Below are 71,383 nucleotides of genomic sequence, written 5' to 3' on the forward strand. Positions count from 1 at the left end.
TTTATGTAATTTCAAGTTGCCTGCATTGTTGTCTGCATTTTAGATCAGTAGTTATTAACTTAAAAAAAGTTGTATGTTCATATCTACACTTTCTCTCTCACCTCAGATAAAAACAGCCCAGCATTGCAGACTATGTTTTGAAGATCTGCACACCACAGCAAGCAGCTGTTCTCACTGATGGTATCCTGAATATGCTAGTAACAGACAGGAAACCAAATTTGGCTTGTTTTCCTTTTTATTCGATTAATAATCGATTAATCGAAAAAATAATCGACAGATTAATCGATTATCAAAATAATCATTAGTTGCAGCCCTACTGCCTTCCAAAAAATAGAAGAAGGAAATGTTAAATCAGTTAAATGTTTGTTGACAGTTGTGGTTGTTTTAATCACTACCGTTGAATGCTGATGTTTTGCACTTTGCATTGTATTTGTTTATTATATTACCCAGAAATGGATGATTATTTAATTTTGTAAGCTATTTTGTAATACCTCAAAGGGTTTGGGTTCCATTGGCTGTATTTCAGAGTTACAAGTGATCTTTTATTAAGGTGTTTAAATAAAAATCTAGTTATTTATACAACTGAATGTGTGAGTGCAATCAGTGAGTTATTACAAGACAGTCATAGAAACAATTGGCCATTGCAACACTATTTATTATTTTTAATATTGAACAATAATATTTTGTCCATATAGTCATGTAAAATGTAGGTAATATTGTTCTGTACCAGTGGAAATAAGTGGTAAAACAAAGAGCCATTTAGGAGCCGAAAGAGCCGGCTCTTTATGAAGAGCCGAACCAAAAGAGCCGGCTCCCCAAAAAGAGCCGAAATTCCCATCACTAATGTGAAGTGTGTCCGCCTGTGCTCCCACGGATCTTTACACCAAAGGATCGCTGATTCGCTCATTTCGCTGTCAATCAAAAAGGGATTCAGCCTCAGACAGAACATCCAATCATCATGCAGAAGCTGAGCGTCCGGGCCAGCCGAGGCCAGCCCAGAGACGCTGAGCGTCCGATGGGCGGGACAAAGCCCATTTATCCAATGACTCGTCTCGTTTCTCTGCACTTCGCTGCTTCACTATTGAACTCTGTGGACGCTCAGCGTTCACACTGTTTAAAGCACTGTGAGGCTGCGGGAATGATTGAGAGGAAAGTCGCGTCTGATAAGAAGCTGATTCTGAACAGTGCGGTCTCTACAGTGCAGGGCTAGACAATAATTCAATAACAATATATTTCGCAATGTAAAATGTTTCAATAACAACGTAAATTTTAAACACATTTTCAATATTTCCGTATACATTATTCACAGCATCTGTCACTGACTGATGTTCATTGCAGGGCACTGCCATCAGTTTAGCACATTTAATTTAAAATTTATTTTAAATTATTTTCCCTAGTTTTGTTTATAATTATATTTGGTTTTATTCTAATGTTAGGTGTTATTTGTTGTTTGTTTTTTTAGCAAATAAACACTTACTGATCAGATAAGTAGCTTTTTAAATCTCACAATCTCTAAAACATTTGCACAGTACTTTTTATAGATAATACATTCAGGTTTTTGAATGTAAAATAAAGGATACTTTTCCTATACTCTGCAGCCTAAAGGTGGAGAGGTTCCTTACAAACTAATATAAAATACTCAAGGTTCACTTCCCATTATAGAAGCCTACAGTGAGATCCTAATTATTTTGCACAGCAATCTATATCAAGAGCATATGCTCATGAGGATGAGGATATGCTGTGTTTGTTGCTGCTGACATCCAACACAACTGTTGAAGCCAGTACAGTGTCATACACAAAAATAACGTGTAAACTGCATTAAGTCTGTTTTAAGTGTCATTATCAAAGTTATTAATCCCAATTAATGTGACCTTAACTCATGTTTGTTTGAACAGCTTTGCATCTTTGAGATATCTTCAACTTGTCTGATGACCTCAGAATCACATTAAATTATTTTAAAACCTAAAATTAGCACACGTGTCCCAAGGGAGTTCATAATGGATTTTAAGACATGACTTTGATTACTCTCCTGTTGTAGAAGTGAGTCTCTGTTCAATTTCTGTTTATTCAGTGCTTTTATGTGATTGGTTCATGATGTGCTTCTGGAATTTGTTGATATAACGTGATTTATTATTTTGTCTGTGCAATGCTGTTCCACTGGTTGCCAGACAACTCCAAAGTTTAACAGTTGTACCCCCATGTTTAACTTACACATTCCCACTTCTCTGCCATTTAAGGACATTTTAAAATGTGCAAGTGAGCTGGGTCCAATCTGATGTCTTTCTTTTGCCTCCTCTTACTTTGTCTACATAAATGAAATGCATGTTGTCACATTTTGTGTTTATCATTTGCTTTCTATTCCACAAAAAAGATTTCCAAAGTAAGCCTCTATCTTAAGCCCAAAGCCCTTTGTATTTGTCCAGTTGGTCATTTTATGTGCTCAAGTTGATCTTGGTCTGTTCCCTGCCTCATTCTTGTGTTAATTTATAGGTTCTTATCTGTGTTTCTCTGTTAAGTATTGGTTTAGTCTTGTTTTTTATTGGCTACAAAATATCCACTTTGTGTTTACTTCATTTCACTCCAAAACCTTTGAAATCTGTAATTTGGTCAAAGATACCTTTGAAAGAAACTGTCTTTCCTCATCATTTCATTCATTCATTCATTCATGAATGGGGAGGGGTTGCAACACTGTGCTGCCCTATCATTTCATTTAAATTATATAAAAGTACATTTCTAATTATATTATTAACGGTGGTGCAGCAGGTAGTGTCGCAGTCACATAGCTCCAGGGGCCTGGAGGTTGTGGGTTCTATTCCCGCTCCGGGTGACTGTCTGTGAGGAGTATGGTGTGTTCTCCCTGTGTCTGTTTGGGTTTCCTCCGGGTGCTCCGGTTTCCTCCCACAGTCCAAAAGCAAACGTTGGTAGGTGGATTGGCGACTCAAAAGTGTCCGTAGGTTTGAGTGAATGTGTGAGTGTGTGTGTTGCCCTGTGAAGGACTGGCGCCCTCCTCCAGGGTGTATTCCCGCCTTGCGCCCAAAGATTCTGGCCACACAGCGACCCTGAACTGGAAGAGCCGTGAATGAATGAATATAAATAACTCTAAAAGTACATTAATCCCATATCAGGAACATTCTGTATCTCTAGTGTGTGTGTGTGTCATCGTGGACACACAAATGAGAGAAAAATGTCCACCTCGTTCTGGATCACTACTCGAGGTGGGTGAATGTTGTCCGGTGAATAGTGACATGAGGTCATTTGCCACACGTCAATAATGACAACTGGCAACTCTTCAAACATCTTCCTCATGGCGCAGTCCAGTTGCCATGACAACCAATCGCTGCCATATACGTCCTTGTATCCTGTGTTGGCAGATTTAATCAGCACCAGGGTCTGTGGCGCCCTCTGTAGGAGGGCGAAGATGGAGCTGCGGATTCCAGAGAGCCTCTTCAGGTATGTGGTAAGCGGGTAGGTGGTGAAATGAGCCCAGATGGTGAAGACCACCACTGAATGAGGACCCCCAGCCAGAGTGTCCAGCTCAGTGGCGATGTAATGCAGGTCCGCCTTGGGGGTCAAGGAGGTACGTAATGGAGGACCGTGAGCTCTCCACACCATCCGAATGTTGTTCTCAATCTCCACTGCCTCAAAAGGCCCAGACTTGGACGAAGTGAACAGGTTGAGTGGCTTTAGTGCTACAGGAAGAGAGAGAAATATGTGAAGATATGAGTGTGCCCTGTTACACTGTGTAGGCTGAGTCATTTCTAACCACCTAAGTGGCAAACTCTATTTATGGAAGTAAATATTATCTTTATAAGTGATATGAGGTGTAAAATCTAATTAGGCTGAATAAACAGGAAATGTTTATAATGTGCAAAGTGCAAAGCATGGAGCTAAACAACTCACATATGCATTTGAATCTGAAATTTGAATATTTGTATTATATTTATGTTTGAATTATATGTTGCTTTTTTAATATTTGAAATAAGTAATATTTAATCATACATTTTATTTTTTTGCGGGGTTTTTTTTGTATGTGTTTTAACTCAGAAGTATTGTGATTCTTCACTGAGCTGTAATAGTGAGAACAGAGCCTCTGTTTTTGCTACTCTGGGTTCAGCACTGCAGAAACTGCCCTGTGTAACTTTCCCTTTCTATTGATTGCATTGACCCGCAGGAGCAAGGAAAAAAATCTGATATCAAAACAAGAAATATACGACAGTTCAATGATCCAGGCTTCTAAGGAAAAGTAAACTTCTACAGAGTGATCGAACACTGAATTGACTAATAAATTAGCATTTTTCTCACAACCACCAACCACAGAGCTGTCAGACCCCATCTGAATTCCTCCTTATGCTGCTTCTCCCTCACAGTGACATGCTGACTACACAGTAAAGTTACATTCTAATGTGCACTGGGATTTTTTTCTTTTAAAAAAATTAGGAAAAAGCACATTTTATAAAATAACAGTGTAGGTATGTGTCACTATGAAGTATTGCCACTCTCATTTGTACTTTACTGATTGTTCTTTGCAGTTTTCATATTCAGTATGGTATGGATTTCTGCTTCATTCAGTGAAACATTCATGCTGAATATCTGTGTGTTTCTGAGAAACTTACTCGGGACAGTTTCTAACAGGTACTCATACCACTGTCTTAGCGTGGAATCCCCCATCATTAGAATCTGTTTGTCTTTCAGACATGCTGCAACCTGTTGTGCTGAGAGGAATGACTGTGCATTGCACATCAAAGATGTCCACTTATCATTCAGATAGAAACCAGCTGGTGATGGTGTGTGAAGTCCTGGGACACACTTCACATTTGAACCTACACACACAAAAAACATACATATTCACATGTTTAAAATGGGACTGTGAGTGTTTAAGCCTATTGATCACTTTAAATTAAGATTATGTAAATTTAATGGAATTCCAGCATTCCACCAAATATTTAATGCTTATACAACAGAGATCTCAAACTACTGGCCAAAGAATGTCTCATATTTACCATTTACTCTTTAAAATAACAAATTATTTGCAGGAATATTATTTCTCTGGAGAAAAAAAAATCTACAATAGAAAATATTTTCTTTACTCATCACACTCTGTGGGTGGTAACCTACCAAAAATACTTGGTAGGACAAAGTAATATTACACTCTAATTACATGTAAATTTTTTACACTCCCCTTTGAGATGTGGGGGATATCTGTGTGTGTTTGTGTCACAATGTCAGGACCAGACAGACTGATGGAGGCAGACGCACTTGCAATAACAGTGACTTATTTAAGCAAAATATAACTAAACAGAGACAGACAGACTTGGATAACGCGAGAGGAAACTAAGATAAAGAAAGACTGAGACAGAGAGACTTGGACAGAATGACCTGGAAAGAGAGACATGGACAGAGCAACTTCAACAGAAAGATAATACATGGAGAGCTTAACAGAGATTTAGACAAAGGGGGCTAACAGGGGCCTAGACAAAAAAGCTAAACAGAATAAACTAGAACACAGAGCTAAACAGAGTAAACTTGGATACAGAGAGAGCTAAATAGAAACCTAGAGAAACGGGTACAGAGAAACCTAAAATGAGTAAAGACACAAAGACATCAAGGGAATGAGTAACAGACGAGACAGACATACTGGAGAGAGCAAATCAAGAAACAAAGAAAGTTAAATACACACAAGAACACCTGAGACAGATAACAAGGGGGCAGGATTACAAATGAGACACAGATGAAAACACTGACCGGGAGGTGGAACTAAGGCGAGACTAGGGCGGAGACATGAACCAAAATAAATAGAACCATGTGTTAGAGCACATGGCCAGAAAAACAGACACATGACAAGACCAGGGCGTGACACATAATTGTAATTCAAACCTTTTCCCTCTCTATATTCATTTTAAGGTAACTGTTGCACAGTATTAAAAATGCTCATTTTATTCAACAAAAAAATAGTGTGAAAATGGGGAGTGAAGGAATTATTGGTCCCTCTGTTCATTATGAGCTCCATCAGGAAAAACCACTGCAGAAGCATGTGATGGATTTGTGCTTTTCTTTGGCAAAATATATGACACCAAAAGTACATGTGAATTTAGGTAATATCACCAGCTTGATATTAGGTCCCTGGTGCTGTGTGTTCGTGACACTACCTGCTGCACCACCGTGCCACGCATAAAAGTAATTAATATAATTCATAGAATGGAACTCCTTTTTGGGTTCACTTTGTTGCAGGGACTCACCTGAGGTCAGATCATGAGGAGACACCAACACTGTAATATCTCCAGGCAAATAAACATTAGTGATTTTGCTGAAGAAAGACAGAGAAAGTTTTTTGTATTAATTAGCTATGTATATACTTTGTTCAGGCATAGCCTTCACTACATTAGCATGTTATCTGTAGACAACACATATACATTAAGCAATGTATCTTCAGAATTTGTGTAGGTTCCAATGCATACACAACTGATTCTTCCCTGTTGTAGTCCATCTACCTCAGAAACACTCAGAGTTGCTTGTGAACTGCTTGAAGAAATCAATTCTCCTCTGTAGCAACCTCTGGAGCAACCTCTCTCAGCAAAAGGAACTTTTGGTTAGTGTTCTCCAGAACATCTTGCCTTCTGTCCGGTTCTTCAGGGTTCTTGATGGCCTAAATTCATTTTTACTTAGATTGAATCCATCCACCTTGTTGATGTTTGTACTCTTCCTCTTATCAGTTTGATTATCTGGGCTAATTATGAAAGGTGAGGCTTGATTTGGTCCAGACTCCATTTGCCTCACATCCATGAAGAACCACAGAGAACGACATAGTCTATACTCTTCTGAGCTTAAAAGGACAAATTGTTATTTCATCCTTGCTTTGCAGAGTCATATTTCAAGACTACTGATTGCTTTGTTATAAATAATGGATCAATTTATTCATTCATTAATTAATTAATTCATTCATTCATTGTCTGTAACTGCTTATCCAGTTCAGGTTTGCGGTGGGTCTGGAGCCTACTCGGAATCACTGGGCACAAGGCAGGAGCCAGCCCTTCACAGAGTGACACACACTCACGGACACATTTGAGTCGCCAATACCGTGCCGCCCATAATGGATCCAAGTAAGCAAAAAACTGTCCAGCACATTACGAAAATAAGAAAGAGATTGTTTTTCATTAACGGACAAAAATTAAGTAATGATTCATTAATTAATCTAACTTGACAATGTCATCTAATAGCGAAGAGTTTTATTGCTGTCGTCACCTCATGTAGAAATACTACCAGTTACCACTAGATTCATAAAGCCTTTTCTTTATCTACGTACTGTAGAGTGTTTGTGGAGAGCTTTATCCAGGAGTTCATTATAAAGGTCTACTTTAATAAAGAACTCTTTCATGATACAAAGAAACATTTAATCATGGAAAAAGTTCTTCAAGTATTTAGGGTTCTATATAGACTCATTTTATTTAGTAAAGAACCCCGTTTTACTATAAATACATACATAAATAAATATAAAATAGAATATAAACATGGTAGTGTAATTATAGGAAACTATTTGAAGTATGTTAATGAAAACCCTTTGGAAATCGACTAAGAGATCTACTGCTTTTAGTGCCGGGGGATTTGTCTGCTTAACACTGCAGTGTTTCATCATATTAAAAGATTAACAGTCATGTACGGACATGCTCCCCTAGTCAGAGGTAGAAAGACTTTGGAAGAAAAGTTATTGGGATAAGTCCCACAGAAGTCTGTGACCAAATTCAGCATTCAGATAATTCGATTTCCAAACATTTTTAGTTCTTGTCATTGTCATGAGGAGCACGGGACGGGATAGAGAAAGGAAGCACATATGTGATGACTTAATAAAACACAGAGTTTTAATAGAAAAGCAGACGAAATGTAAAAACAAACACAGCAGAAGAAATATGCGATATGTAACCATACACTCCAATGAACACCGATGTAAGAACACAAACACAGATCAAATAAAGAGAAAAAGTAAGGGCACACACTGTTGCCCCTTACTTGTTCCCTCTACAAGTTCTGTCTTTGTATTCTTACGGGGTGTGGCTAAAGACACAGAAGGAATCAATCAAAACACAAGAGAAGAAGGAGAAAACAACACACAAACAAGAGAACAGGGACACATCCTGACAGTCATATAGATGAACAGCCACAAACTTTCATAGAACTAAGTTTGGTTAACGTTATCTTAAAGCACCAGCCAAGTCACTCTCCTCTCATTTTCGTCATTTCTTTAAACCATTAACACTTTATTTAATGAATTTATAAAATGTGCTCTGAATGTGTGCATTGCAAGAGATGTGATATGTTTTTTAAATAATTTAAAAAGTATTTTTCATTTATTGGATGGATTTCTATTATTGTATTGTAGTTGGGTGGGACTAAATTTATCTCATGTGACATCTGGTATTCCACAGAACCAATCAAACTAAGCAATTTATGCATTTATGTCATTCAAACCAAGACACTGCATTTCAGTGCATTCACTGGGACAGAAATAGTTTCTCAGGGGGATGTTTTCAATAAAATATTTCATGTTCCTCAGTGTATGTTCCACCTATCATAGACTAGTTTTGTTTTGAGCCACTTCTCAAGTCTTACCTGGCTACCTTCTCACCAGTATCACTGATGCTGCCTTGTTTATATTGACATATGCCACTGTCTATAATTTTTTGACTAAAAATGTTGGTTGTTCTCAGTTAGTTATGTGTACAATTTGGGGAAAATAAACAACATGGGAAGGTTATTATTAAAGGAAACATATGGGTAGAGCAAGGAAGATATCAGAGCATCAGGACACAAAACTCAATGCAATAAGCCTTGATTTTAGAAAATCCCCAACAAACAAGGAGTCTGTGTTTCTTACAGAGCAGTGAGATATCAGCAAGAATGTTCAGCTACAAAACAAAACAGATTTGTGGCTTGTCTGTGATGGGTTTATTTGCTACAAAGTAAAAGACCTAGGTGAATATAAAAGTGTGGTGATCCCATAAATTGTGGTTGTGGTTACCTATGTAACAGATTGGACTCCAGTGCGGTCAGCTGAGCCTGGTACCCTCCCATACCGTGGTCCACCCAGGCTGAACATGGCAGGTTTTGGGGTTTACGGCAAAGCCACATTTCTCCAGTAATGGGATTCTTGTATTCGCAGCAGCATGGAGACGTTAGCAACCTCACACTCCTTTGGGCATTACAGACCATCTTCTCCTGCTGACCGTTCCCTTTGAACACACCCACGAAATACACCTTGTCTGGTTCCTGTTCCCTGTGCTTAAGTAGCACCTGCAATTACAGTTAAACAACTGAATCAGCAAGAATATATATATATGTGTGTGTGTGTGTGTACATATGTTTATACATAAAAGTAAACTAAGAGCTTGAAGACACCCTTCAGTGACAAATAAAATTTTTTACCTTGTTAACATGTCTGTGTGATGTTTTTGATGCAAATCTCATTTGCCAGCAACATTTTTCTAAACAGTTTAAAAAGAGTGTCTCAAAGAGTCTGGGAGTTTCAGCAGTAAAGACGAAGAAGGATGTTACCACTGAGTGGACAAATAATTTCCTGCAGCACTGAATGATGGACAGATAACTCTTATTGTGTAAATAAAGATGACGACCAATGAAAAGCGCTATAACAGTGTGACCTCAAAAATACAGAACAAAATGCATCTTTTAGTGTCCAAATACAGGACAATTACGTATTTTACGGGACGGTTGGCAACACTGTGTGTGTGTATTCTGTCAAGAAAGCAACACAGACCGATAACCAATGGTGTCAAATGGACATGCAGTAACATTAGCAGCTCACCTAGGTCCTAGTGCGCCCAAGTTTCATTACATTGCTAATATGGAGACAGAGAGAACTGTTGTTGAAAATCTAATTATTTTGATGAAGGCAAATGAGATTTAGTGGTTTAATTAATAACCAGTATAGATGTATGTAATATGAAACATTTGCAAATGTTTGTATAGGTTAAGTTGCAATATTTGATAACGAAGGTCCAGTTGAGTTGTGCTGAAAAAGACTTATGTAACAGAAGAATAGCAAAGTAATGGTGACTTAAGTCTCCAAATTATGTTGAATGTTGATAAAAGTAATAATAAGAACTATTTTTTCCACGTTCATTTAATTAATTATATATAGGCAGTTCAGTATATAACTAAAACATCAAATCATAAATCATTAGACAGTTTATTATTTTTTATATATGGTTGGAGGAGCACCAGGCCACACACCTCTACACTCTCACTGGAGTGTATCATCCGTACTGCGACTTTAGCTTGACCTGCCCACAGCAGTTTGAAGATAGCAGTGTAGGTGCCATTACCATGGTCGACCACCTCTCCGAACACACTGGCTTTGAGCTCATCATTAAACAGTCTTGTTTGGAAGAAATCCCCACCATGGGTTTTTAGATTCCCCTGACCATCTCTCGCTGTTATGAGCACGGTGATAACGTCCCCCACACTGTAGTTTTCCTGAGGGTTCTGCAAAGTGTATGAACTCTTGGAGGGGCTCGTTGCCTGATTGACTGAAGTCACAGCAGTGGGAGGGGCCTGCCACTTCAGTGCCTTTTCTATAGACTGGAGTTCTTCAGCTGAGATGAAGGTGAGGTTAGTGGAAGAAAAGAGCCGAGATAAGTTTGCAAACTTTCGGTCCATAAGAGGGAAACTGTCTGTTTGGTAAGTATTGCTGATTTTAGTCACCAAATCCATGAGCAGTCCCTGCAACAGCAGATGAACAGAGCATTGCAGGTCAGTTTAAAATTAAATTCTGGTTGTTGTTATACATGACATGGAGGCAGAAGATAATAAGGGCAGATATACTGGGCATTTTCTGCATGCTAGTGAAATAAAACTGAAACATGTCTGTCAGAAAGAGAACATAGCTTTGTTAATGAATGGCCAAGGAGAGAGACTCATGCTACTCCACAAGATACTGCACTACACCCAATGAAAACACCCAGGGGCAACATAATACTCAGTATATTAGATCTTTGTTGTCAACACTATCACACGCAAGACAATGGTCAGGCTGCCTGAATTCCAGTTCATATAAAATTAAACAGTTTCATTTCTATGTGAGGCTGTTTTATTTTGCAAATAGTCAGCTAATATGAATGCTAAGGTGTTTTGCCAGAAATGGGATGTGGGAAATGGGTTGGGCTATTCTGAGGAATTATGGGAAATGCAATGTTCATTCTGGGTGCTTGAACCTAATTATGTATGAGTGGTTACAGAAAATGAATGAATCAATGGGCACTTTCCTAATAACAGCTGTAAGGATTAGACCATACAGAGAGCTACAGAGGAGGGCACATTCACTTTGTATACCAAATAAGCTATCACATGTTATAATGCTATAGCTATAAAGAATGAATTAAAATACAGCTGACTGAATTCTGTATTAATGCATTTGGAAAGTTTAAGGTCAATTTTAATGTCTTCAATAGACAAGAGATGGACAGAATTAGAGGGAGAATATAAATCAAATATATATATATATATATTACATTGCCTAACACTTAAAAATGACGGTTCTACACATGATTCTAGAAAATGGTTCTAGAATCCTGAACCTTTTTCATTATTAAAGTGTTCTTTTTGTCATGAAGAAGTTCTTCAGATTGGTATCTATAAATGATCCTATATAGCATCTTATATATATGTATATAACCAGAAGGCACCAACAAAAAGTTTTACTGTTGTTACAATGTCAAGTTTATTACAGGGGAACTGTTTTTGTATTGTGAGCAGGGTTAAACTGGCAAATCCTGTGGTTGCTACCAGGAAGACTGCTGTGCAGATATTTTGCCTATAACACAGATAACACTTTTTGTCTGTATTATGTTGGACTGCCTGTCTGCGCTAGTACTTGTCTTGCACTTGTGATTTTGTCTGCGTGGTCTCGTTTCACTGTGTACTATGCATATAATTTTAATGACAATAAATATTCTTTTGAATCTTAGAAGGTACACAGCAAATTCTTCAGTGTTAAATCAACACTATTAGTTTTAACTTAACACTGAGAGTGTTAAAGTATTGTATTAACAGTGTTAATTTAATACTAAAGCTGTGCTTTAACACTGGTGAATTTGCTGTGTAGCTGTTATGATGGTGACATGCACAAGAGGACAAATAACCTGACAGATATAGGCAGTTGTTCTGTATTGATCTATGACAAATGGTACAGCCTTGGAATGAGACAATGGATAATAAGGATGAAGATATGTAGAATGAGGATATGGCTAAGGATGGTTTTATTTACAAACAAATGCAGAATACATAAGACAAATTAGTAGATACAGTAAATCTATAAATGAAACATATACAGTTACAGTGTTTCTTACCAACACTGAATGGACAGTATAGCAATGAATTACAAAGAATAAGGATACTTAGCCTCACCCTTACCACCCCTGCAATTTCCAACAGAACCCTTTTTCCTAAAGGTGCTTTATAGAACCATCTATAGCACATTCTCCATCTGAAGAACCCTTCCATGATGCAAAGAACCCTTTAATCATGAAAAAATACTCTTAGATTTTTTATCTTAGATTTAGATTTCTATACAGAACCATTTTTTTTAATAAAGAACCCTTGTAGAACCATCATTTTTAAGTATGTAGTGTAATAGATGAACTATGGTTCATATTTATTTATTGGTGAATATTAACATAACTTGTAAAGAGTAACTCACTTCAAATAAAGAGTAATTCGCTTTTATAAATGCATATTTGCATTATAAAATGTCACTACTTGGTACAAGGTTTTACTCCTTTTTTATTCACTTACTTATAATGTAAAGTTTCACTATTCTATAGTATATGAATATTTAATTCATATTTTGCCTCCCGCAAGCTTTATTTAGAATGTGTTGCAAGCATCAAATTCTAATTCCAAATTTCTCATTTTTCCAACTCAAATATATGAAAATACAGTCAAGTTGGTTGGAAAATCAGAAAACATTCAATATTTCTTTTTTTTTTTTTCGTGCTTTTGTCAGTTGAATAAATTCATTTATTCATAGTCTGTAATCACTTATCCGGTTCAGGGTCACGGTGGGTTTGGAGCCTACTCGGAATCACTGGTTGCAAGGCAGAAAACCACCCTGGAGGGGGTGCCAGTCCCCCGCCAGGTCAGTTAAAAAAATATTTAAGAAAGTTAATCGCAGACATACACAGTACCAGTTTGCCTTGTGGGTGTGTTTAGTACTTCACTGTATCATCATGACATTATGTTGTCATAGTGACTTGTGCTTAGTACTTACCCCAGAATACAAGTAGATGAAAAGGCTGACAATAACGAAGATAATCATAATAGCTTTGCATTGCGGTTTGTACATTTTCCAGAGCTGTTGGAGAAGACATATTATTACAACATTTTATTATTCAGAGTTAAAATAATAATCACCAATCACCAATAAAAATTTCAAAAGCATTGAAGAGACAGGGTAGTGGGTGAAAAGAGAGAGTCATCCTAAAAAATAAATACGTTGGGACTAGTATGTGTGGTAATGTAAATTATCAGGACATGAGAACACACTGGAGGAACAGTACAATGGATAACACTTTAAGACACATCATGCGATAACAATAATGGTCCATGGACAAGACTCCTAACAGAGACTTTTTTTCCACATTTTCTTATGGAGCTTTGACTCTCTGAACAACAACATTAAGTCTGTTTTTTCTGATTAAAATTTTCAATCCTGATGTTTGGCTGATTGTACACTGAACATGGCTTCTGCTCATCAGGTGACGAAAGTCTTCAGACTCCTGGAGACTGCACAACTCTTTTTGCAATTCAGAGTAAGAAATACCATCTCTCTGCCTCTCTGAACATGTCCCAGTCAGTGCACTTGAAACAGTCCTGAAGAGCAGAGATTGCTTCTGATGGCCCGATATTCACCTCTTTCAAAACAGGTTTTGATCGCCTGATGATGGGTCTGTATGCAGGAATTAGCATAACAGCCGATGTGAGGAAAACTCTATGCAGAGTCGACCCGCGGAAAGCTGCTAGACCAGACAATATTCCTGGCAGAGTGCTCAGAGAATGTGCAGACCAGCTTGCTGATGTCTTCACTGATATCTTCAACATCTCTCTGAGCAGCACCATTGTTCCAACATGCTTCAAGAACACCACCATCATCCCTGTGCCTAAGAATTCTTCTGTGTCCTGCCTCAATGACTATCATCCCATTGCACTCACTCCTGTAATCACAATGTGCTTCGAGAGGCTCGTCATGAGGCACATCAAGACCCTACTTCCCCCCACACTGGACCCTCAACAGTTCGCGTATCGTCCAAACCGTTCAATGGACAATGCCATATCCACCACGCTTCACCTGGCACTCACCCACCTGGACAAAAAAGACACATATGCCTGAATGCTGTTCATAGACTTCAGCTCAGCATTCAACACCATCATTCCTCAGCACCTGATCGGGAAGCTGAATATACTGGGCCTTAACACTCCTCTCTGCAACTAGATCCTGGACTTCCTGACTGGGAGACCTCAGTCAGTCCGGATCGGTAGGAACACCTCCAGCACCATCACACTGAACACTGGAGCCCCCCAGGGCTGTGTGCTCAGTCCACTGCTGTTCACAATGCTGACCCATGACTGTGCAGAGATGCACAGCTCAAATCATATCATCAAGTTCGCTGATGACACGACTGTGGTGGGTCTCATCAGTAAGAACGATGAGTCAGCATACAGAGAGGAGTTGCAGCAGCTAACTGACTGGTGTGAAGTCAACAACCTGTCTCTGAACGTGGACAAAACCAAAGAGATGGTTGTAGACTTCAGAAAAACAAGGGGTGAGCATTCGCCGCTGAACATCGACAACTCTGCTGTGGAGATTGTCAAGAACACTAAATTCCTTGGTGTTCACCTAGCGGATGATCTCACCCAGTCCACTAACACCAGTAACATCAGAAAGAAAGCCCAGCAGCGCCTCTACTTTCTGTGAAGGCTGAAGAAGGTTCATCTCCCACCTCCAATCCTTTCTACAGAGGAGTCATCGAGAGCATCATGACTAGCTGCATCACTGTCTGGTTTGGGAACTGCACTGTGGCAGATCGCAAGTCCCTTCAGCGGATCGTGAGGACAGCTGAGAAGATTATCGGTGTGTCTCTTCCCTCCATCACACACATTTATACCACTCGCTGCATCCGCAAAGCAATCAGAATTGTGGGAGATCACACACACGTTTCAACCTACTGCCTTCTGAAAAAAGGTATCAAAGCATTCGAGCCCTCACATCCAGACTCCGTAACAGCTTCTTCCCACATGCTATCAGACTCTTGAACATCTAGAGACTGAGACTGGACTAAAGAATGGCACACACACACACACACACACACACACACACACAACCTCACAAAACACTGGTTTGATGGACTGAAAATGATATACTGAAAATGAGTGTACTGTTTACACATATCCTGTCTACATCATGGTTACTTATGGTTTTGTATTGTCTTGTATTATCGTATTGTATTGTATGTATATTGTTTTGTATTTTCTTAGCCATGTCTTTTGCACTTTAATGAGTGTTTTATGTTTGCACTAGCTTTGCAGTTACACTTTAAAAAAATAATCATGACCAAGATGGCGTCGTGATCACACCGCGAGGCTCAGCGTCTTACCAGTTTTAGTAATATTATACTTATTTACTTAGCTATCTCCTGTTTTCTTGCGCAAATAACTCTTGCGAACTACAGCTACGACAGACACTTTTGGAAATTAACATTCACTGCACAAACACCGGATTCACGCATCAGTTCGACTTCAACCAGCTTCCACCAGAGATGATCCGAACACCGGGACCAAGCGAGTCAATCTTGCTGACCGGAAGGACCCGACGCTGGCGACACCAGCGTAAACAAAGACGAGGTAAGCGCGGTGGCTTACATGCTAAACTAAGGCTAAACCCACACCGGCCGGCATTACCTAGCGTTTTTCTCGCGAATGTTCGCTCGCTGCCGGGGACGCTGGATGAATTAAAAATCTGGACCCTCACACAGAGCTGGCTCAGGGACTGTAATTTAATGTTCTTCACGGAAACGTGGCTAAGGGATGATGTGGCGGACAGCGTGGTGGAGCTGGAGGGACGAACGCTGTTCAGAGCTGACCGGTCAAGCGTGACTACGGGCAAGACCCGCGGCGGAGGAAACTGTATCTACGTAAACAAAGCATGGTGCACGGACTCTGTTGTTGTAGAAACCCACTGCTCTGCAGACCTGGAGTTCCTGATCATTAAATGCAGACCCTTCTACCTGCCTCGTGAGTTCAGCTGTATTGTTTCAGCCGTAGTCTACGTGCCTCCTGACGCTAACGCTAACTCGGCTATGGAGTGTCTCTGTGCTTCTATCACCAAATTGCAAAATACACACTCGGACGGAGCTTTTATTGTATCAGGAGATTTCAACCACTCTGATTTAAAATCTGGACTACCAAAATTTTTTCAGAATGTCTCCTGCACCACAAGGGGACAAAAAACTTTGGACAACGTTTATACAAACGTGGCAGATGCATACAGAACAACACCCCTCCCCCATCTTGGACTTTCCGATCATCTTTCTTTGTTGCTGCTTCCCAAATACATTCCAGTCATGCAGAGTATTAAGCCTTCAACCAGAACTGTAAAGATCTGGATGGATGGGGCTGACTCCTTCCTTCAGCAACAGTTCCAGCACACCGACTGCAGTGAGTATGCTGCCCGAGCCCCCACAGGCTCACACATCCACTTGGACACCAACACTAACTCTGTCCTGAAACACATCAACAACTGTGTGGACAGAGTGACATCACAAAAGACAATAATAACTAATCAGAAGCCCTGGATGAACAGAGAGGTTCACACTCTGCTCAAAGCCAGAGATGCTGCCTTCAGATCAGGAGACCGGGAAGCATACAGCTTGGACAGAGCTAACCTGAGGAGAGGAATAGCTATAGCCAAGCACTGCTACAAATGCCGGATTGAGGAGCACTTTACCTCCTCTGACCATTGGCGTATGTGGCAGGGAATTCACACCCTGACTGACTATAAACCACCCAGCTCTGTTCCATCTACCAACAGTGCTTCACTCCCTGATGAGCTGAACAACTTCTACGCTCGGTTCGACCAGGGCAACAAGATATCTTCAACAAACGATCCTCCACCAGACGACAACCCACTTGTACTTTCCACTTCGGACGTCAGTCGCATGCTGAGCAGAGTGAATGCACGAAAGGCAGCTGGCCCTGATGGTGTACCTGGCCGTGTGGTAAGAGCTTGTGCTGTGGAACTTGCGGGTGTCTTCACTCACATTTTTAATGTTTCGCTTGCTCAGGCAGCTGTACCATCCATCTTTAAGTCTGCCACCATTGTGCCTGTGCCTAAGCACTCTACTGCTTCAGAGTTAAATGACTTTCGACCCGTTGCACTCACCCCAATAATTTCCAAGTGCTTTGAAAGACTAGTTCTTTCCCACTTGAAATCCTGCCTGCCTGCTATGCTGGACCCACACCAGTTTGCCTATCGTAGCAACAGATCCACTGAGGGCGCTATCTCAACAGCACTACACACTGCACTAACCCACCTGGACTGTCAGAACTCATATGTGAGAATGCTGTTCATCGATTTTAGTTCTGCATTCAACACAGTGATTCCATCTATGCTGATATCCAAACTCAATCAACTGGGTATCAGCACATCACTCTGCCACTGGATTTTAGACTTCCTGTCTAACAGACCCCAATCTGTTAGATTAGGCAACCTTCATTCATCCACCTTGAACACTGGCGTTCCACAAATTCGCAGATGACACCACGGTGATAGGCTTGATTATAGATAATAATGAAACAGCCTACCGGGATGAAGTATAGCATCTGTCCTTGTGGTGCCATAACAATAACCTGGTACTAAACACGCTCAAAACAAAGGAGATCATCATGGACTTCAGACGGACTAGGAACCAAGCTCACGCCCCCATTTACATCAACAGAACTGCAGTGGATCAGGTGCCCAGTTTCAAGTTCCTTGGTCTCCACATTTCCAATGATCTCACCTGGTCCTTGAACTCTTCCGTCCTCACCAAAACGGCGCAGCAGCGCCTCTATTTTCTTCGGAGTCTGAAGAAAGCTTACTTGTCTCCCAGGATACTAGTGAACTTTTACCGCTGTACCATCGAGAGCATACTTACCAACTGCCTCTCTGTATGGTACGACAGTTGCTGTGCTGCAGACCACAAAGCTCTCCAGCGGGTGGTAAAAACAGCACAGCGCATCTGTTACGAGTTGTATGCCTGTGTCTCTTCTTTTCCTTTTCTTGTTGTCTTGCTATCCCTCCCTGTCTTTAGGTGGAGCTGTGGAGATATCCGGTATTGCTGGCTATTGAGGTGCTTCCTGTGTCTGCCTATAAAAGAAGCAGGAAGCTGAAGATCGGCGGGCTTTTTTTTTTTCTTCAATTGTGAACTTCTGTGTATATCTGGAGACTGTGTGTTTCCCTGTGTGTGTTAGCTGTGAACTTCTGGAGACTGTGTGTTTCCTTGTGTGGGTTAATTGTGTTCTGTTTATTATTTTTGTGGTCACCTGTGCCGGAAGGGGGTAAGCGCCTTTTGAGTTTATCTATTTTCTCCTGGTTTATTGTTAGATAGGGAGTCAGGGTTATTTATTGTCATTTGTTTGTTTATTGGTTTGAACAGCAAAGTTAGTGTTGGGGTTGGAGTTAGTGTTGGGTTATGTTTGTTATTTTGGCCGTGGCTTACCCCTGGAGATATGGCTTTAAGTTTTGTGTGTTGTTATAAGATTTGATTGTTTGATTTTGTTTAATATCCATATTTTCTTTGTAAATAAACTTTTTTTCATTTATTCTAAACTGTGTGAGTTTCTCTTTTTTTTCTTCTTTCTACTTTATTTCATTCACCAATAACCATCTCCTAGACCGACGTAACAGCATCATAGGCACCGAATTACCTACCATCGAGGACATCTACCATAAACACTGCCTGGGCAGGGCAAGTAGCATCGTCAAGGATGCCACCCACCCAAATCATGGACTTTTCAGCCTTTTACCATCTGGCAGACGTTACAGGAGCCTCCATTCCCGCACTAACAGGCTTCGTAACAGTTTTTTTCCTGAGGCTGTTATCCGGATGAACACTATTCAGGCACTTTAAACAAACATTGCACAATCACTACATGACACCTTCTGTAAAGTTTTATTTAATTTATCCTTCAGTACTTAATGCATCACCTACACAATGTTACTTTGTTTACATGTTTTATACTTCAATATGTATATATGGTTACTTTAACTTCCATAATCACAATGTCATATGACAACTGCACTTTAATCACAATCCACAATCACAATGTCATTTCACAACTGCACTTTATGTAAATAATCACAACTGCACTTTATGTAAATTATGTAAATAATGTTATATATTGCACTTCTGGTTAGATGCTAACTACATTTCATTGGCCCTGTACTTGTACTCTGCACAATGACAATAAAGTTGTATCTAATCTAATCTAATCTTAATGATGTGTATTGTTTTATGTAGCACCTTGGTCCTGGAGGAACACTATTTCGTTTCACTGAGTACTGTAAACACTGTTTACTGCTGAAATGACAATAAACTTCTTGAACTTGAACTTTGCACTCATTGGCATCAGCAGGCAGGAGATTGTTCAATGCCAACTTCTGTCGAGCAAACTGTTCTACCAGGCCAATGAGGAAATGACTATTTTAACATGGCAGAGGTGGGCTGAAATAGTTCTTGAGCTCATTATCTTATTTTGAAATGGCGCTTTTAACACCGTCGGTCTGGCTTTGGAACGGCGTGAAATACGGCACCCTGGAGGTTCAAAACATTATTTTTATGGCGTTTTGAACCTTGGTATTTTAAACATGGTGGTATTTATACTTTTACGGTGTAATTAACGACACCACGCCGGGAGAAACGCCGAATTTTTCGACGTTTTGTAAAGTGAACGTCTTTTAGATGCCTTTTTTGACCCTCTAGGCGTTCCATAGGTTGGTGCCAAAACCGCTCGCAAAACTCAGGGATCCGGCGCAGAACTCTGAGAGCTCGCGCACAAAACTCAGAGAGCACGCGCATAACTCTGAGCTCAGGCACAAAAGTCGTGGAGCACAAACATCAGAGCTGGATATTTTGTTTGCAAGTTATAAGTTTTAGGTTTGATATAAATTTTTTGTGCGATCCTTATTGTCATTATTCTGTTGTTATAACTACATAAAATGTTGCTATAACTGCAAGGCTACTTCAGTGTACAGGATATGGCACTGATCATAACGCAGGTTATACATTATGTTCCAGACTTTGGCTTGAGACGATTTTCTCTAGCTGGACCTTGATGAATTTTAATTAATTACTCCTGACCTAAGATGTGGAGCAGGGGAGTAATATTACAGACCTAGAACATAATGAATGTACAATATCAAGTTTCAAATGCCTTAATAAATCTGTATAACATCATAAAACAATATAACTTAGTTCTGCTGAGTATTCTTATTGTAAGGGGTCATTCGCTGCTGCCTTCTACTAGAGACTGATAGTGGTAGGGGTTCTCTAGTGCTGCCACTACCACAAATGCAAAATTGCAGGGTGATTCTCCAAACTGTATTCAGCTGGAGAGATGGCTATTGAAACCCCAGAGATACATTCAGGAACTGTTGCACCTCATAGAGAAACAGCTAGTAAATGATCCAACAGAAACACACTAAAGAGAAAATAAAACACAGAAAAAAAGACATGTAAAACAAGGAAAGGAGGATGAAAATTAAACAGATTTAAGCAAGAAAGGAGAAAAAAAGAGGGAAACATCAACTTAAGGAGGAAAAGAGCTGCTTTTTTGTGTTCTCCTCCCAGTTCACATCATTCGGCACTTTTTCTGCATCACTGATTCATACAAAGAACACAGGTGTGTTATACTTCTTTAAACAACATAAACAAAGTTCATCAAAGCTCAATGTTTGTTTGCACACATTCCAAGTTTTTAAAGGTGGGAATTTTGAAAATGTGCCGGAACCAGGTGGTAAGCTTCTTCACTGACAGTTCTTCTCACAATAGACTTATCAGGATATCTGTTACCAACAAACAAATAACATGCCATATTCAAATAATCTTTTCCTGCAGGTCCTATGGACTGAACCGAAGACCACCCCGTGCAGAGCCGACTTCATCTGCTTTGAGCCACACCTGCACCAGTGTTATGCTCAGTGATATGCTATGAGTGTGTTAGGATACACTATCCTGTTTTTACAAACTGTTCAGCTCCTGGAGACCTAACTAAAGTGCAGAGCTGTAAGAACTCAGCTGAAAGAGTTCCATTCCCTTCATGGGTAAATAACAGATCAATAATAACATGTTATCAGATGATGTGAGAACCAGAAACCCTGTCTGAACACTTCACTGTAACTTTCCATTTAAAGACATGTAACAAACAAATCAGAATAGTTTTTTTTTACATATGTCATTGTAATGAATGTTGTATAATGTGATTAAGGATAATTAGAGTAAATGATGGCTACTTTAATCTCCTTCATACAAGGAGATCTGTTCAGAATCAAATCACAGAGAGTCTGTTTCCACTAAATACATTATTGTAAACACAAAAGAGCCCCGGATGTTTGCTATGTATAAACACAACTCAGTCAAATGCAAACCTTCCACTTTTCTTTTGGCAAATAAAGACCTTTTACAGTCTTCTTGTTTATATTGGCTTTAAAAGATTATTCAAGGATTTAAAAAATATGCTCAAGTTTAAAACGTCTAAGTCATAAATTTGCTCATATAAAATGCTGCCGTGATGCTACAGAACCAAAAGCTTGACAAAGAACATGAAGGGTAGCAGCAGAAAATGAGCCAAAAGAATGGCCAACCTACATTGAAGCATAAGGAGCAGAGGAATTAAAAAAAGCAAAGGAAAGCCAGACCCATATACATCCATGTCTTCCCAGATAAGTTGTGGCACTACTCATGTTCAGTGTTTGCGTATTTAATTAATTAATTAATCAGATATTAAAACTATGAACGAACACATATGGAATTATGTAGTAAACAAAAAAAATGTTGAACAAACCAGAATATTTTATATTTTAAATTCTTCGAAGTAGCCATGGTAGAATGGTTTTCAGTGAACAGCTGTGGCCTCGTCAAGATTTAATTTGTAGAACTACTTGCCTTCTTAATGAGTTTGAGACCGTAACGTTGTGCAGAGATGTGCTGTCCCAACACTGAATAGCCCTGTTTCACCAATGACTAATGTGTCACATTACTGATGTGTCCAAACTTTTGATTGGTACTGTATAAAACAGCTTCTATTAATTTATATACAAACATGATTTTTGTGACTGTGTTTAAATTCATTCATTCATTCATCACAAGTTTTTGGACCGTGGGAGCTCACACTCCTCACAGACAGTCACCCAGAAGAAACCCATGCAGACACAGGGAGAACACACCACACTCCTCACAGACAGTCACCCAGAGGAAACCCACGTAGACACAGGGAGAACACACCACACTCCTCACAGACAGTCACCTGGAGGAAACCCACTCAGACACTGGGAGAACACACCAAACTCCTCCGAGACAGTCACCCGGAGGAAACCCACGCGGACACTGTTAGAACACACCAAACTCCTGTAGCTATATTGTTTGCATATCATAAGTTAATGTGTGTATTTACAGTGTTTATTTATTTTTAATACTTTGTGAATTTAGTAATAATGTTAATGTGACATTTCAATAAACCTGATTTGATTTAGATTCCGTGTATATGTTTATAAATAAAGTATAACTTTGTATGTGACAAATAGAGACAATAAAGATTCTATCTATCTATCTTTCTATCTATCTATCAAAGCACTTTTTATGTAAATTCCTATAAATTCAACATTAAGTGATATGATATACACATATATTAAATTTAGCAAATACATAATGTTGTGGAAAACAATTTTATTACTTTGTGTTTGTTGACAAATATCCTGATGATTAGTTAAATTAGCAGTTATAACTACATACTCATTGTGTGAAATCCTGTACCCTATATGAATTTATATGAATGACTAACCAGCATTTACATTATGAATTACTTACACATGTAGTTAAACATTTTTGCTTGATTCTGCACTACTAACTCATATGATAATTACTCCTAAAGACATATTATAAGCTAACTTCACTATATGGCATGATAACTTGATATTGACACACAGTTTTAATTCTTAACGTCTAACCTTGACGTGCACTCCAGAATTGTAACACACTGACATCATAGTGTTGGGCATGGAGGCCTTTTTGTGGCCTTGAAGTGTATTTCTAACTCCCTAAATTTTAGTCTCTAGGGAAAAAGTGCTGAGAAGAGAGGCCCATGGTCAGCCTGGCCAGATAATGAATGTCTTCAGGGTCACAACAGGCACCTGAATATTGCACGTGAAGAGCTGAGTACTAACACGTGAAATTATGCATATTAATATACGCTAATCAGCCAGAAACGCCTCACCACCAGGCTATACATCATCTGGGGTATAACTTGGAGTCAGATGATGGGAGGTCAGAGTTTTCACTTGGGAGGGGTATCACACTATCCTCAATGTGTTAATTCTCTTGGATCCAAAATTTTGTAAAATAAATACTTTGATTTGCTTTGAACTTCACTTGACTGGTGTCTGCGACTCTCTCGTGACGGACACGCCTCCCCCGAAGAGGGAGAGTGTATTTTTGGACCTTTTTTGTTATTTTCTCATCAGTTGGTAAATTTTAAAATACTTTGAGAACGGTCCAAAGGAACATTTTTATCTTCAATAACTGCGTTAAAAATTAAATGAATAAATCAAAGAGAGTTGATTTCTTATTTCACATGACTTCCAAGCAATGTTACACCGCTGAATGTATCGCTGGTGGTAGCGTGCTGTGCTTGAGGTGCTGAGTGATTTGGGACACCGTTCACACGGTAGTTCACTGCAGGACCGTATGAGTAAATTCTAAGGATATATAAACTCAGGTTTGGATCTGGACAAAGCTCCTGAGATGAGTTTGGAGCCAGTGAGACCGCGGAGGAGTTTAATGACCTGACCACCGTTTATTTGTGTCGCGACTAGAGGACACAGCCTTAGGTATGGTACAAAATAACTACTTTATCTCATTATCGGTGCTATTTTAGAAACTTAAATATGGAATGTCCATCTATTAAAGTAATACTTATTTCAAATTCGACGGAAACGTGTCCAATTAAACGGACGTCAACAACAAATTCAGTCCACTGAGCGCCATAAAACCCCGTAAACAACAAAAAAAGTCAATCGAGGAACAATAAATACCCAATATTACAGTACAAACATGGAACATCATTTGTGCAACATGAGTTAGAGCAGCAGTGAGAAAGTGGAACACATTACATTTCACTCTGATGCCAAAAAAGAATCAACATGTGATATACAAATGAAATAAAATACAGTAAAACATCAACCTGATGCATGAAGACCAAACTGCTCTTGTACAATGGTATTATTTGCTTGTTAAGTAATCCTTTGTATCTTATAACAATAACATGTTAATTTTAGCCAGTACTTTATTTTTTGATAATTTGTTCATCTCTTTGGGAATAAATTTGTATTTCATAGATTATATTAGTTTATTTCTGCCCATTATTTAAGCCAATATAAATTAGTGGGAAAATGCATTAAACATTTTGGTTTAATAGCTGTGGTGTAGTATAGGAAATTATGCCAATACAGTTGGACATGTAGTGTTTCTTTATTTAATATACAGCTTCAAAAGAAGCATCACCTTCAGCAAAAACTTCTAAAGGCAACTTCGATTTTATTGATCACATGATGCCATAATATCTACAAATCAATAAAAATAAAAATGAATAAAATAGAAAAGTAATACTCACATTTATAGTCCTTCAGCTGGGTAGTTTCCGTGATCTAGTTCTCTATGGAACCACACCCAGTGAAGCAGGGGAACTTTGCGCTTCTTCTACAATTACAGACTGTAGTCCATCTGTTGCGCTGTTTGCTTGCTTTCATTCTGTTCTTCAAAGGTCAGGACCCCCATAAAACTCCTGGAATATCTTAAAAAGGATGCATATTTTACAGAAAATTAAAAATAAGCAGTTTAGTGTTTACAACCATTTTCAAAAAAGTTGGGATTACTGTTAAAACAAGAATTTGTTAATTCGCTTGTAAATTTTTTAATGACAAAATATTCCAGTGTTTTCAATGACCACCTTAATAGTATTTTAAGAATATAATAAACATTTTTAGAATGGATTGCTTGCAACATACTCAAAAAAATGTAATAAATAAAAAATAAGACATAGTGACATTTACCACTGTGTTACAACATTTACCCTTATTCAGTTCATGGTCGAGGTAGTTCTGGAGCCTGTAAGGTTGGAACACACCCTGGAGGGGGTGCCAGTCCTTTGCAAGACAACACACGCTCACACATTCACTCACACACTCACGCCTTTGGACACTTTTGAGTAGCCAATCCACATACCAATGTGTAATTTTGGACTATGGGAAGAAACAGGACACAGGGATTACACACCAAACTCCTCACAGACAGCTTCCTGGAGTGGTGTTGGAACCCACAATCCCAGGACCCTGGAGCTGTGTGACAGGAACACTACCTGTTGCGCCACTGTGACACCCTGTGCCTTTGTTGCAATTTCCATCATTTTTATAACACTTGTTTTTTTTTAACCTGCAGGAATGAACCTCCAGTGTTCATAAGTTCAAATTAAGTGTAGGAATTTGGTTGGGTTTAGTGCTTCTTTCTGTCAAAGTACTGCCTGGAGTTTTAATGTTTCTGCCCATACAGCCATTCTTCTCCTAAAGCCTTGATGTCCAGTTTTAATGTTGGTTTGCATTATCTGCTTCCTTTGCACTCAGTGCTGGTTTCCTGTCAGTAATTGTGTGCAGTCTTGTTGCCCTAAACCTTTCCACCCATGGATATCCTGTTTAAATAAAGGACTTCATTTAAAAATAACTCGTGGTTATTTTTTTTATGGTTGTATTGTCAAAATTTTCAAACATTTGAATCAAAAGGACTCAGCTCTGATGGTCAAAAAGTCAGTGGACATATTTGCTTAAGTCCATGTTTCAGCTTGTATTTGGGAAAAATCAGGAAATATGCATATAATAAAATATACTATCTAAATGTTGTGCCATATCATTGGTAAACTGTACATGGTACACCATATTTGATCATTTTCATATATTTTGCAATAATTTTTCAAGCATTAACTACAGTTTATGTTGCTTGTGATGGAATTTGTTTATTGAAATGATTCATAATAAACTAAAGGGATTGTTAGTTTCATCTATATAAGCGAAAGCCATATATGCTTGTGTGACTAACGTTGTTTTCCCTTCTTGAACACTCTGTGAAGGCAGCAGTGTGTATGTATCAGATAATGCTGTGTTGGCACATCTTGACCTTCAGTTCCCTTCCTCTCCGTACTGAGTTGAGATAACTGAAGATAGTTGAAATGGTCTCGAAGCGGAATGCATCAGAACATCACAGATAGTTAGAAACAGAGTGAGCACCTACATAACGTAACTTTGTTCATGGCCATATGAGACAATAGAATGATAGTTGTTGTATAATTAGGGAGGGGCTAGGGGTATAAAGGCTTTTTGAGAAACTGTTCCAGGGAAGAAGGAGAATAGAAGGGTCTATGCATTGCATTTCCTTACTCCAAAAAGTTTGTTACTCACTTTGATACTGACTCAGAGACTCAGTTTTTCAATTTTCCACCACATGTTTAACTAGGTTTTTACAGGAATACTTTGATGCTAGGTTACATGTAGAGCAGTAAACACGATAACATAAAACGAATCATTGTATTGTCTGGTACAAGTTTAGTGCAAACTGAGCCTCTGTCCAGCAAAGAGCAATTTGGGGGAGAGACCATTACTTTTTATATATTTTCATAAATGAGGGTGTATTTTGTTATATATTCAGATACTTCTGATATTTTACATGTTTTGTTTGGGTGGATGGGCGGGTGGGTCTCCTCTTCCTTGTCTCCTTAGACACCATTTCCTATTTCTTCTCCTCTACTCTGTAAGTATCATGATTATATGTTGAAAATCCTTGTGTCTGTGCTTTTCCCATGTTATGCAACTAACACAAAAGTTGCATTGTTTCATTTTAGGTGTCAGTACAAGCAATAAATATCATAAATATCTTAAATGTATTCAGAACAAATGTTATAATTTTGCTTAATATATTATTTGTTATTTAATGGAGGCTGCCTGCACCACTTCATCACCTGAAACAAGGAAACCTGCTATGTCGACTGAAGAAGCTAGTTATCATCTGCTCTTGGGTGCCTTTATTGGCCTTTTAACACTGCTGCGACTTGCTGATATGTCAATTGAGGAACGCCACTCACCTTTTGGCTAGAGGCCTGCTCTTACTGCAGTGAGCTTTTGCTAATCTCTATTGCTGTGTAACTGCACATTTAGTGAGCCTGTTTTAACACCAGGGCAACAGGTAGTGTTGCTGTCACACCGCTCTGCTTTGTTTTGTATTGCTTTGTCTTTGTCTTTTGGTGTACTTTGTCAAAATGAATGTGACATTAGGTATAAATAAAGTAAGCCCTGAATAAAGTAAATGTATGATAATTGTTAAAATACTAAAGCAATTAAAGACTAGAAAAATGTCAGCTCCAGCTTCTTTCTTCTTAGTAAGGTTGGATGGGCATTGCACCTCACCTTCATTTTTCAGAAATGGCCTCTAGAAATCATAATAGACCAAAGGTTTTATTTAATACAATAAACTCTGTTTTAAATGGCTGTATTTGTACTAGTCTTAGGGTATCACTTCAAATTTGTGAGGATTTCTTGCATTTTTTATAGACAACATCAAGAAAACTGCTGCATTGATTCGGGAGGTTGTGCTGTACTAATGTTACTAGACCTTAGTGCTGCTTTTGAAACAGTTGATCATGGTGTTCTCATTAAATGCCTTGAGGACATGGTTGGCCTACATGGGACAGTCCTAGACTGGTTTAAATCTTACTTAAGTGAGAGGACAATTACAGTTAACATTGGAAATGAATTTTTCTTCTATGGCTACTATCTGTTCCGGTGTTCCACAGGGTTCCATTTTAGGGCCAATCCTCTTTTTCTTATATTTGCTTCCACTAGGAAACATTTTTCAGACATACAATTTATCATTTCATTGTTATGTGGATGATAATCAGATTTACTTGCCTTTAAAACCAAATAACCTGTATGTAGTGAGTCACCTTATTAAGTGTGTTGTAAAATGATGTAAAAACACGGATGGCTAATAATTTCTTACAGTGAAATGAACAAAAATCAGAAATTCTATTAGTTGGCCCTTCACTTGCAGACAGCATTGTTGGAAATATTGCAGATCTATCTATCTATCTATCTATCTATCTATCTATTTAAAAATCTTGGTGTCATTTTGACCCAGAGCTCAGATTTGATCAGCAAATCAATTCTGTCATAAGTAGTAGCTTTTATCAGCTTAGAGATATCTCAAAAATTAAGTCATTTCTTTCTGTACAGGCTCAAGAACAAACAATTCATACTTTTGTGCCATCTCAGATTGACTACTGTAACTTCCTTTACCTAGAAATAAACAGGACGTCATTAGCATGTTTGAGGCTTGTACAAAATATGGCTGCAGGTTATTTGTTGACTGGCACTAAAAGAAAGAGATGATATCACCCTGGTTTTAGCATCACTACACTGGCTTCCTGTTTATTACAGGGTTCATTTTAAAGTGCTTTTAATTGTCTCTAAGGCTTTGCACAGGCAAGCACCATCATACATTAAGTTACGCAGCCCATACTGTTTCAAGGAACTTAAAGTCCTCTGACCAGTCACTGCTAGCTGTTTCCCGGTCTCATCTGAGGATGGTGGATGATTGTGCCTTTTCTGTTGCAACACCGAGGCCTTAGAACAGACTTGGATGTTAGGTCTTCTCCCTCTCTTGCAGGTTTTAAATCCAGACTTAAAACATATCTTTTTACCTTAACATTTTAATTGCTAATGTTTGTTTGTTGAATTGTATGTTTTATCTTGTGGTCGACATTGTTGTGTGAAATGTGCTCTATAAATTAATTTTACTTACTTACTTACTTACTTACTTTAATCTGGATGTTGAAGGTAGTGGATCCACATGGTTCTCTCTTGTTGATTACATGGGCTGTCTGATCACCCGGATCCAGTAGGGCACACCCCAGACCTGGCTCCACGGACTTTTTGAGATGTATGGATTAAACATTTATAAGCAGCTGTAAGTTTTGGAAGTAATGTTACTTTTATTGACATATGCAGTTAACAGAAAGCAGTGGCAGTGTCTCGTGCGTCACACTCCAGTTTTCTCCTGTTCAAAAGGCAGTCAAGGAATACTGATTTCAACGCTAATTTTGATTTACTAATCTCCACAGGATGGTGACAGGATGAGGTCGTCATTTTCTGTGAAAGATGTGTGGCATGGCTGATAAGGGACGCTACAGAAACAGTGTTTTTGTTATCTGGTGGGTCTGAGACATACAGTGAGTAGTATCGATTTATTGAATTGGAATGCTTTATTAATTTATTTTATATTTCTTGGCATTGCGGACAAGCTGAAAGGTGATTTTTAGTTTTTTATAATTATGCACAGCCTAGAATACTATGTTATTATTAACTAATTACTAATTACTAGTTATTATTAATGCTGCGGGGTTGACAGGACGATAAATGCCCCAGGGTCACCAGTTACTTCCAATTTCGTTTTTGACCAACAAAGGGGAGCTGTTGTGGGCGTGCAGTGTTGTTGCGGATGTGGAATCTGAGCCAGTTATTGTCTAACCAAATCAGAATTTAATTGCTTCAGGAGTCATAAGCAGGTTTCCAGCCTTGCTTGGTTGCTTGGCCATCCAGTGAGCTACGAGGCATATGGTGCTTCAAGGCCACGGGGTAACTGACTTCGCTGTTAAGGCTTATAATTGACCTCAGTTTCCAGATATCACTGCATGGAGGTATATTTGTTGCAAAACCACTGAGCACCTGTGACAGTCTGATTTGTAGTTGTAGAAAATAGTCACACACGTGTATCAGTAAATTTGAAGTCACAGAGAAAATCTCTTCAGGAGTTGCAAACCTATAAGTTTTTTCCTCTCTCACAAAAAAAAGCTGAACACCTTCACAAACTCTTCACTGCAGCTGCACAAATCCATTTCTACACACACAAGTACAAAAATATCGTACGCTCACAGTTTTGCTTCATTTGTAGCGGTATACATGGTGCATAACACATTCGCTTGTATAAAAGTTCCACATTCGCAAACCAACATGTGAATCTGTGCAGCGTGAGTTACACACCTGTAGAAACAGGTTAAACTGTTCAGGGATTAACCCTTCTGAATAATCAGAGGAGTTTGTTTGTGTCCCTTGGAACCAAATAGAGAGTGGAAAAAATAATTCGGCTGCTGACACCTACGACGGTGTTTTAGGGTCACTGCATAAAAAAAAAATAGAGTGGCTTTTAGTGCCCTGCCTCAGGGCTTATTTTTGATCATTATTAGTGTTTTCTTATTTTATTTTATTTTTTCGTGTGTATATTGTGGCTTATTTATAGAGGTTTTGTGTTGAATTTTTCTTTTGCTCTGGGGTCAGTGAAATAGAAACCACCTTTGCTAACTACCTTTTTGACTCATTGCCTTTTTGTCAGTGGTAACTGTCTAAATAGTGTAGTCCCTCTGTTGAATATCAAATCTAAGACTTGTGGAATGTGTCTTTATTTTATGCTGCTGATTGAATAAAAGATATTCTCATGGTGATAGCAGCTGTATGCCCACCACATAAGTGAGAAACTGATGCTACTGCTCCTTGTAACGGCAGAATGTGGTTAACAGTGGAAGTGGTGTGTTGTCAGAGGGTGAAGTTTTTAGTGCATATGTGGTTTTTGAACACAGTCACTGTTGTTTTTTGCATGTGAGCAAAGCACTGATGTAAGTATTCCCATGTTTATTTCCAACAAACAAATAATTTGGATACTGTTGCATTAAATAATAATAATAAAAATATGTGACTCCATCACAAATGTGTATAAAAGGTCTTTATATGAACCTCTGCATTAATTTTTTTGATTAAATTCATTTAACAAGACATAACACCCACAACGCTTTTCTTTTTCTTGATTAGAGAACACAGTTTGAGGTAGAATACAAGATTTTATCTTATGACTTATGTTGTTTTTGGACTAAAATGGGGAGTATGCCTTAAAATTATAGAAAACATTTCAAAGCAAAAAAAAAATTAACATTTGGTTCTATAAAACCCCAGTAAACAACCACCAGATATCACTCCATTTTGTGAAACTAAATTGAAGAATCTTGCACAACACAATGTTGTTTAAAAAGTCAAAGTGCTGCAAAACATCACTTCTCTTTTTCAACATCATATTGTGTGAATGATTTCTCAAGGTCAGTATTAACAGATACCTAAATTTGTATGTGTTCATATACTGGCACTTAAGCAGTTACCCCTGTACAGCCCTAGATTTGATGTGGATGCACACCAAGCAGTGGAAACAAGGATGTGCCGGTATTCTGATGAGTAGTGCTACCTTGTCGAAATGTGCTACTTTGTAGCTCTGCGCATGCTCAGAGCCAACATTTTTAATGTTTTTTGCATGAAATCTGTTTTACTTCAGTGCATTACACAATCTTAGTTTACTGTTAATAGTTGCTTGAGTGTTACAAAACTTACACGGCAAATTAAATGCAAATTCACTGTAATAATGGGCATGTCTTCAGCTTATACTTCTGTAGGCAGTATTTTCTGATACACTACATTTAGCTTAACTACTGTTGTATAAAAGTACACTATGGCAGCACATTTCGACAAGAGGCTAATCTGTGCGGTGTATTCATTCCCAGTTTGCAGCAACTGAAATAAAAATTGTTTTTCTTTTACTTTTGATGTTTTCTGCTTGGCTCTGTATAGGACAAAATTTCTTTTCAATGGTCCATCTTCTTTCAAATTGTTCAAAGTTCTTGTTTCCGTCTGGATTTCTAAAAACTCCACCCCAGCTCCTGCCTCGTACACAGACAATACCTGCTTACATTTGCATCTACCGTGTTGTCTCCTCGTGCTCTCTAATATGTACACACCTTTAAGTGCTGCATCTTTTCATTTCAGTGCGTCACACCCTGGTCCTGTCATGTCTGTTTTCCGGCCATGTGCTCTAGCACACCTGTTTATCTGTCCCAGGTGTTCCTTGTCTGTAGTGTGTATTTAAGTCTGTCTCTTAGTCTCAGTTTAGGTTTCTCTATATATGTATCTCCATGTCTAGGTCTCTGTTTAAGCTCTCCCTGTTTAGGTCTCTGTTTAAGCTCTCCCTGTTTAGGTCTCTGTTTAGCTCTCCCTGTTTAGGTCTTTGTTAAGGTCTCTCTTTTTAGGTATATGTTTAGCTCTCTTTGTCCAGGTTAGTCTCTTTAGCTCTCTCTGTCTAGGTTTCTCTGTCCAGTTCTCTCTATCTTTCCAAATCTCTCTGTCCAGGTCATTCTTTCCAAGTCTCTCTGTCTAGGTCTTTCTTTATCTTAGTTTCCTGTCTAGTTATCCAAGTCGATCTATCTCTGTTTTGTTGTTTTTTGTTTAAATAAAAGTCTACTGTCCGCCTCAGTCCTGACAGTGTATAAGTATTAGTACTGGAATGTGGAATGTTACTCCTCTGGGTTTGTGTTTAAAATGTTTAGCTATTTTCCTATTACATGATATCTTTAAAATGGCTTTTTATCAGCTGTAAAATAAAATGCTATACAAATAAGTTTGATTTAATATTCTATATTCAAAGCCAAGAATTTTACTTGTAAGTAATGTATTGTTGATGAAAATGGGGCTAATATGGTTTTACAAACACATGTGCAAAATGAGTTCTGTTGCTGAGAACGGTTGCTTTGACTTAGAGAGCAAGTTAAATGAACACTTTCCACTGTATACATTTTAAAGCGTATATTGTTAAGTCTGGTGCTTTGTGGCTCACTTTCTGTTTGAAGTTTGTTTTTGATTTTAAAACTAACTGCGTATTATACAAGCTGTGTGACACAAATTAATGCCTGTGTGCATATTAAGTTAGTTCTCCGTATGTAGTACATCAACAAAATGTAGTAAAAATATTAACTGTAAACAATGATTATTTAAATACATATTATATATTTTACATAGTATATATATAATATATATGTAAATATATACATAGTATATATTTACATATAACATAACTCATAAACAGTGGTGGTGACCCAGAAGATTAGCACATTTCCTTTTCTGAATATTTACTGGTAATCAGGGCCACTGTGTCGAAATAACGGTAGGGTTTGGCTCTGAAGAGGTAATGTGAAATTACAGATGATACACTGATGTTGCAAACAGCAGGATATGAAAAGATCAAGCCCCAAGACTAGATCCCGTTATGCCTGTGCTCACCTCTATATTTAAGCTTCAGTTTGATTGCAGAAATTTTCTCTTCCTATTCTAATCAATTTGAGCTTTAGGGAAACCAATGTAGGGTTTATGACAACAGTGTCAATGTAGTACCACTGCCCCACAGCTTCAGGCTCCTAGGGTTCTGGGTTTGGTTCTCGCCTTGGGTTCTCTGTTTCCTTTCTCAGTCCAGAAATACGTTGGAAGGTGGATTGGCTGTGTGAACGACTGCACAGGTGTGGGTGTGAGGGTGACTGGGTTAATGTGTCATGCCCTGTGATTGACTATCTCTCTCCACTGTGTGTTCCTTTATTCCGGGTAGGCTCTGGAATAAAGAATTCTCTGAAGTCTCTGAATGATGAATTGCTTGTGATGTCTGGTTCCTGTCATCACCTCTGTGAACTCTGTGTTTTCTATAAACGAGCAATGACTTCGCACAGATCCTACAGTGAGTCTTTTTTCAGGTTATGAAATAGCTATTATACTGACACCTACTGGCCACAGGGCCTACAGCGACTCTGACCAGGATAAAGTGGTTGCAGACAATGAATGGATGAATTAATTAATAATATTAAATGATATAAAAAAATGAGGCAGTTAACAACAATGCACTGGGTTAAATGATAAATAATTCATAAATAAACTCACAGACATCACTGTTGCCCATTTTTAGAAATATTCTGTGTATATGCACATTTATAAATATAAATACACATCACACATACGCACACTTTTCACACACGTAGTAGATATTTAGAGCTGCAAATCTTTATTACACCTTAATAAACTTAACCTGAGCTCACATATTCAGAATAAAATATTCGTGAACGTCATTTAATAAGCTTAAAATGTTTACGAGGAATAACTTGACTCCACAGTAATTGTCAGTTATGGCTTTTGAATCCAAACTTTAACCGTTCACAGTACTGAGTACATTTTAAATACGTACAGCCACCGTTTTCATCACCCAGTCCAGCAGGGGGCGGAGCTGAGGAACAGCAAGAGGCAGAACTGCGGTGAAGAAAACGTTGCTGTAGTAACGACTAACGACTGCTTTCAGGCTACACTGGATTTACTGTTAGAAAGCTTTCTTAAATTTCGTTTTATAAATATATTCAAATATCCCATGCACGCTCGGAGCATAGAACGATTATCGGTGTTTACTACCATCTTAGAAGACTTACTTAGTGCATTTGTGTTCTAGATAACGCATCTAGTGATTAGAAGACGGAACAAGTGCACACTTTTTTTCTATAATGTTAACTCCTGTATATTTTAAATCTAAGAGACATTAATCTTAGTGCGCCTTCGTGGTCTAGAATGCTTATCTAGTGTTTTCTTGGACTTTAGAACAGTGAAACTGCATGCAGCATAGTACACTTATTGCATACTTGTGCTCTAGAACACGTATCACTAGCTAGGAAATGTGCACTTGTGTTCAGACTTGAAAGCTTATGTTTTGTGTTTTAAGTGTGCACTTATATTGTAGAAGAGTAAGCTAGTGTGTACTTTTTTTTAAAGCTTTGTTTGAAAGTGTACTTGTGATCAGAGAGTATAACGTGCATTAGTTTTCTAACTGGATTTGTAGCAAGTGTGTACTTGCATTTAAAATTCTATTTTGTAATATCAGTACAGTGTTTCAGTAGTGGATACTTGTGATGTAGAAGATTTAGTGCACTTGTAACAAGTACGCAACATAGTTTAGCAGATTATTCAGACATTAGAACCCTACAGATCACATAAAGTGACACTAAGTCCTAGTTGGAGTTTTTTGTGTTCTGTTGGGCAGATGTTCCCTGTTGTTGGATTGTAGACGTGCTGATGTAAATATTGTACTGAGATGTCGGTGATAAACAGCCTTGTTCCAGCTCGGTTCCTCACCCTCACTGCTCACCTTGTAATTGTCATCACCATCTTCTGGTCACGGGTAAAGCTCCTTTTCTGCCTGTTATAGTCAGCTTTTTCATGGTGTCACTTTGGTTATAACAACATTAGTCACTATGATTAAATGGTTTGGGTTAATATTTAATTCAAACTTTAGTGAATTATATAGTGCTTTTTACATATTAAAGTTCAAGTCTTATTTTTATGGCTAGAGGAAAAACTGTTCAAGATTTCCGGTTAATCGTGGCTGTGTTGCACCAGATATTTGGTGGCTCCTGATAAAAGCCATTTTAAAAAATGTAACCATTGTTGTGATCTGAAAATGGCTTTTTTTTTTCAAATGTTCAGTAATCTATCAGCCTTATACATCACCCTGTTAACCATTTAACCATATTTTATAGGATAATAATATTAGGGCTTGTTTGCCACTGGACTTTACTGATGAGCAGTACAGAAATGAGGAGACACGGTAAAAAAACAACACTACTAAACTGGATTTTTTAATTCACACTTGTTTACTAAGTAAATTAAGTAAGCCCCTTCTCACTCACTCTCTCTCTCTCTCTCTCTCTCTCTTTTCTCTCTCTCTCTCTCTCTCTCACACACAGGTTGGTTATAGCTCTGTCTGTAACTCTGGGCCTGTTTGCTGTTGAACTGATCGGATTCTTCTCTGGTGTCACTATGTTCAAGAGTAACCAAGGACTCCTGTGTATCCTTACAGCTATAGATTTTCTGAGGAGAGCAATAAATGATAATTTTCCAGTAACAATGAAGAAAAAAAAAAAAAAAAAAAAATATATATATATATATATATATATATATATATTTACAATAAAATACAATAAAAATACATTTCATATGTTTTCTACTGTTAATACATTTCAACAGGAGCCACTGAACGCCCCCCTATGTCCAAAGCTTTATAGACACCTGCCTAATGTTTCTTCTGAAATGTAGGCTATTGATAGGGTGCAGTTTCTTGTAATGGCCTTACACTTGGTATTGGAACGTTTGCCGGGAGAATTTGACTGCACTCAACCACAAGAGCAGGAGTGAACTGAATTTCTTCCAGAAGAATTGTTTGACGATCTATTCTATAGCCTTACGTCCAGGTAATATGTAATACTTTATTGTTTGACTTCTTAAGTGATTTTCTATTACAGCAAGATCTTATTATATAAGTTTACATTAAGATCCCATGTTCATGTATGGATCATAAAGTAGGTTGGCTACTTTCCTGACAACTTGTCCAGCTGTGGCGGCTCACTGCACTGCCTCTGTCTGTCTGTCCTTCTTTGTCTTCCAGCAGTGGGAATGTTGGACGTACTGGATTATTTTCGCCTTTTGCAGGTTAGTGCACCAGATATTGCTTTTCTCTTCTGAGATATTTATTAATAGACTTGGATCAGAAATGCAAAAGAGCAGTCTTAAAATATACTGAAGCCACTGAATGAAAATGCGAAAGAGGAGAATTGAAAAGATGTTAATGTATGGATCCTGTGTGTCCAAAGAAATGCTCAGGTTTAGAGTAAAAATGCAAGCATCCCGTAAACATGGTTATTGGCACATTCCATATAATTTGTAGTTATATTTACAGGCAAGTTATATAAAGGCAAGTCATTAAGAACAAATTCTTATTTACAATAACGGCCTGGCAGGTAGCAAGAACACGCGCACACACACACACACACACACACACACAAATTAAAATAAAAATCAGCTAGCAGCAAAGCAGGTACATATATGCAACAGGTTTTGTAAGTAAGGTGGTGATTGATTAAGCAATGTTTTGTAGATGTGTATGAACCAGTGTATATTGCGATGCATGGATAATGATGGCCAATTAACCAGTGTAAAGGGAACATGATGAGTTCTAAAGAGAGCATTTGTGACAAAGCAGAGAGCAGAATGTTACAGGGACTCAAGCTTTTGAAGGGTACTTTTGCCTGTCAGCCTGTAAACTGTATCGCCATAATCAAACAGAAGGAGTAGCATCATCTGAACCAAGGTGAGTTTAGAAGCAAGAGTGAAGGAGGATCAATTTCTAAATAAGAAACCAAATTTAACCTTAATGTTTGTTTGTAACTTTATGATATGATAATAAAATGACAATGAACTATCTACTATCTAACCAAATACCTAGATATCTAACCAGATACCCAGATAAGGCATATTTGAACCTGGCTTAAAAATAGAATAGAAAAGAAAGCTATCTTGAAGCTATTTTGGAGCAAGGACAGTACATGGTTAAGGGAAGAGCCAGAGACATACAAAATAGTGTTGACTGCATACAGATAAATGAAAGCATTGTCAGCAGCAAGGGGAATATTATTGATATTTACATACAGAGAATAAAGTAGGTCCTACCATTGACCCTTGAAGGATGCCTTTAATAACCCAAGGGTGAGAGAATGGACTATCTTTCTCTACTTTGACACTACTTTTCTCTAATTTGACACTCTGCGATCTTAGAGAAAGTAAAACCAAGCTAAGGAGTGATCTGTGAACCCTATCCTACACAACAATTTTATTAAAGTGGTTTGGTCAACTGAATCAAAATCTTTAGCTAAGTCAATGAAGATAGCAGCACTGTATTACTTTGCATCCAATGTGGATATAATATCATTAAGGACTTTTAAAACCGCAGTGACACACCCATAACCCGGTCGGAAAACCTAACTACTCCAGATAAGGTTTTCTTTTTATCAAGATAAACATTTAACTGCTTATTAACATTTTTTTCACAGACCTTAGAAATGCAGGGTCAGATGGAAATTGACCTATAGCAGTTTGGATCAGTTTGGTCTCCATTCAGTGGGTATTTTGGAAGTGTGTATTGATAGGTTAAAATATCTGTTATAAGAGTTGCTATGATTGGAGCTGCTAGCTCATCTAATTTTAAAGCTGGCTTATTAGCAATGGGCTTGAGAGAGAAATCATTTATGTTAGAATATAGTACAGAAGAGTCTGAGGCTAACCTGAGGTTTAACATTGCACTGGAGAGTGAGCCAGAAGAGTGAGCATATCCAGACTCTATAAAATGTTGGTTAAAATTATTGGCCATTTGAATTCTATTTGTACTTAAAATGCCATAATATCTAAGTGCTAGTGGAACAGGTGATAGTTTATTTTCAAGAAGCTTTGCTGTCTTCCAAAACTGCATCAGAACCACAGTGTTTGTACTGCTCGTTAAAATAATTACGTTAAAAAAAATATGTTGCCTTAATTCGGATCTGACGGAAGATTATTTTATCTGACTGGGCGTTCTTTTGTTTTAATAGTATCCCTAGATCAGAAGGTTGGAATTAGATTAATTCTGTGTCATTTCACCTTAGTCAAATCATGTAAGAAAGACTGATAATTAAAATGTTTAAAATGTCTTTTTTGCCTGTTCTTACTGTTTTTTTGTTTTTTTTACATAAGCATGCAATGAAGCAATGGTCATTAAGATTGTTACCAAAAAATGAGTTTATAAGAACCACATTGATTAGAGTAGCTTTATCTGGAGAATTTGAATCATATCTAGTAGAATGAGAAAAAATCTGATGGAGTCAAACTTGCATTATCTAATCTAGAGCTTTGAGCATGTCCCAATTAAGATCACACAGTAAGACAAATACAAATCTGATATATGGTCCCAATGCTTCACTTAATGCCATTAAAGTACAAAATTATTTGATAATTTAACATTGATAACTAATAATTCAAACTGTTTGGGTACATACCTGGCTAAGGCAACTGAACAACAAAGGTAATCTCTTACATAAATTGCCATAAATCATATATGCAGCATTTTTAATTTACTTTGTTTCTAAAATGCATGAAAGAAATGTATTCAGGTACAAGTATGGTAAAATGATGAATTACTGCTTCTGCATTTGATTATAAATTTGATCTCTCTCTCTCTCTCTCTCTTTCTCTGGCAGTGTGGTCCCTGCACTCGGTGAGCTGGTTCAGATTGTTGCTGTACTTGGTTTGAAGAAGAAGCCAATGTGAATGCCCCCTTCATCTGCTACTTTATGTCCCACTGTACAACCTTAGTATAGAATTTGGAATGCCATATGAGCATGAGCTGCTTTTACAGAAGTCTGACAGAAGCTTAAAACATTTATTAAGCCAAGAGAAAAAGCAAGTGAGGCTCCTGCAATGAGTTATGATGAATTATTTTCTACATATGCATTCCAGTAAGCCAATGTCGTACTGTTGAATTGCCACTTATGTAGAGAACTTCACATAATCAAACATTTCATACTGATGCAAAAGTTACTGTCATTTTTTTGTAAATATTTTTTTCTATTGTCTGTTGTCTTCGCATTAACATTTGGGTATATATATATAAAATAAATCAATATGACAGTCTGTAATTTGACATGGTCTAAAGTTTTTGTAGCTGATGTGCTGTGGTTCTTGCATGTTGTCACTTTTCAGTACTACCACACAGGGCTGATCATGAAATATCTAGGAGGGAAGAAATATCACAATCTGACCCGTTGTGACCTATTACAGTACCACACTCAAATTCAGTGGGCTCTTCAAAATGACCCATTCTTTCATGTTTATATAGACAGACTGCATGGCTAGTTGATAATGTAATGTGCAGTTACAGGGGTTAGACAATGAAACTGAAACACCTGTCATTTTAGTGTGGAAGGTTTCATGGCTAAATTGGAGCAGCCTGGTGGCCAATCTTCATTAACTGCACATGGCACCAGTAAGACCATGTGCATCCAATGGTTCAAACACTGTATCCTGAAGGTGGTGCCGTGTATCAGGACGACAATGCACCAATACACACAGCAAGACTGGTGAAAGATTGGTTTGATGAACATGAAAGTGAAGTTGGCCTGCACAGTCACCAGATCTAAATATTATTGAGCCACTTTGGGGTGTTTTGGAGGATTTTACTCCACCAGCATCACGTAGTGACCTGGCCACTATCCTGCAAGAAGAATGGCTTAAAATCCCTCTGACCACTGTGCAGGACTTGTATATGTCATTCCCAAGACGAACTGACGCTGTATTGGCCGCAAAAGGAGGCCTTACACCATACTAATAAATTATTGTAGTCTAAAACCAGGTGTTTCAGTTTCATTGTCCAACCCCTGTATTTGTCATTGTAAAACATATAACACGTCTTCCGCATTTAACCCATCTGTGGCAGTTAACACACACACTAGTGCACAGAGTGGCAGGCAGTCATCCTTGGTGCCCAGGGAGCATTTGCCCGGGGTTCAGTGCCTTGCTCAAGCCATGGCTGTTTCTGCAGGTCCTGGGGATCATATCGGCAACCTTCCAGTACCAGGCCTGGTCCTCTAAACATTAGGCCAAGGCTGCCCCAGATTTTGTACGCCTGTGGCAGTGGAACAAAATGAATTATAACACAGACACATACACAATTAATACTTTATTTGGATTTAACATATAAATATATAAAACCAAAATGATACATCCAAGTTATTACTCAGTTCATGATTAAATTCATAATATACATATCTCATGGATACCGGTAACAGCGTCTTTTCCACAAACATGCGAGACATAAAATATGTCACCATTCAGAAAATTATGAGCTGACTCGGCCAACCAGAGACGTAAAAATTGATTGAGCACAGTATGTCTCATGGATATATGTAACAGCATCTTCAACAGGCACACACCACACACATTTTAATAATTTATTGACATGTAAAATAAAATATATAAAAGCGAAATTATAATTTAGAGTCATTATTCTGATTAAATTCACAATACACATATCAAATGGATACAGGTAACAGCGTCTTCTCCACACGCACATAAACACACAAGCCAATCAGAAAATTATGAACAGATTAGGCCAATCAGAGAAGTTTAAATTGACTGAGCCAATCAGAGAAAGACATAAGAAGTATCCGGTTGAGCCGTCCAAAGGGAAGAATAATCAGGCGGAGCCAATCAAAGAGTAGTATGACCAGATTCAGCCAATCACAGAGAAGCATGAGCAGACTCGGCCAATCGCAGAGCAAAAGTGTCGTTGGTTGGTTTTTAAATTGTTGGCGGTTGATGGCGGAAAGTACAGCGAGGTGGAAGTAGCACTGCAGAAGAAACAAAACTACAGTTTATTGCGGAATTTTGGTCATTTTTCTAGTGAAAATATGCAGGTAACTGGTTTATTTATTTAAGTATTTTAACATACGAATAGGGCGTGTGTGGAGACGGGAATAGGGTGCTGTGTGTAAGCGCTGAAGGAGCTGAATGCTACAGAACACCATTTTGAAAATGTAGAGTGTATTATCTGAAGCTAGCGCCAAAATCGTCATCAATATAAACCCAAATAATGTCTTAATTTGTTTTCAACCGCTGAAAGTGGTAACATAAAGTTGTTTTTTAAACTCTTCTCAAAATAGCTAATGTTCCGCTTGCTGTTTATATTTTCAGAACAAAGAGAACCGCAATCCACAAAACCTTCTCACACAGGTAAATTTAATTAAATATCTATTTATTAAACAAACACGCATTATTCATTTCGGCAAATTAACGAAGCTGTCTTGCGGTGGAAACAAAACATAGGTCCTGTTTTAAATTTACGTTAACCCTAGGGGTCTTGGTTGAAAATAATGAATGTTATGCTAGCTTGCATTTTTAGTGATGATACTTCTATTCTCTCTGTTTTGTTATTGTATGAGTTAATTTGGCAACTAAATCTAACGTTAATATTAATTGGTCTTATGTGAAAACGGTAAAAATAAATAAAACGTTGCAGGGAAACATAAGTTACTGACTGTTTCCTTTGCAACGGTGAATATGACCGAAGGGTTGTAATGTATAGAATATTACTTTTAAATTTGCTGTAAGTATTCACTTGTATCTCTGCATGTCATTTTATTAAAGTTAAAATAGTAATACCTTTTTTAAAAAAATATGGGTCTGAACTGTTGTCCCTTACGTAATAACACTTTAACGTGTTATTAAAGTTATTTGAAATTCATGCAAATATAAATTGCAGTGTTATTTTTTTTCGACATTGCAGTAAGACAACTTACTATTTAAAGACGGTTCATAGAATGAGAGACTCACTGATTATTTTGTATAGTAAATAACACTGCCATATTTGCAGTGTAGACATCTAGACCCTGGTATGTTACTACAAATGTTTAGAAATCAGAGTTACACAGTTTCTCTACCTTGTACTTTAAACACCTCTAAATTAATCTGCCTACATCTCATCAATTGGTCTGAAACTGGAACATATGTTGCAAAATCAGTGAAAATACCCTTTTAGTAACATGAGGAAATGCACCCCATTTTATATATTTCATGTACGTTAAGCACTATGACCTTACTAACCTCATCTTTCACAGACTGCAGTGGTTGGACCCCTGAGAGAACCTACAAATTCTGGAGCAGAAACAGAAAATATGGGTAAATACACTCTAGTATTGATACCTGCAGGCTGTTAATACTGTTAAAATGCTTATTACCAGACCCTGATGTTTAGTTTCAGACACACACACACACACACACACACTTGTCCAGTCTATAGGGTGGCTATAAAATCCTTTTGTTCCTGTTTTTAGGTCCAGGCAGAGTTCCAGTGAAAGCCCGTTCACCAAATAAGTAACAAATCATCCACAAAATTTCATTATGTCTTTTAACAAATGCAAGATTAATATTTATCATATCAAAGTCTATGGCATTTAAACATGCATGGGCAGAATGTTAAAAGTTGTATTTGTTTATAATCAATTTGTGTGTGGAGTGACAGGACATTTTTCCTAGAATCATGTGTTTTGACTATTCTCTATGTTTTTATAGGAAGTTCACTATTAAAGACTTTGACATTGGGAGGCCACTAGGGAAAGGCAAGTTTGGAAATGTGTACTTGGCTAGAGAAAAGAAGTTGAAAGTGATCGTGGCTCTGAAAGTGCTCTTCAAATCTCAAATGGAGAAAGAGGGTGTGGAGCACCAGCTCAGAAGAGAAATAGAGATCCACTCTCACCTGAGGTTTGTATATTTGATTGTGTAAAGGCAGATACTAAATTTCCTAGCTTTTTCTACTGGAGTCATCTTTATTGGATTTATTTCATGAATCTGACAATGCCTTCACTGCCTTTTTCTTCAGTACACTCTGAATGGTTGTATCTTAAAAGAATTGTACTGAAATTTTATAAAGTGGATTTCTTGTTAATTAGTAAAATTAATATGTACCTAAATGCATCCATAATTTTACTTGGACCCTTTTATTTCTAGTGTAGCAAAAGTTATACAACCTAATAGATCATTATCATCATTTTGTTTGCTGCTTAATCCATTTCAGGGTCGCAGTGAGCCTAACAGATGCTGATTTTAAGATATTGAGATGAGCAGTAAACGTTTCAATATTTACAAAGTCTACATAGCTTTATAAATGTTGCATAAGGAGCAGAGCTGTCAAGAGGTTATTTGGTTTCCTTTAACTGGCTCTGACTACATTTTTACTTTCTGGGGTGTTTTTTTTTTTTTTTTTTTAAATCTTAAGACAAACATTGATTGTTCTTTGGTTATGGTTTATTGTCTGGTTTGCTGGAACATTAAATTGCTGAAGCTTAATATTGGTCAGAAAAAAGTGTTTAAACCCATCTTGGAAAATTGTTACTCAACTAATATGGCACTGAGTTGCCTGGCTTTGTATTAAATAGGTTTGTCTGTGTTTAGGCATCCAAACATCCTGCGCTTCTACAACTACTTTCATGACGCTACACGTGTCTTTCTGATTCTGGAATATGCACCACGTGGAGAGATGTACAAAGAAATGCAGCGTTGTGGACGCTTCAGTGACCAGCGCACGGCAACTGTGAGACACACTACTTTATGCCCTTTCGGCCCTGTAACTCTAACTACGTTTCTCTTACACAGACAAGGAAATGCCCCCCACCCCCCAGTCTGTTGTTACTAAACAATGTTTAGAGCTGTTTTATTTTTGACTGAGTGTATATGGGCTGTGTGTGTGTTCATGTGTGCTTGAGCAGTTTATGGAGGAGATTTCTGATGCACTACTATATTGCCATGAGAATAAGGTGATCCATCGAGACATAAAGCCAGAGAATCTGCTACTTGGTTTCAGAGGAGAGCTGAAAATTGCTGACTTCGGTTGGTCTGTCCATGCACCATCACTAAGGTAATCTGCAGCCTTTAATACTCGTTTTGCTTTTATCTTGTATCTGCACAAACTGATGCCAGCAACACACTCAGAAAGGTTCGAGAGAGGCAGATTAAGACTGAAAAGATTATACAAGTAACAAAGCAGTTTAACGTGTAGCAGGTCATCAAGATTGAGTATAAATGTAACTTCCACAAAAGAATTCGACTTTCCAAGCAAGAATGAGGCATGGTTCATGGCTCGTGATTGTCAGATAGTAAAAAAAAAAAAAAAAGTGTTTCTCAGTGCAAGATTGAAAATAATTTTTCGCTTTCTAAAGTTCATAATTAGCAAATGTATCATTGGGAACCTCTGTGTGTAAAGGCCAGGGTTAGAAACTTGCTGAATACGTATTGTCATTGAACTATCAGGCAGTATTGTTTGAGAAACTGGCATGGACTTAGCCACATGGACTTGGGAGCTATTTGGAAAATCATTGTCACTTAACACAGTCAGGTGTTTCATCGGGAAATGAAGCTGCCGTCAAGACTGTCTTTTCCTAGCAACTCCCTGTCTATTTTAACCAGGCATTGTCATGCTTCATTCTGCACTTGTTACAACAGTGTGGCTTTGTAGAATGTGTGAGCTTGACTGGCCTATGTCCAGATATGTCTCCTATTGAAAATGTAGGGTTGGGCGGTATAACGATAATACCATATACCACTGTATCTAAAAAAGGGGGGTGGTATTTATGACGTGTGTGTGGTGTGTCAAATTTTTGTTGTGTGTCTTTAAAAGTTGGCTAAAATGTCCATGTGCATTTAAGAGAGCCACAGGGTGGGGCACTGTGGGAGGTCAAGGACTGCTGATGTCAGTCTGAAAACCTGTCGAGAAAAACACAAGCCCTCCGCAGTTGTAATTTTAGTGCGAAATTTGCGTTAAAAGAGAGGAAGAAAGCTGTAAAAAGACAAAATTCTCAGAAAATCCTTTACTCAACATTGTGCTCACAGGTATATGGATTTATCCTCTGTGTGTTTTGAGCCTCAATTTACTGAAAAATCTGCTGTGGTGTGCTAAACCACAAGTGCCTGTTAGCGCCAGCTGTGCTTCTACACAGTGTACACCGTCTTATTTCGTTAATTTTCAAACTTTTCTGTTCCTTCAGCACCAGTTGCTGAAATTTGCACTTTCAGAAACGTTATCGTCAACATGTGTGTCTGTGTACACTGTCGGAATGTGTTTAGCTATATTCACTTGGCTTTGTGCTCACAATATAAGGCTCAGTGCAGCCTGACAAAGCACCCCCTCCCAATATGGTAATACTGTGTATTGCGATAATTTTTAGAGACTGAAAAATGTGGATACCGCCCATCCCTAGTATGGTGCATCATGAATAGGCTGTTTTAGATATTGCTAATAGTCTCCCATTAATAAAGCTTTAAAACTGAAGCAGTTTTGTACAATGTGTTCATCTGTGTTCTTTTGTAGGCGTCGTACCATGTGTGGGACTCTGGACTACCTTCCTCCGGAGATGATTGAGGGCCACACTCATGATGAGAAAGTGGATTTGTGGTGCATCGGTGTTCTGTGCTACGAGTGTTTGGTGGGAAATCCTCCTTTTGAAACAGGCTCCCACTCAGAGACATACAAACGCATTACCAAGGTGTGTGTGTAACATGTTTTGGCCGTTTACTTCTGAATGCTCACCAGATTTGGCTTATGTTTGTTAGAACAACAGTATACACTGCCACGGGAATGTCAGATGGAGTAACTGCTAGGGATGTCCCTGTCATGGCATTATTTTACTGATCTGTATCGACTTTATTGAGCTCGATCTTAAGTCCAATCCTCCATTTCCTCTAGGCGGCAAGCTCACACTCCCTCCTCTTATAGCACACTTTGTAAATGATGCTGTAATCTGACTCTGGCGTTGAGAGAATCGGGTCAATCCTAGAAAAATGCATAGCCTAACTTATTTTAGCACCGTGTCTTGAAGAAACTACATGTTGGAGAATACCATGTGAACACATGACATCATGATCTTAAACACATGACCAGACTAATGTGCTAGTTGTGCTTGTGAAAATCACCATATGACTGAGACCTTTTATTTTGTTACTAATATAGAACTGAATATGTGTTTTGAATTCAGGTGTTTTCTTTCCTATAAATAAATTGGTGTAACCTGTGTTTGTGATCTCTGTAAAAATAGGTGGATCTGCAGTTTCCAAAAGTGGTTTCTGATGGTGCTCGGGACCTTATCTCCAAGCTGCTGAGACACAGCCCCTCAATGCGTCTGCCTCTGAAGAGTGTCATGGAGCATCCCTGGGTGAAAGCAAACTCCCGGAGAGTACTGCCACCAGTCAATCAGCCAAAGCCCACCCCTGCCCACTGACCCTGTTTTTAATAACCACCAGCCTACATACACACTGTAGTGCAAAGCTTGAGTGTATAAATTAGCGACCTGGGCTTGCTAATGTACAAATCAAGCTTTGTATTTTTCTGGTAAAAAAGCCAGTATTGTTTATAGCACCATGTCAGGGGTTCTCAGCCTGTGCTTGTCAGTCGGACTCAGTTGTTGTAGATTATTCATTGAGTTTTTTTTCTCCTCCTCCTCCTGTATTAGAATTCTTGAGTCTGATTGTATAGTTAAGGCTTTAGTGCCTCACAAAGATAAATCGGAGCTCATGTTTTTCTCTGCACACTTTTTTTAGAACATGATCTCACACTTTTCATGTATTATTCTGTCTGTCCTCTTTGTCTTGTCTTGTTTTTATGTGAGTTTAAACAGTAAGATTGTGGTTTGGATGCATGGAAAATGCCAAAATTAACATTTTTCAAATGTATATTTTATCACCAATAAAAATTTGCAGTTACATTTATTTTGTGCTAGTTTATCTTTGTATATCAGTAATCCATTTTAATCCCACCATTCACAATTGTGATCAAAGGTTATAAATCTGACAAAGGCTATTTTAATGAGGCTTATATCAATGGAGGAACTCTGATTGTATATGGAAACATACCTAATGTTACCCACCATAGATCAATCTTTGTATGCCTTCATTTTGTCAATTAATATTACACAGTATATCTTACGTAGTGGCAATTCCTGCCAAACCTCATGGGGATAATTGTTACGATTAATCAGGAATCTAACTTGGCAGTTATCTAATGTTGAAGAGTTTTTATCTGTGGACACCTCATGTAGAAATACAACCAGTAACTACTAGATTCATAAGGCTTTCTCTTTAACTACATACTGTACAGTGTTTGTGGACAGCTTTATCCAGGAGTTCATTATAAAGGTCATAAAGTTTGCATCTACAGTAAATCAACAATCAACTCAATATCGCCTTCACAGATATTTTGAAGAGAGACTAGCTTTATCACTACTCAAATTCTATACATTTTCAGTCTTGAGATAAAGAGCATTGTGCAGTTTATACTGCTCTCTACACGGCTCTGGCTGCTTTATAACAGGGTTATTTCCCAAATTAATGAATGCCTTATTCACTATATACTTCACTATGTCATGAACAATGTAAGGAATATAGTACTGAAGGCTCTGCAGCTCGAAAAAGAGTTTAACATAAAGTGTTTAACTGAAGTCAAGCCAGCCTCCACTTGGAAAAGCTTGGTCAAGCCAGCCCCCACTTAGATTTGGTGGAACGTCGTATTCTGAACATTACGGTAATAGCGTGCAGAGGAACAAATTTCTAAATAAAAGCCAAAAGTCAATGACAGGAAATGTATGTAATAATAAATAATTTTCTAAACAAATAATAAATGGATAAACAACAAATATTTGCTATTTTGTGGAAATGATGAAGATTTTAGGACATGACTCTCAAGTCACTCTGATGTGCCATTTATAAAAAAGGCCCTTTGTGTAGTCCTATGTCTGTAAATTTATTTCCAAATTTAAATAATTATTAAAAAGAAACCTTTAGTTTGCACAGAACAATTTCACTTCATAATCATAGTACCACACCTGATTATGTCACTCACTTCATATGAAGTCATTCTGATGTGTCATTTCAAAATAAAAGCCCATTGAATTGTCCAATTTCTGTACATTTATTTCCAAATTTAAATAATTATTAAAAGGAAACCTTTAGTTTGCACAGAACAATTTCACTTCATAATCATAGTACCACACCTGATTATGTCACTCACTTCATATGAAGTCATTCTGATGTGTCATTTCAAAATAAAAGCTCTTTGAATTGTCCCATTTCTGTAAATTTAATTCCAAAATTTAGATCATTATTAAAAAGAAACCTTTAGTTTGCACAGAACAACTTCACTTCATAATCATAGTACCACACCTGATTATGTCACTCACTTCATATGAAGTCATTCTGATGTGTCATTTCAAAATAAAAGCCCATTGAATTGTCCCATATCTGTAAATTTAATTCCACATTTAAATAATTATTAAAAGGAAACCTTTAGTTTGCACAGAACAATTTCACTTCATAATCATAGTACCACACCTGATTATGTCACTCACTTCATATGAAGTCATTCTGATGTGTCATTTCAAAATAAAAGCTCTTTGAATTGTCCCATTTCTGTAAATTTAATTCCAAAATTTAGATCATTATTAAAAAGAAACCTTTAGTTTGCACAGAACAATTTCACTTCATAGTCATAGTACAACACCTGATTATGTCACTCATGTAATATGAAGTCATTCTGATGTGTCATTTCAAAATAAAGGCCCTTTGAATTGTCCCATTTCTGTAAATTTATTTCCAAATTTAAATAATTATTAAAAAGAAACCTTTAGTTTGCACAGAACAATTTCACTTCATAGTCATAGTACAACACCTGATTATGTCACTCATGTAATATGAAGTCATTCTGGTGTGTCATTTCAAAATAAAGGCCCTTTGAATTGTCCCATTTCTGTAAATTAATTTCCAAATTTAAATAATTATTAAAAAGAAACCTTTAGTTTGCACAGAACAATTTCACTTCATAATCATAGTACCACACCTGATTATATCACTCACTTCATATGAAGTCATTCTGATGTGTCATTTCAAAATAAAAGCTCTTTGAATTGTCCCATTTCTGTAAATTTAATTCCAAAATTTAGATCATTATTAAAAAGAAACCTTTAGATTGCACAGAACAATTTCACTTCATAATCATAGTACCACACCTGATTATGTCACTCATTAAATATAAAGTCATTCTGATGTGTCATTTCAAAATAAAAGCTCTTTGAATTGTCCCATTTCTGTAAATTTAATTTCAAATGTAAATAATTATTAAAAAGAAACCTTTAGTTTGCACAGAACAACTTCACTTCATAATCATAGTACCACACCTGATTATGTCACTCACTTCATATGAAGTCATTTTGATGTGTCATTTCAAAATAAAGGCCCTTTGAATTGTCCCATTTCTGTAAATTTATTTCCAAATTTATATCATTATTAAATGTGAACCATTAGTTTGCACAGAACAATTTCACTTCATAATCATAGTACCACACCTGATTATGTCACTCATGTAATATGAAGTCATTCTGATGTGTCATTTCAAAATAAAGGCCCTTTGAATTGTCCCATTTCTGTAAATTAATTTCCAAATTTAAATAATTATTAAAAAGAAACCTTTAGTTTGCACAGAACAATTTCACTTCATAATCATAGTACCACACCTGATTATGTCACTCATGTAATATGAAGTCATTCTGATGTGTCATTTCAAAATAAAGGCCCTTTGAATTGTCCCATTTCTGTAAATTTATTTCCAAATTTAAATAATTATTAAAAGGAAACCTTTAGTTTGCACAGAACAATTTCACTTCATAATCATAGTACCACACCTGATTATGTCATTCATGTAATATGAAGTCATTCTGATGTGTCATTTCAAAATAAAGGCCATTTGAATTGTCCCATTTCTGTAAATTTATTTCCAAATTTAAATAATTATTAAAAGGAAACCTTTAGTTTGCACAGATTAATTTCACTTCATAATCATAGTACCACACCTGATTATGTCACTCATTAAATATCAAGTCATTCTGATGTGTCATTTTAAAATAAAAGCTCTTTGAATTGTCCCATTTGTGTAAATTTATTTCCAAATTTAAATAATTATTAAAAGGAAACCTTTAGTTTGCACAGAACAATTTCACTTCATAATCATAGTACCACACCTGATTATATCACTCACTTCATATGAAGTCATTCTGATGTGTCATTTCAAAATAAAAGCTCTTTGAATTGTCCCATTTCTGTAAATTTAATTCCAAAATTTAGATCATTATTAAAAAGAAACATTTAGATTGCACAGAACAATTTCACTTCATAATCATAGTACCACACCTGATTATGTCACTCATTAAATATAAAGTCATTCTGATGTGTCATTTCAAAATAAAAGCTCTTTGAATTGTCCCATTTCTGTAAATTTAATTTCAAATGTAAATAATTATTAAAAAGAAACCTTTAGTTTGCACAGAACAACTTCACTTCATAATCATAGTACCACACCTGATTATGTCACTCACTTCATATGAAGTCATTCTGATGTGTCATTTCAAAATAAAAGCCCATTGAATTGTCCCATATCTGTAAATTTAATTCCACATTTAAATAATTATTAAAAGGAAACCTTTAGTTTGCACAGAACAATTTCACTTCATAATCATAGTACCACACCTGATTATGTCACTCATGTAATATGAAGTCATTCTGATGTGTCATTTCAAAATAAAGGCCCTTTGAATTGTCCCATTTCTGTAAATTTATTTCCAAATTTAAATAATTATTAAAAGGAAACCTTTAGTTTGCACAGAACAATTTCACTTCATAATCATAGTACCACACCTGATTATGTCACTCATGTAATATGAAGTCATTCTGATGTGTCATTTCAAAATAAAGGCCCTTTGAATTGTCCCATTTCTGTAAATTTATTTCCAAATTTAAATAATTATTAAAAGGAAACCTTTAGTTTGCACAGAGCAATTTCACTTCATAATCATAGTACCACACCTGATTATGTCACTCACTTCATATGAAGTCATTCTGATGTGTCATTTCAAAATAAAGGCCATTTGAATTGTCCCATTTCTGTAAATTTAATTCCAAATTTATATCATTATTAAATGTGAACCATTAGTTTGCACAGAACAATTTCACTTCATAATCATAGTACCACACCTGATTATGTCACTCACTGAATATAAAGTCATTCTGGTGTGCCATTTTAAAAAAGAACTATTGTAAATGATCACATTTCAGCTATATTCACTCCGGATGTTGGAATTGTTATTAAAAGGAATCCTCCAGTTTGCACACACCACTTTCACTTTATAATGAAAGTACACCCCTAAATATATGTCTCTCACTTAATATCAAGTCATTCTTGTGTGCCATTTCAGATTAGGACCACTGTAATCAATCAGATTTAAATTATATTCACTGTAGATGTTGAGATTGTTAATAAAAGGAATCCTCCAGTTTGTAAACACTACTTTCACTTCATAATGATAGTACAGCACATGCAAGCATCAATCATTTAATGTCATACTATTGTAGTGTGTCTAATTTGTTCATCCACTCATTACATCCAGATCACATTACTGATATAATGCACGACGCGGTTCCTCAGCGCCTTCAAGAGTAGTCGACTCATGTACCGAGTGATTACTCCAGTGTGAATCGAAGGAACTGGCGTTAGAAGCGTGCTGGAGTCACTCCCTCGCTGGTGGATTACCCCTTCAGGTCCGGGGAATTTTTTTTGGGGGGGGGGGGTTAAGGGTGGGGGCTGTTAGCCTCCGACTACAGGACAAGGGAAGTGAGGCTAACAGGGGCGCACCTCTGGGGGATCCATGGTTAAAGAAATCCCTCAAGAGTTCGCCCATCAGACCCCCTAAACCCTTAACAGTTCCAGTACAGGACGTCGTCGCAGGGCCCTCTGCTCCCAAGGATGTCGCTGCACTCCCTCCTGATCTCCAGGAGAAGCTTGCAAGCCTCTTGGCACGTCTGGAGGTCTCCGTGAAGGCGGCACCCGCCGCTCCTGTCTCCGTGAAGGCGGCACCAGCCGCTCCTGTCTCCGTGAAGGCGGCACCAGCCGCTCCTGTCTCCGTGAAGGTGGCACCAGCCGCTCCTGGACCCGTGACTGTGGCTCCGGCCGCTTCTGCACCCGTGACTGTGGCTCCGGCCGCTTCTCCACCCGTGACTGTGGCTTTTTTACACATTTAAAATATTCCGAAAGATGGTTCTTCATGGAACCAATAGTACTTCTCCTATGGCATCACGATTAGCGGGGCAGACTGACGGAGGCGGACGCACTTGCTAAAACACAGTAATTTTAATGAAACAAAAGATACAACAAAACAAAGACTGGCAACTACGGAAACAACTAGACATATGAAATGAATTGAGGAAAACAACAGAGACAGACCAAACTAAGAAACAAGACACAGATACACTGGAGGCGAAACAACGATACTTAGAGGAAAGAAATGACAAGGCTTGGGGAGAAAAACAAAATGACATGACTACAAATGAGAATTACACAAACCGACATGACTTTGGAATCAAAATGAAACGACTAGGAAACAAAAACAACCTGACTTGAAGTGGGAGAGAAACAACACCATATGACTATGATAAAGGAAGAAACAACATGACTGGGAAACTAAACGAAACGTCTTGACTAGGAAGTTAACAACACAAAACGAAACGACATGACTTGACTGGGAAAGAGCAAAACAAATGACCGATAACAGGAAGTGACACAAGGGAACTTAAATACTACATACAAACGAGACACACCTGAGACAGATAACGAGGACAGCGGACAAGGAGGCGGAACAAAGGCGGGACATGGGCGGAGACAAGGACAACAGACACAACAGAACAGACACAGGAGCTGGGGACATGACCGGACCGGATATAGGAGACTGGACACAGGACAGGACAGGAGGCTGACAAAGGGAGGCTACAGGAGAAGAGACTTGGGACAAGACAGAGGACAGAAACGGGACAAGACAGAACTAGAGACGGGTGATGAAATACTGGAATGAAGAGGGGGACGGACTGGAGACAAAACTGGAGAGCAGACGGGACTGAACGGGTGACTGAAAAAAGGGAAAAGGAGACAGGACTTGAGACTGGAAAGGACTAGACAGGACACATGAGACTGGACCGGAGCAGGAAACTGGACAGGGTGCTTGACATTGGATAGTACAATGGATGGGAACGGGGATTGGACGAGACTAGGAACTGGAGACAGAAGCAGGTGACTGAACAGGTTTAGGGACAGAAGACTGGACATGGGCAGGTGACAGGACAGGGGACTGGAATGGAGACAGAACATGTGGCAGAACTGGGTAATGGGACTGGAAGGGAGACAAGACAAGTGACTGAACAGGGGACAGGACATTTGATTGAACACTGGATGTATACGGGGACTGGACATGAGGCAGGACAGGTGACGGGACTGGGTGTTGGGAATGGACAGGAGACTGGACTTGAGACAGGACAGAGGGTTGAAATGGAGACTGGACTGAAGACAAGACAGGTGAAGAGACAGGTGATAAGACATAAGACTGAAATGTGGACTGGACTGGATTAACAGGGGACTGGATAAGACTTGGCAGGGGAACAGGGACCAGGACGTTTACCGGGACTGACACGAACACAGTGACAGGGACGGGAACAGAGACAAAGGCAGACACAGGTACAGGGACGAGGACTAAGACAGGAACCAGGACAGGAACAGACATGGGAATCAAAACAACTGTGGGATGCCCAGGACTGGCAAATGTCTGAGGGGAAGTCTGAGGAACCAGCCTGGGCACAGTTATGGGGACACGACCTGAAGCGACCAGAGCCACAGTCACGGGTGCAGAAGCGGCCGGAGCCACAGTCACGGGTCCAGGAGCGGCTGGTGCCACCTTCACGGAGACAGGAGCGGCTGGTGCCGCCTTCACGGAGACAGGAGCGGCGGGTGCCGCCTTCACGGAGACCTCCAGACGTGCCAAGAGGCTTGCAAGCTTCTCCTGGAGATCAGGAGGGAGTGCAGCGACATCCTTGGGAGCAGAGGGCCCTGCGACGACGTCCTGTACTGGAACTGTTAAGGGTTTAGGGGGTCTGATGGGCGAACTCTTGAGGGATTTCTTTAACCATGGATCCCCCAGAGGTGCGCCCCTGTTAGCCTCACTTCCCTTGTCCTGAAGTCGGAGGCTAACAGCCCCCACCCTTAACCCCCCCCCCCAAAAAAAATTCCCCGGACCTGAAGGGGTAATCCACCAGCGAGGGAGTGACTCCAGCACGCTTCTAACGCCAGTTCCTTCGATTCACACTGGAGTAATCACTCGGTACATGAGTCGACTACTCTTGAAGGCGCTGAGGAACCGCGTCGTGCATTATATCAGTAATGTGATCTGGATGTAATGAGTGGATGAACAAATTAGACACACTACAATAGTATGACATTAAATGATTGATGCTTGCATGTGCTGTACTATCATTATGAAGTGAAAGTAGTGTTTACAAACTGGAGGATTCCTTTTATTAACAATCTCAACATCTACAGTGAATATAATTTAAATCTGATTGATTACAGTGGTCCTAATCTGAAATGGCACACAAGAATGACTTGATATTAAGTGAGAGACATATATTTAGGGGTGTACTTTCATTATAAAGTGAAAGTGGTGTGTGCAAACTGGAGGATTCCTTTTAATAACAATTCCAACATCCGGAGTGAATATAGCTGAAATGTGATCATTTACAATAGTTCTTTTTTAAAATGGCACACCAGAATGACTTCATATTCAGTGAGTGACATAATCAGGTGTGGTACTATGATTATGAAGTGAAATTGTTCTGTGCAAACTAATGGTTCACATTTAATAATGATATAAATTTGGAATTAAATTTACAGAAATGGGACAATTCAAATGGCCTTTATTTTGAAATGACACATCAGAATGACTTCATATGAAGTGAGTGACATAATCAGGTGTGGTACTATGATTATGAAGTGAAATTGTTCTGTGCAAACTAAAGGTTTCCTTTTAATAATTATTTAAATTTGGAAATAAATTTACAGAAATGGGACAATTCAAAGGGCCTTTATTTTGAAATGACACATCAGAATGACTTCATATTACATGAGTGACATAATCAGGTGTTGTACTATGATTATGAAGTGAAATTGTTCTGTGCAAACTAAAGGTTTCCTTTTAATAATTATTTAAATGTGGAATTAAATTTACAGATATGGGACAATTCAATGGGCTTTTATTTTGAAATGACACATCAGAATGACTTCATATGAAGTGAGTGACATACTCAGGTGTGGTACTATGATTATGAAGTGAAGTTGTTCTGTGCAAACTAAAGGTTTCTTTTTAATAATGATCTAAATTTTGGAATTAAATTTACAGAAATGGGACAATTCAAAGAGCTTTTATTTTGAAATGACACATCAGAATGACTTTATATTTAATGAGTGACATAATCAGGTGTGGTACTATGATTATGAAGTGAAATTGTTCTGTGCAATCTAAAGGTTTCTTTTTAATAATGATCTAAATTTTGGAATTAAATTTACAGAAATGGGACAATTCAAAGAGCTTTTATTTTGAAATGACACATCAGAATGACTTCATATGAAGTGAGTGATATAATCAGGTGTGGTACTATGATTATGAAGTGAAATTGTTCTGTGCAAACTAAAGGTTTCCTTTTAATAATTATTTAAATTTGGAAATAAATTTACAGAAATGGGACAATTCAAAGAGCTTTTATTTTAAAATGACACATCAGAATGACTTGATATTTAATGAGTGACATAATCAGGTGTGGTACTATGATTATGAAGTGAAATTAATCTGTGCAAACTAAAGGTTTCCTTTTAATAATTATTTAAATTTGGAAATAAATTTACAGAAATGGGACAATTCAAATGGCCTTTATTTTGAAATGACACATCAGAATGACTTCATATTACATGAGTGACATAATCAGGTGTGGTACTATGATTATGAAGTGAAATTGTTCTGTGCAAACTAAAGGTTTCCTTTTAATAATTATTTAAATTTGGAAATAAATTTACAGAAATGGGACAATTCAAAGGGCCTTTATTTTGAAATGACACATCAGAATGACTTCATATTACATGAGTGACATAATCAGGTGTGGTACTATGATTATGAAGTGAAATTGTTCTGTGCAAACTAAAGGTTTCTTTTTAATAATTATTTAAATTTGAAAATTAATTTACAGAAATGGGACAATTCAAAGGGCCTTTATTTTGAAATGACACATCAGAATGACTTCATATTACATGAGTTACATAATCAGGTGTGGTACTATGATTATGAAGTGAAATTGTTCTGTGCAAACTAATGGTTCACATTTAATAATGATATAAATTTGGAAATAAATTTACAGAAATGGGACAATTCAAAGGGCCTTTATTTTGAAATGACACATCAGAATGACTTCATATGAAGTGAGTGACATAATCAGGTGTGGTACTATGATTATGAAGTGAAGTTGTTCTGTGCAAACTAAAGGTTTCTTTTTAATAATTATTTACATTTGAAATTAAATTTACAGAAATGGGACAATTCAAAGAGCTTTTATTTTGAAATGACACATCAGAATGACTTTATATTTAATGAGTGACATAATCAGGTGTGGTACTATGATTATGAAGTGAAATTGTTCTGTGCAATCTAAAGGTTTCTTTTTAATAATGATCTAAATTTTGGAATTAAATTTACAGAAATGGGACAATTCAAAGAGCTTTTATTTTGAAATGACACATCAGAATGACTTCATATGAAGTGAGTGACATAATCAGGTGTGGTACTATGATTATGAAGTGAAATTGTTCTGTGCAAACTAAAGGTTTCCTTTTAATAATTATTTAAATGTGGAATTAAATTTACAGATATGGGACAATTCAATGGGCTTTTATTTTGAAATGACACATCAGAATGACTTCATATGAAGTGAGTGACATAATCAGGTGTGGTACTATGATTATGAAGTGAAGTTGTTCTGTGCAAACTAAAGGTTTCTTTTTAATAATGATCTAAATTTTGGAATTAAATTTACAGAAATGGGACAATTCAAAGAGCTTTTATTTTGAAATGACACATCAGAATGACTTCATATGAAGTGAGTGACATAATCAGGTGTGGTACTATGATTATGAAGTGAAATTGTTCTGTGCAAACTAAAGGTTTCCTTTTAATAATTATTTAAATTTGGAAATAAATGTACAGAAATTGGACAATTCAATGGGCTTTTATTTTGAAATGACACATCAGAATGACTTCATATGAAGTGAGTGACATAATCAGGTGTGGTACTATGATTATGAAGTGAAATTGTTCTGTGCAAACTAAAGGTTTCTTTTTAATAATTATTTAAATTTGGAAATAAATTTACAGACATAGGACTACACAAAGGGCCTTTTTTATAAATGGCACATCAGAGTGACTTGAGAGTCATGTCCTAAAATCTTCATCATTTCCACAAAATAGCAAATATTTGTTGTTTATCCATTTATTATTTGTTTAGAAAATTATTTATTATTACATACATTTCCTGTCATTGACTTTTGGCTTTTATTTAGAAATTTGTTCCTCTGCACGCTATTACCGTAATGTTCAGAATACGACGTTCCACCAAATCTAAGTGGGGGCTGGCTTGACCAAGCTTTTCCAAGTGGAGGCTGGCTTGACAATTTTCAACCATCTTAAAATTGTCCAAAAAAGAGGGGACTGTACGGAACAAAACACTGATTGAACTGTGATACTTAGAGGTGGGACAAATCATCTGGGAGATCTTGGTTAATACAGAGCCATGGGTTTTTACTGTAGTAGAATGAAAGAAAAACAAACTTCTTCCCTTTCCCTTTCAGTGGTGTGTCACCCCGGCCCCCTAAGGAGCAAACCGCTCCTAATCCTAGTTATTGCCTTTAATAAATAAAATGGAAACCATTTCTTTAAAGCTGCACAGCAGTAGGTTGAATTGCACCCTTAGATTCTTCACCCTGTTTCCTAAACATCTCTTGTTCTTTCTTCTTGTTCTTGGAGTGTGTAGAGGCATCTTTTTTGAGAAGTTCAAATTGTTTAAATTAAAGGTACACTAGATGAATTTCGTGGTCTAATAATTATGATTCAACTAGAACATTTTTAAAACTAACTTAGCAAAGTCATGAACACAAGTGCATTCTGCACCAGAGAAACTGAACTCGGGAATTATCACATTTTTTTCTTCCTAGTGCATCTTAAAGCTTAGGTTTTTTTCCGTTAGTGTGCTATGATTATCTCACATTCCACGTTCCCAGTGATAAAATAAATATAAAATTAAACGTATTTATAGGAAGTAATTTCCTTATCGCATTGTTTCTGTGATTATTTGATGCCGTTCAGCCACAAACAAGTGAGGAGGTCAGGATGTGTTCTGGATGATGATAAACACACTCCTATGTCAATGGTATTGGAAGGTATACTCAATCTCTGGAGAACACAGTGCTCCACCGCCCAGTTACAACTCGTTAGCTCTAGCTCCGTGAGTACAGTTTAATTTACCCTTCAAATCTGAACGGTATTCTCAAAAGTCTAGGACTTGGCCGTTTGAAAGTTATAAGCCTAAATCCAGCGCTATTTTATAAGGTAGCGTGGCCGAGCGGTCTAAGGCGCTGGATTAAGGCTCCAGTCTCTTCGGGGGCGTGGGTTCGAATCCCACCGCTGCCAAGTGTATTATTTTTACCTACAATTTGACGTTTGACAATGTTTTTTATATTAATCCAGGCACCACTTTTTAATACATTTATGTTAGATGTACTAGGAGGAACAAGATAGTAACAACTGGGAAATCTATGGGAGTCTACCATTTCAATTCCCAGAATTTACAACGTAAATTTCATTTTATCTAAACATACACACGCACACACACACCTTTATATATAAATAACGGAAGACTAAGTTCTGGGAATTAGATTACGGTTACAGACAATGAAGGAATTAATAAATAATAATCTTAAATGTCTAAGACTTCTGCACAGTACTTGTACAAGTGTCTGGCCTGTCGTTAGGGGGCGCTGTTTTATCAGAGGCTTGGGGTCTAGTTGTCTTTCTTCGTTTGTGAGCGGTGAGTTTCCGGAGCGCGTTGATGAGCGGTTCTGTTCTTGTACTGCTTTTCTGAGTCTGAATGAGGACATTAACACCCTTTTAAAGAGCGTTTTTCATCCTCTCGGTGTCGGAGATGGCCGGTTTGCCCCCCGGAGACCCCCAGCTGGTCTCTATGATCGTGAACCATTTAAAAACGCAGGGACTTTTTGACCAATTTAGGAGAGACTGTCTGGCGGATGTCGACACGAAGGTAACGATGCACTTAATGTTTACAGAGAGACACTAGGGAAGTAGTCCCTTGGTTGTCCTCAGATGTAGCTTTAGTTTGATTTGTGTATGCCTATATATATATATATATATATATATATAATCTAAAATGGAGAGCTATATTTATGGTAAATTGAATTATAAGGTTAATGTAGTTACCCAGTCGTTATATTAATTCATTTATTTTGAAATATTATGTCTTATTTTTCTGATATGGTACTAGTTTACTCCTCGGTACTGGGTTTAATGGACACTAGCTAGTAAAATTACAGCTTCAAAATCACTGTGATGCTTTACTGTGCTGTAATAGGAAGAATAGAGCCTCTGTCGTTGTCTCTCCAGGCTAAGTACTGCAGAAATTGAATATTCTTAGCAGTGGCACTGAAGGGTGTCTGATCCATTAATACCAGCTTCTCGTGTTGCAAGTGTTTTATATTGTAATGTACAGATTTTGTACTCACAACTTTTTTTAATTGTTTTAAATCCAGCCTGCATATCTACACCTGAGACAGCGAGTGGACAACTTTGTGTCCAACCACTTGTCCAACCACACCTGGAGCCCTCAGCTGAACAAAAACCAGTTGCGAAACAGCATTAGACAACTGGTTCTGCAGTAAGTGTACAGCAGGTTCAGTTTTCCTGTGATTGTAGCAAAAAGTGTAGCGGGTTTTTGTATGTGGGGTCTGTGTTCTTCATGTAGTGGAAGGTCTTTTTATTTTGTGACTCTGTGAAACTGTGGAATAGCATTCTAGAAAACGATAGAAATGTAAGATCAATAGGTGTTTATTTATTTATTTTATTTTATTTTTCGCTACCTGGCTCACATTAAAAAACCTTTTGCCATTTTCTAATGCTATTTTCTGTCACTTTAACCCTGTCACAAAACCACAATCATTCAAGTTCCACCTGTCAAACAAGCCAATATATTCTTTCATGAAGCAGCAGTTTTTTCACATATATTCCAGTGCATGCTGTATTTGACCAGTTCATAGTCATTATATTTGTATGTGTTAATTCTTTGTATGGCTGTAATCATTGTTTGATACTTGTTTTCTGTGGTGCAGGTCAGGCATGCTGGAGCAGGGAGTGGACCGTATCGTGGCTCAGGTTGTGGATCCTAAGATTCATCACATCTTCCGGCCACAGGTGGAGCGAGTTGTAAGGCAGTTTCTGTCTCCTGGCAGCGAAGAGGAGGAGCCTTTCTTTGCTCCAAGCCAAATGGTCGAAAATCAGGGATCACAAATGCTGTCTCCAGGTAAGATGCAGTGTAGTGATAAAATCGGTCAAGGCTGACCTCAGTTCTAGTGCTTGATAAAGCAGGCTATATTTAACATTCATTCTGTGCTGATCAGATAGCTGTCCTGTCTTTACCCAGAATTATTAAAAGAGTTGTCAAAGACAAGAAAACATGTTCATATCTTCAAACATTGCATATACGTTGTTTGTTTTAAGGACTTATTTACAGAATTTGAAAATACCTCCTTTTTTACATTGTGGGAAATATTCGTAATGAATTGTCTGATGGGGACTATTCCATTTATTCCATATGTTCTAATTATTATTTATTGATTCTGCTTATATATGGAAGAGAACAGATGTTTGTTCAACAGAAACCGTATTTATTATTATTATTATTTTACTGGGTGACCGGGTGAGTGTGTGGTGCCCAGTGAAGGACTGGCCCCCCGTCCAGGGTGTGTTCCCCTTTGCACTCCTGGCTCACTGTGACACTAAACGGGAAAAAGCTGTCACAGAAAATGTTATTATTGCTCACTTAGTTCACCCATAAGAGTGTAGAGCTAAATAGACTCCTGTCAGTCTAAAATAACTAAATCAGGTGAAAAAGAAATGTGATTAAATTTCAGGCATTTTATCTATATAAGAGACACTAAATAAATAGATTATTATTGTAATAATGTATGAATGGACTTCAAGCTTGAAATAGCCTTCATCAGGTGCATTGTTATATATTTTGACATATATTGTAACCTCAGTCTGTGAGTAAGCAAAATTTGGAATCTCGCTGTTATTATTATTAGTAAATGGTAATAACTAAATCAGTCATGCATTGCCAGATGTCAGTTTAGGAGCACCATTAAATAAAAGCAGTGTTTACTCACACTCCAGAGCTCTTTATTTCATTTCCTTTCTCACCCAGTTTACTTTCTTTCTCACACATGCATCTCCTTACTCAGCTCCAGCATCCAGTGCACTTATAGACCCTGCAGATATAATCTCCACCCAGATCCAGGTAAGGATGTGTGACAAGTCAAACACACAAAATCATACACCAGTGGTTCTCAAACTGTGGTACGCATAACACTAGCTGTACGTGATGCAGCAAGAGGTGGTACGCCATATGACCTTCAAAAATGTACTACTTAATAAAGGAATTTATTCATAACTGAAAATCTAAAGTTTTTATGTGTAAATGAAAATGTTTCACAGTTTTCATAATTATGCCCCAATGAAATTCATTTGTGTTGTAGAAAAATACGTGCTATGTGTACACTGTAGTTGATTACATCTGTAAGGGAACGGTGGGTGGGGGTACAGTGTCCCTCTGCTTTTTTTTTTTTTCAGGGAGGGAATAAAATCCAGTTTTTTTGAGAAATATGTGTAAAGAAAGCCCAGATTCAGTTGATTACTGGACCTAAGCAAAAGTTAGAGACAGACATGAGCTGTCATTTGGATTTCATTATAGAAAGGGCAAAGCGAGAATGAGAACAACAAACCGAGACCAAGACTGAGAAAGGGAAGATGAGAAGGACTAAGTACAGAGAAAAACCAAACGAGAATTCTGTACATGTGAAGACGGAATAGAAATAACACTCAGCTGAAGGAAAATGTGGCTGTTCATTGGGCGTATCATTACAGCCCAAAAACAAGGTTTACCACAGTGCCGCCCTTCTTTCACCTACTACTACAATCGCAGAAAGCCGCTGTGACCTGCCCCAAGCGCCCCGTCAGGTTTTGGTTTGATAATGTGTGGTACTTGGTCTAAAGATTTTGGGAACCACTGACTTAGACAATACACAATCCAATGATCTGCGTCCCAAATAAAACTGGTTAAACTTGAATGAATGACATTTACTAATTGGATAACAGTCACTCTTGTCCTTGTGTTTTTATTTTTTTCTTGTGATCATCTATCTCTAGAACCAAGATTCATCCAGCAGCAGATCTCTAACTGGAGAGACCACCCTGGACGGCCTCACCGCTGGACCAGAGGGAAGAGAGGCAGACATGAGACTGGTGGAGGAAGAAGACAAACAGCCTGAGAACAGAGAGGGGGACGAGGAGCCGGGAGAGAAGGACGGACTGAAGCCTGTGAGCGAAGGATACCCCGACACAGAGACAGAGAGAGAGGACGAGAAGGAGAGCGAGACAGAGGTGGAAAGAGAATCAGAGACCGAGGAGGTCAAGAAAGAGGAGAAAGTAGATGAGAAAGAAAGGGTACAAGAAGAGAAAGATGTGATGAAAGAGAAGAGTAAAGTGTCAGGGAAGAGTAGAGAGGAGAGCAGGGACACAGAAATACAGAAATCCTCCACTGAGAAACAGCACATCCATCAGAAAGCCAGAGAGAGGCTCAAAGAAGGTGAGAGCCTAACCTGCAACTACACGACATGTCAGTCATGTGACTGATCATAACTATAGTCATAAACTATTTCTTACAAATTAGGGAGTGTATTTTGAGATGACTGCTCTCAGCAATTCTGATTTTGCAGCATTTCAAGACAAACACCTCTGAGACTTTATTTATCATGTTTACATATCGTAAAAACTTATTCAACTATTATCTGGAAATGTAAAGGAGACGTTCATTAATATAATCATTTATTTATTTAAATTCAGAAGATGTTTCCTCACCTTTCACTGGCTCTCCTGTTGATTTACACTGGAAACCGGTCTAATGTGTTTATGAATAGCCAGTGTTTGTAAATAAGTAAAAAAACACACTGTTTCAGTTCGGTATGCTAGGCCTTTTCTCTCTCTCTTCTCATGAAAGAGAAAAGGCATCTGTCTGTATTTAAGAGAACAGAGAGAACTCCAAACATTCAAAAACATGAACCGAGATGAAGATATTGCTCTATTCCTGCTTCATAAGTGGGTAATATTGACTTATATTTGATGTTATGGATCACTTAAGGTGGAAATGTCTCCAAACTCAGGAGACAGCTACCCTGGCAAAGTGTAGTTCCAATGAAAAGCATGGAAATGTGGATTGGACAGAACATTTTTCTAGTTTTCTCATGAAGTGTCAGTTCATGTGTGTGGGGTTTCATTTTTTTATGATTAAACTTTTGCATGTTTTGTGTCAGAATATTCTCTGGAGGACTCTGATCTGGAGGGCCTGAGTGATATTACAGTAAGCTCAGTGCACACAAGCGATCTCTCATCGTTCGAAAGCAACAGTGAGGATGAGGAGCCTCCATCTGATTCCACTGAGGAAGGAGAGATCACTTCTGAAGGTAAACTTTCATTCAAGTCCTTATAAAAATTTGTGTTCACTTGGTGGCCATCTCACTCTTACAAGACACGGGTCCTATTTCTCTGAATGAAGACATTTTGCTGGTAAGAGTTTTCCTCTCATACATCCTTCCCACAAACATATTGAGAAGGATTTAATGTACATCTTTGAACATTTATAGAACATTTATTATATATGGAGGGGCATGAGTCCTTTACAGTGCAACACACACTTACACATTCACTCACACAGTCACAACTACAGACACTTTTTGAGTTGCCAATCCACCTACAGATGTGTGTTTTTTGGACCATGGGAGAAAACCCACGCAGACACAGGGAGAACACAACAAACTCCTCACAGCTGGACTTCAACCCACAACCTCCAGGTTCCTGGAGCTGTATGACTGCGACACCTACCTGCTGCGCCACCGTGCTGCCAAAACACATACCATGTGACGATATTTTTTGTTTACTTTTATGTGTTGTGTAGATGAGAAGGTTCAGAAGAAGTCCGGAGGTGAGGAATCAGAAGACAGTAAGGAGAAAAAGCCACGAGGTTCACGACAAGCCTACGTACACAAACCTTTCCTCTACTCCCGTTATTATAGCGACTCTGATGATGAGGTGACAGTGGAGCAGCGGCGGCGCTCTGTGGTGAGAAAGCAGTGCTACTATAGTTATAGTCTTTGATTTGAATAAGAATTTGAATCTGTATTCTCAGTTTAATGTCCACCACCTGAACTCTCTTAACAGTGCATTTAAAGATACTGAATTTATACAGTCTACAGCTTTTTAATCTCCATTTAATCTTATTTAAATCTTTGTTTCATAAAAATGAATGCCGCAGATCTCAATTTTAGTGTACAGTTTTTAACCACCATCAAAGCTACAGTCTTTTACTGTGTATACACAGATTAATTTCATTCACGCGTAATAGATATTTTTTGCTTTCTAGGCGAAGGAGAAAGAGGAGAGGGTTTTGAAGAGGCAACAGAATCGGGAGCGTCTGGAAGAGAAAAGGAGACAGAAGGCAGCACAGGCTGAGTTACGGGGTGAGATATTGCTTCCTTTTCTTTTAGCAGTGACCCAACACTTTACAGGAGTAAAAGCGTAACTGGCATTCCCCTAAAAAACTGTAGAAAATGCAGCTAAATTGATGAAGTTATTAACAAAAGCTTGGCTGTGTTGCTTTTTCAATTTGTGTGGGCGCATCTGGTCTCTATTCTGCCTGCCACAGAGAAGAAAAGGCAGCAGACATCATCCAGTCTAGAGGCTCTACGGCCCCAAGCCAAGGAGGCACGAAAGGAGAAGAAGGTTCTGGAAAAGAAAGTGGCACTGAGCAGGAAGATGAAGAGAGATTCACGGTGTGTGTGTGTGTGTGCATGCATACATGCACAGATATATTCATATACACCAATCTCCCATAGGATTAAAACCAGCCCCTTGTTGCTGTACATTCTCTCAGCTCCACTGACCATACAGGAACAGTTTGTATTTTTACAATTACAGACTGTGTTCTGAGGAAGAGGGTGAACGAGAGCAATCAAAGTATGCAGAGCAATTGAGGGACAGCATTCTGCAATTGTAATACTACAATAGTCAGTCGAGCTGAGAGAACGGACAGTGAGTTTAGAAACAAGGAGGTGGTCATAACGTTACGATTGAATGGTGTATATGATCTATACATCTAACAGTGTTTCCTGTTTATATTTGGATTCAGCAAAGAGGATGACTCTGGAAGCAAGAGGAAAAGTGATGCAGATGCAGCAGAGTCCATTAAGAAGGATGTGAGTTTTCACCTTTTATATATTCTTCTGCCTTCTTTCTTTCTTTGTCACTGTTGAGTTTTGCTTGAATGTTGCCCTGTCATTTTAGGATGTGCAGAAATCTAAAGCAGCTCCTCTGAAGCCAATGAGAAAGCTCTCTGAGGTAGAGGAGCAGCGCAGGAAGAAGAGTGGCAGTGTTTCCGAAGACTTGAGCGAGCCTCGCAAAATTCTTGATAAAAACCGCACACATTCTTTCATATTGGACCTAGAGACAGGGACAGAAGAGACGCTCAGGCAAAGAAGCGGTGGGAAGAGTGAGCGGCATGTTCGCAGAGACAGTCAGTTCAAAGAGAAAGAGCGGAGAGAGAGAGAGAAAGAGAGAGAGCGGACTGTCTCAGATGAGCGTGCCAAGCACAAACAGAAGCTGGAGAGCAGAAAAGGAGGTGAGACTGCGGTAGAGGAGAAGGAGGGAGTAGCAGCGAAAGTGATGGGTGACGACAAAGCAGAGAAAAAAGGGTCAAAAGTCAAAGGAGACAAAAAGACATCAACATCCGTCAAGGAAGGGAGAGTGTCTGTATCTGAAGGTTCGGTCCCAGAGGAGGGAGTGGTAAAGGACTTGAAGAAAGGGAAAATTTCTTCAGAGACATTTAAGGAAAAAGAGAAAGAGAGGTCAAAAGGAGAAAAGGTGCTGGGTAAGAGTGATTCAAAACAGTTGCATCGTCTGGATTCCTCAGGCTCCACTGAGGAGAGGTCAGAGGCTGAGGGTGGTTCAGAGGTGATCAGAAAAAAAGAAAAGCATCTCAAAGATGCTATGAAACGTACAAAGAGCCACTCAGATTTCAAACCTTCAGAGAAGGTCAAGAGCAGACAGGATAGCAAGGACTCGGGCACAGGTGAGACTCCTAAACATTCAGACGGAGACAAGGAAACCAGAAAGGCCAAGGACTCAGAGGCAGGATCGAAGATAAAACAGGTCTCTGAGAAAACTAGATCCAAGTCTAGAGATGATATGAAGCCTCAGAGTCCAGTTGCAGCAAAAGCAGACAAGAAACATCTGAGTCAGGAGGTCAAGAGTAAAGCAGGAGCAGCTCAGAGCAAACCTGAGTCTTCCAAGGAGAAGAAGGAAGTAGCAGCAAAAGATGATAGAAAATCCTTGGAGGACCGTGCCGTTGAGAAAGGGAAAGAGACAAAGAGCGTAAAGAAAACGACTGAAAAGAAATCAAAAGAGTCTGAGAAGAAAGGAGGAGAGAGCGAGAAAGAAAAGAAAAGTTCACAATCAAAATTGCTTTCCAGTGAAGAGGTGCAGGGGTCCCAAACAGTTCCCACACCTTCAGACACAAAGGCAGAGTCTGATCACACCTCACAGGCCTTGGACACAGAGTCTGATCTCAGTGCCACACAAGCCACAGTGTCCATTGCAAAATCTAACCCCACAGCCTCAGAGGCCATGGACACTGAGTCTGATAACTCAGCTTCACAGGCCATGGACATAGAATCTAATAAGACAGTCATACAGGCCTTGAACCCACAATCAGTGTCTGAACTCGCAGTTCCGCAGGCAATAAACACAGAGTCTAATCTCACAGCCCCACAGGTCTTGGACACAGAGCCTGATCTCACAACTTCACAGGCTGCAGCCTCTCTCAAAGAGTCTAATCATACAGCCCCACAAGCCTTGGACACAGAGTCTAATCTCCTAGCCCCACAAGCCTCAGAGACAGAGGAAAAACTCTCAGTTGCAGAGGCCATGGACACAGTATCTCTTCTGCCAGCTCAAGAAGTCTCAGAAGTAAAGGCTGAACTCACAGCCTCACAAACCATGGACACAGAGTCTGATCTTCCAGCCACACAGGCTACAGACCCTCTGACAGAGTCTAATGACTCAGTTCCACAGGTCATGGACACAGAATCTAACCTCTCAGACACACAGACCACAAAAATATTGGTGGAGTCTAATCTCACGGTCCCACAGGCCTTGGATATAGAGTCTAATCTCCCAGCCACACAGGCCACAGACTCTCTGACTGAGTCTATTCTCCCAGCCCCAGAGGCCACCGACCCTCTGAATGAGTCTAATGTCTTAGCCCCACAGGCTATAGACCCTTTGACTGAGTCTAAACTCTCAACCCCACATACCACAGACTCTCTGACTGAATCTAATCTCCCAGCCCCACAGGCCATAGACCCTCTCACTGAGTCTATTCTCACAGCCACACAGACCACAGAGTCTCTGATTGAGTGTAAAGTCCCAGCCCCACATGCAACAGACTCTGTGGCTGAGTGTGAACTCCCAGCCTCACAGGCCACAGACCCTCTGATTGAATCTAAAAACGTAGTCCCACATGCCACAGACTCTCTGACTGAATCTAATCTGACAGCCCCACAGTCCATAGACCCTCTTACTGAGTCTAATCTCCCAGCTGCACAGGCCTCAGAATCCCTGCCAGAGTCTAATCTCATTGCCCCACAGGCCTTGGACACAGATTCTAATCCCACTGCCCCACAGGCCTTAGACTCCGTGACAGAGTCCAGCCTTCCAGTTGCACAGCCCTCAGAATCTCTGACCGAGTCTAATCTCACAACACCACAGGCCTTGCACACCGTTTCTAGTTTCACAGCCCCACAGACATCAGACTCTCACACAGAGTCTAGTCTCACAGCCCCACAGCCCATAAATGCAAATACAGAGTCTGATATTACTGAAGAAGTGGCCTGTCCTGTGGCAGACTCTGGGCCAGAATCTGATCTTGCCCCACAAACCTCAGACACACTCCCAGCATCTGATGTCACTTCAGCTGACACAGGCAGCACATCTGTGCATGATGACATGTACGATGCCCTGAGCGACATCACTCCTGACCCTGACGATGAGGAGGAGGCAGCAATGAGATTTGACGAGAGCAAACCACAGCCTCACCCCCTCCCCGAGGAGGCAGACGCCCTCCTGACTCTGATGGACGTCTGTGCATCTGCAGCCAAAAATGATATCAGTGTTTTACCTCAAAGACAAGACCCTGCTCCTTCATTCCAGGAAGAAGACCTAAAAATGAAGGAAGCAGCTCTGACTTTGCTCTCCATGGACCCTGATCTGTCGGTGGCACAGAGTCCAGTTGCCATGGAGTCCCATCCCGTTGCCATGGAAGATGCAGAAACTGCACCCACTGCTGTTGTAAATGAACCTTCAGAAACAACTGTAAAAGTCATGTCTGGGCCGAAAACCGAGACAGTTGCCAGCACCTTGCCACTTGTGGAAGATGCTGACTCCCGAGGAGATCAACACACTGAAGGTAATGATACTTACGTTGACATAGTTATGTTGTTGTTGTTGTTGTCAGGAGAAACATTGTCTACAAAATTGTGATTTGGCAGAAGATGAAAGAAAAATATTAAGGATGAAAAGTATTAAGGATAAAATATTTTTAGTCCATTTGTGAACTGTTGGTGTAACAATCTGGGCCGTTAGTGTTCTCCTGCAAGTATGTTCAACTTCTTTGAAAAGTGGCAGTGGTAGGCTTCACATATCTTGGAAAATGCTTGTGCCATCCCAGTAAACCAGCTAAAGTGACTATGAAAACACGTTGGTACATGTTTCATGATCTCAATAAATTGGAATATCATCAAAAAGTTAATTTATTTCAGTAATTCAAAAAGACGCTTCCAAGCATATTAATGGGGCCTTGAAAGGACTTTCAAGCAAAAACATTTAAAAAATTTGGGGGAGATTCTGAAGGGGTGGACTGCTGCTGTTGTTTGATTTATTTATAAACTTGTGTATTTTCTTACTAAAGCCAGCACAGCTGTGGAGGGAGTGGGAACAGAGAGAGCTACTGAAGAAGTGGGGTCTGAGGTGAGACTCATATCTGACTTAAATATGTTTCGCCTGCAACGGTGCAAACGACTAAATTTACAAATTTAACAAAATCTCCATTGTGTAAATAATTGGGAAAATATTAATTTTTAATCAATGCTAATGTTTGTACACTGCTTTGTGTGCGATTCTGTTTAGATGAAAAGCATGGATTCTGAAGCTGTATATAAGGATGCCGTTCCTACATCCAGTCTCTCTCCCAGAGATGAAGCAGCTGGAGTATCAGGTACAGATGTAGTCTGCATGTACACTGTTCAAATGGATACTAGCTGGACAATGCGTATACAGTATATCAAAGAGGTTAAAAAATAGCACTTTTTATGATTATATCTGACAAAATCCAACCACAATTATTTCCATTACTTCATATAATTAGGGAAACATGAAAATGTTGAAGGATATTTATACAGTTTTACAATATATTGATTGTTTTGTCTAAGTTGTCCTCATACAATATGGATGGTAGGTTAGGGGAGATAGCTTTTTTTGGCTCTGCTGCATGCTGCTAAAATGCTGTTTCTTTCAGTAAGCGAAAGTGTTACTGCAACGAAAGCAGCCTCACAAATAGACTTTCAGGACAACCTGCTAGTGTGGGTTCATGACTGATTCCTCTCTGTCAATTGAGTTCACAAAAGCTATTTGAGTCCTGTTGTTTTGGCATTCATTCATTATCTGTAACCCTTATCCAATTCAGGGTCGCGGTGGGTCCAGAGCCTATCTGGAATCATTGGGTGCAAGGCGGGAATACACCCTGGAGGGGCGCCAGTCCTTCACAGGGCAACACACACACTAACACATTCACTCACACACTTGCACCTACGGACACATTTGAGTCACCAATCCACCTACCAACATGTGTTTTTGGACGGTGGGAGGAAACCGGAGCACCCGGAGGAAACCTAAGCAGACACAGGGAGAACACACCTAACTCCTCACAGACAGTCACCCGGAGTGGGACTTGAACCCACAACCTCCAGTTCCCTGGAGCTGTGTGACTGCGACACTACCTGCGGCGTTGTTTTAGCATTTTTAATAAAAGTAATTCAACAAAATTTGATAAAAACTCTTAAAATATTTGAATTTTAAGAATTTGGGGAAATTATAAAATATAAAAATGTAAATATTCACGTAAAAAAATATGTTTAACTTAAAAAATATGTTTGTGTTGTCTGAAATTGCTGATGATCCTTCAGGTGAAATTGGTTCCAAGCAATCACAAAGAAACACTTTGATGGATGTCTTCACAGCCAACACAGAGGTAAGTGAATGTTTGTATAATAGTGTTTAGATGCCTTTAATGCCCATCAGGTCTTTTGTGTGTTTAGGACGTTTGAGGTTTGTTTGTTATAGTTTGCATTAGCATTTGTGAATGCTTTCAAATTTGCCATTCTGA

General features: G+C 38.5%; 4 protein-coding genes and 1 non-coding gene across 12 annotated transcripts in view; 4 read left to right on the forward strand and 1 right to left on the reverse strand.

Annotated features, from left to right (window-relative positions):
• Positions 1 to 278: 278 nt before the first annotated feature.
• On the reverse strand, positions 279 to 25,676 carry LOC136664412 (NXPE family member 3-like). Its single transcript, XM_066641589.1, has 8 exons — positions 25,384 to 25,676; positions 24,925 to 25,104; positions 13,274 to 13,357; positions 10,240 to 10,728; positions 9,011 to 9,282; positions 6,237 to 6,304; positions 4,614 to 4,820; positions 279 to 3,689 (listed from the first exon to the last, which is right to left on the reverse strand). The coding sequence occupies exons 3-8, from the start codon at positions 13,346 to 13,348 to the stop codon at positions 3,157 to 3,159; spliced, it is 1,644 nt and encodes a 547-aa protein (XP_066497686.1). The 5' UTR covers positions 13,349 to 13,357; positions 24,925 to 25,104; positions 25,384 to 25,676; the 3' UTR covers positions 279 to 3,156.
• On the forward strand, positions 24,125 to 39,733 carry tmem107 (transmembrane protein 107). 4 transcript variants are annotated; one of them, XM_066641593.1, is made up of 9 exons: positions 28,961 to 29,018; positions 29,189 to 29,318; positions 29,473 to 29,580; positions 33,819 to 33,944; positions 35,286 to 35,423; positions 35,782 to 35,849; positions 35,989 to 36,089; positions 36,634 to 36,730; positions 39,307 to 39,733. In XM_066641593.1, exons 5-9 carry the CDS (start codon positions 35,337 to 35,339, stop codon positions 39,374 to 39,376), a joined length of 423 nt encoding a protein of 140 aa, XP_066497690.1. In that variant the 5' UTR covers positions 28,961 to 29,018; positions 29,189 to 29,318; positions 29,473 to 29,580; positions 33,819 to 33,944; positions 35,286 to 35,336; the 3' UTR covers positions 39,377 to 39,733. The 4 variants fall into 4 exon arrangements, with proteins under 4 accessions (XP_066497691.1, XP_066497690.1, XP_066497689.1 ...); XM_066641594.1 differs by lacking the exons at positions 28,961 to 29,018; positions 29,189 to 29,318; positions 29,473 to 29,580; positions 33,819 to 33,944 and adding an exon at positions 24,125 to 24,142; XM_066641592.1 differs by lacking the exons at positions 28,961 to 29,018; positions 29,189 to 29,318; positions 29,473 to 29,580; positions 33,819 to 33,944 and adding an exon at positions 34,474 to 34,573.
• Positions 39,734 to 41,325: 1,592 nt separating this feature from the next.
• Positions 41,326 to 47,353, forward strand: aurkb (aurora kinase B). Of its 2 annotated transcripts, XM_066642313.1 has the most exons (9): positions 41,326 to 41,520; positions 41,798 to 41,836; positions 42,721 to 42,781; positions 42,937 to 42,976; positions 43,175 to 43,363; positions 44,054 to 44,192; positions 44,368 to 44,516; positions 45,966 to 46,140; positions 46,690 to 47,353. In XM_066642313.1, exons 1-9 carry the CDS (start codon positions 41,515 to 41,517, stop codon positions 46,870 to 46,872), a joined length of 981 nt encoding a protein of 326 aa, XP_066498410.1. In that variant the 5' UTR covers positions 41,326 to 41,514; the 3' UTR covers positions 46,873 to 47,353. The 2 variants fall into 2 exon arrangements, with proteins under 2 accessions (XP_066498410.1, XP_066498409.1); XM_066642312.1 differs by lacking the exon at positions 41,798 to 41,836 and having other exon boundaries at positions 41,347 to 41,520.
• An 11,803-nt stretch (positions 47,354 to 59,156) lies between these two features.
• Positions 59,157 to 59,238, forward strand: trnal-aag (transfer RNA leucine (anticodon AAG)). The gene has a single exon. It is a non-coding gene; the product is annotated as a tRNA-Leu (tRNA).
• A 407-nt stretch (positions 59,239 to 59,645) lies between these two features.
• Positions 59,646 to 71,383, forward strand: part of bod1l1 (biorientation of chromosomes in cell division 1-like 1) — a 20,379-nt gene continuing 8,641 nt past the window's right edge. For all 4 annotated transcript variants that reach the window (XM_066642011.1, XM_066642012.1, XM_066642013.1 and 1 more), the window contains exons 1-14: positions 59,646 to 59,866; positions 60,372 to 60,496; positions 60,948 to 61,138; positions 62,079 to 62,134; positions 63,043 to 63,481; positions 64,206 to 64,355; positions 64,847 to 65,010; positions 65,312 to 65,408; positions 65,594 to 65,720; positions 66,077 to 66,143; positions 66,232 to 69,409; positions 69,911 to 69,969; positions 70,129 to 70,216; positions 71,184 to 71,248. In XM_066642011.1, the coding sequence (XP_066498108.1) occupies positions 59,750 to 59,866; positions 60,372 to 60,496; positions 60,948 to 61,138; positions 62,079 to 62,134; positions 63,043 to 63,481; positions 64,206 to 64,355; positions 64,847 to 65,010; positions 65,312 to 65,408; positions 65,594 to 65,720; positions 66,077 to 66,143; positions 66,232 to 69,409; positions 69,911 to 69,969; positions 70,129 to 70,216; positions 71,184 to 71,248 (4,923 nt within the window). In that variant the 5' untranslated portion in view covers positions 59,646 to 59,749. The remainder of the gene's footprint in view (positions 59,867 to 60,371; positions 60,497 to 60,947; positions 61,139 to 62,078; positions 62,135 to 63,042; positions 63,482 to 64,205; positions 64,356 to 64,846; positions 65,011 to 65,311; positions 65,409 to 65,593; positions 65,721 to 66,076; positions 66,144 to 66,231; positions 69,410 to 69,910; positions 69,970 to 70,128; positions 70,217 to 71,183; positions 71,249 to 71,383) is intronic.

This window comes from Hoplias malabaricus, chromosome 13, assembly GCF_029633855.1.
Source record: "Hoplias malabaricus isolate fHopMal1 chromosome 13, fHopMal1.hap1, whole genome shotgun sequence".
NCBI lineage: Eukaryota > Metazoa > Chordata > Actinopteri > Characiformes > Erythrinidae > Hoplias > Hoplias malabaricus.

What these genes read in the sequence shown, in the direction of transcription:
- LOC136664412 (XM_066641589.1), bottom strand. Translation starts at nt 13,348, where the DNA reads ATGTACAAACCGCAATGCAAAGCTATTATGATTATCTTCGTTATTGTC. An exon ending in ACTCCAGTGAGAGTGTAGAG is followed by an intron (nt 9,283 to 10,239) that starts GTGTGTGGCCTG and finishes CTGTAATTGCAG; the next exon opens with GTGCTACTTAAGCACAGGGA. An exon ending in CCTGTTAGAAACTGTCCCGA is followed by an intron (nt 3,690 to 4,613) that starts GTAAGTTTCTCA and finishes CTCTTCCTGTAG; the next exon opens with CACTAAAGCCACTCAACCTG.
- tmem107 (XM_066641594.1), top strand. Translation starts at nt 35,337, where the DNA reads ATGTCGGTGATAAACAGCCTTGTTCCAGCTCGGTTCCTCACCCTCACT. An exon ending in TACAGAAATGAGGAGACACG is followed by an intron (nt 35,850 to 35,988) that starts GTAAAAAAACAA and finishes TCTCACACACAG; the next exon opens with GTTGGTTATAGCTCTGTCTG. An exon ending in GAGTAACCAAGGACTCCTGT is followed by an intron (nt 36,090 to 36,633) that starts GTATCCTTACAG and finishes CAACTTGTCCAG; the next exon opens with CTGTGGCGGCTCACTGCACT.
- aurkb (XM_066642313.1), top strand. An exon ending in CACAAAACCTTCTCACACAG is followed by an intron (nt 41,837 to 42,720) that starts GTAAATTTAATT and finishes CATCTTTCACAG; the next exon opens with ACTGCAGTGGTTGGACCCCT. An exon ending in AGCAGAAACAGAAAATATGG is followed by an intron (nt 42,782 to 42,936) that starts GTAAATACACTC and finishes TCCTGTTTTTAG; the next exon opens with GTCCAGGCAGAGTTCCAGTG.